Source organism: Orbicella faveolata, unplaced genomic scaffold (genome assembly GCF_042242905.1).
Source record: "Orbicella faveolata isolate gen_17 unplaced genomic scaffold, um_ofav_v1 contig_47, whole genome shotgun sequence".
Lineage (NCBI taxonomy): Eukaryota > Metazoa > Cnidaria > Anthozoa > Scleractinia > Merulinidae > Orbicella > Orbicella faveolata.
In genome coordinates, this window is record NW_028301577.1 from 707,627 (window position 1) to 777,783 (window position 70,157).

At 45.9% G+C, this 70,157-nt stretch overlaps 3 protein-coding genes and 1 pseudogene across 3 annotated transcripts; 2 read left to right on the forward strand and 2 right to left on the reverse strand.

The window, feature by feature from the left end:
• Window positions 1–44,530: 44,530 nt before the first annotated feature.
• On the reverse strand, window positions 44,531–45,986 carry LOC149096717 (uncharacterized). Its single transcript, XM_089280372.1, has one exon. The coding sequence runs from the start codon at window positions 45,810–45,812 to the stop codon at window positions 44,583–44,585; it is 1,230 nt and encodes a 409-aa protein (XP_089136498.1). The 5' UTR covers window positions 45,813–45,986; the 3' UTR covers window positions 44,531–44,582.
• An 8-nt stretch (window positions 45,987–45,994) lies between these two features.
• LOC149096718 (uncharacterized) lies at window positions 45,995–47,594 on the forward strand (annotated as a pseudogene).
• Window positions 47,595–47,916: 322 nt separating this feature from the next.
• Window positions 47,917–48,503, forward strand: LOC149096719 (uncharacterized). The gene has a single exon (XM_089280373.1). The coding sequence runs from the start codon at window positions 47,928–47,930 to the stop codon at window positions 48,501–48,503; it is 576 nt and encodes a 191-aa protein (XP_089136499.1). The 5' UTR covers window positions 47,917–47,927.
• Window positions 48,504–52,998: 4,495 nt separating this feature from the next.
• On the reverse strand, window positions 52,999–55,655 carry LOC149096720 (uncharacterized). Its single transcript, XM_089280352.1, has one exon. It carries the CDS (start codon window positions 55,401–55,403, stop codon window positions 53,070–53,072), a length of 2,334 nt encoding a protein of 777 aa, XP_089136478.1. The 5' UTR covers window positions 55,404–55,655; the 3' UTR covers window positions 52,999–53,069.
• Window positions 55,656–70,157: the final 14,502 nt, after the last annotated feature.

The following is a 70,157-nucleotide window of genomic DNA, read 5'->3' on the forward strand; positions in this document are numbered from 1 at the left end:
GTTTTGCTGTGTCGTTTTCACTGCAAACCAAAGCAATCAGGAGTTAGTTTAGAGACCCAGGGAGTGGAAAATATCCCCCAAATTCCGGGAAATTTAGCCGAAGTTGGTCAAAATCACCATGTGCGTAAGGCGGTCTCGGCTAATCTTTCAGTCTTAAAGTGAAGTGGGGCTATATTTCTGCCCAGAAGCTCGAAAGTGACCGTTCAAAAGGTCTTCCTGTGTCAATTTCACTGCAAACAAAGGCGAGCAGAAGTTAGTTTAGAGTCCCAGGGACTGGAAAATATCCTGTAAGTGCGGGAAAATGGGGACAAAGGTTGTCAAAATGAAGATACGCGTAAGGCCGTATCGGCTATTCGTTCAGTCTTAAAGTGAAGTGAGGCTCTACTTCAGCCCAGAAGGTCCAAAGTGAGCGTTCAGAAAAAATTGCTGTGTCCATTTCACTGCAAACCAAGGCAATAAGGAGATAGTTTAGAGTCCGCGAGACTTGAATATATCCCCTAAGTTCCGGGAAATCGAGCCAAAGTTTGTCAAACTGACGATGCGCGTAAGACGGACTCGGCTACTCTTTCAATCTTAAAGTAGAGTGGGGCTATATTTCGGCCCAGAAGCTCGAAGGTGAGCGTTCAAAATGTTTTCCTCTGTCCATTTCAATACAACCCAAGGCGATCAGGGGTTAGTTTAGAGTGCTCGGGACTGGAAAATACCCCCCAAGTTCCTAGAAATCGATCCGAAGTTGGTCAAAATCACGATGCGCGTAAGGCGGTCTCGCCTACTGTTTCAGTCTTAAAGTGAAGTGGGGCTATATTTGGGCCCAGAAGCTCGAAGGTGAGCGTTCAAAATGTTTTCCTCTGTCCATTTCAATACAAACCAAGGCGATCAGGGGTTAGTTTAGAGTGCTCGGGACTGGAAAATACCCCCCAAGTTCCTAGAAATCGATCCGAAGTTGGTCAAAATCACGATGCGCGTAAGGCGGTCTCGGCTACTCTTTCAGTCTTAAAGTGAAGTGGGGCTATATTTGGGCCCAGAAGCTCGAAGGTGAGCGTTCAAAATGTTTTCCTATGTCCATTTCAATGCAAACCAAGGCAATCAGGAGTTAGTTTAGAGTCCCTGGGACTAAAAAAATATCCCCCAAGTTGCGGGAAATCGAGCCGAAGTTGGTCAAAATCACGAATCGCGTAAGGCGCTCTCGCTTACTCTTTCAGTCTTTAAGAGAAGTGGGGCTATATTTGGGCCAAGAAGCTCGAAAGTGAACGTTTAAAAAGTTTTGCTGTGTCCATTTCAATGCGAACCAAGGCCATCAGGAGTTACTTTAGAGTCCGCGGGACTAAAAATATTCCCCAAGTTCCGGGAAACCGAGCCGAAGTTGGTCAAAATCCCCATGCGCGTAAGGCGGGCTCGGCTACTCTTTTAGTGTTAAAGTAAAGTGGGGCTATATCTCGTCCCAGAAGCTCGAAAATGAGCGTTCACAAAGCCTTGCTGTGTCCAGTTTACTGCAGACCAAGGACGTCGGGGGTCAGTTTAGAGTCCCCGGGAATGGAAAATATCCCCCAAGTTCCGGGAAATTTAGCCGAAGTAGGTCAAAATCACGACGCGCCTAAGGCGGTCTCGGCTACTCTTTCAGTTTTAAAGTGAAGTGGGGCTATATTCTCCCCAGAATTTCGAAAGTATGCCTTCAAAAAAATTGGCTGTGTCCGTTTCACTACAAACCAAGGCCGTCAGGAATTACTTTAGAGTCCTTGGGACTGGAATATATCCCCGAAGTTTCGGGAAATCTAGCCGAAGTTGGTCAAAACCACGATGCGCGTAAGACGGTCTCGGCTACTCTTTCAGTCTTAGAGTGAAGTGGGGCTATATTTCGGCTCAGAAGCTCGAAGGGGAGCGTTCAAAAAGTTTTGCTCTCTCCATTTCAATGCAAACCAAGGCAATCAGGAGTTACTTTAGAGTCCCCGGTACCGGAAAATATCCCCCATTTCCCGGGAAATCCAGCCAAAGTTGGTCACAATCACGATAAGCGTAAGGCGGTCTTGACTACTCTTTCATTCTTAAAGTGAACTGGGGCAATATTTCCGCCCAGAAGCTTGAAAGTAAGCGTTCAGAACGTTTTCCTGTGTTCATCTCACTCCAAAGCAAGGCTATCAGGAGTTACTTTAGAGTCCGTGGGACTGTAAAATATCCCCCAAGTTCCAGGAAATCGAGCCGAAGTTGGTCAAAATTACGATGCGCGTAAGCCAGTCTCGGCTACTCTTTCCATCTTAAAGTAAAGTGGAGCTATATTTCGGCCCAGAAGCTCGAAAGTGAGCGTTCAAAAAGTTTTGCTGTGTCCATTTTACTGCAGTCCAAGGACGTCGTGGGCCAGTTTAGAGTCTCCCGGAATGGAAAATATCCCCCAAGTTCCGGGAAATTTAGCCAAAGTTGGTCAAAATCACGACGCGCGTACGGCGGTCTCGGCTACTCTTTCAGTCTTAAAGTGAAGTGGGGCAATATTTCGGCCCAGAAGCTCGAAACTGAGTGTTTAAAAAGTTTTCCTGTCTCAATTTCCCTGCAAACCAAGGCCATCAGGAGTTACTTTAGAGACCCAGGGAGTGGAAAATATTCCCCAAATTCCGGGAAATTTAGCCGAAGTTTGTCAAAATCACCAGGGCGTAAGGCGGTCTTGGCTAATCTTTCAGTCTTAAAGTGAAGTGGGGCTATATTTCGCCCCAGAAGCTCGAAAGTGAGCGTTCAAAAAGTTTTCCTGTGTCAATTTCACTTCGAACCAAAGCCATCAAGAGTTAGTTTAGAGTGCCAGGGACTGGAAAATATCCCGTAAGTACGGAAAAATCGAGACAAAGTTTGGCAAAATAAATAATCGCGTAGGGCCGTCTCGGCTACTCTTTTAGTGTTAAAATAAAGTGGGGCTCTATTTCGGCCCACAAGCTCCAAAGTAAGGGTTCAAAAAAATTTGCTGTGGCCATTTCACTGGAAACCAAGGCAATCAGGAGTTAGTTTAGTGGTCCCGGGACTGCAATATATCCCCCAGGTTCCGGGAAATCGAGCCGAAGTTAGTCAAAATCACGATTTCCGTAAGACAGACTCGGCTACTCTTACTCTTAAAAAGAAGTGGGCCTATATTTCAGCCCAGAAGCTCGAAGGTGAGTCTTCACAACGTTTTGCTCTGTCAGTTTCAATGCAAAGCAAGGCGATCAGGAGTTAGCTTAGAGTCCCCGGGACTGGAAAATATCCCCCAAGTTCCGGGATATCGATCCGAAGTTGGTCAAAATCACGATGCGCGAAACGCGATCTCGGCTATTGTTTCAGTCTTAAAGTGAAGTGGGGCTATATTTCGGCCCAGAAGCTCGAAAGTGACCGTTTAAAAAGTTAGGCTTTGTGCATTTAACTGCAAACAAAGGCCATCAGGAGTCAGTTTAAAGTCCCGCGCACTGGAAAATATCCGCCAAGTTCCGGGAAATCGAGCTGAAGTTGGTCAAAATCACGATGCCTGTAAGGCGGTCTCCGCTACTCTTTCAGTCTTAAAGTGAAGTGGGGCTATATTTCGGCCCAGAAGCTGCAAAGTGATCGTTAAAAAAGTTATGCTCTGTGCATTTCACTACAAACCAAGGCCATCAGGAGTTAGTTTAGAGTCCCCCGGACTGCAAAATATCCCCCAAGTTCCGGGAAATCGAGCTGAACTTGGTCAAAATCACGATGCGCGTAAGGCGGTCTCGGCTACTATTTCAGGGTTAAAGTCAAGTGGGCTTCTATTTAAGCCCACAAGCTAGAAGGTGAGTGTTAAGAAAGTTCTGCTCTGTCCATTTCTCCGAAAACCAAGGCCATAAGGAGTTAATTTAGAGCTCGCGGGACTCGAATATATCCGCCAAGCTCCGGGAAATCGACCCGAAGTTGGTCAAAATCACGATTCGCGCAAGACGGTTTCGGCTACTCTTTCAGTCTTAAAGTAAAGTGGGCTATATTTCGGGCCAGAAGCTCGAAAGTGAGCGTTCAAAAAGTTTCGCTGTGTCCATTTCAATGCAAACCAAGACGATCAGGAGTTAGTTTCGAGTCTCCGGGACTGCAAAATATCCCTCTAATTCCGGGAAATCGAGCCGAAGTTGGTCAAAATCATAATGCGCGCAAGGCGGTCTCAGCTATTCTTTCAGTCTTAAAGTGAAGTTGGGCTATATTTTAGGCCAGAAGCTCGAAGATAAGCGTTCAAAAAGTTTTGCTGTGTCCATTTCACTGCAAACCAAGGCCATCAGGAATAAGTGTAGAATCCACAGAACTGGAAAATATTCCCTAATTTCCGGCAAATCGAGCCGAAGTTGGTCAAAATCACGATGCGCGTAAGGCCGACTCGGCTCATCTTTCACTCTTCGAGTGAAGTGGGGCTATATTTCGGCCTAGAAGCTCGAAACTTTGCTTTCAAAAAGTTTGGCTGTTTCAATTTCACTGCAAAACAAGGCCATCCGGACTTAGTTTAGAATCCCCGGGACTAGAAAATATCCCCCAAGTCCCGCGAAATCAAGCCGATGATGGTCAAAATCACGATGCGCGTAAGGCGGTCTCGGCGACTCTTTCAGTCTTAAAGTGAAGTGCGGCTATGTTTCGGCCCAGAAGTTCGAAAGTGAGGGTTTAAAAAGGTTTTGCTGTGTTAATTTCACTGCAAACCAAAGCCATCAGGAGTTAGTTTAGAGACCCAGGGAGTGGAAAATATCCCCCAAATTCCGGGAAATTTAGCCGAAGTTGGTCAAAATCACCATGTGCGTAAGGCGGTCTCGGCTACTCTTTCAGTCTTGAAGTGAAGTGGGGCTACATTGCTGCCCAAGAGCTTGAAAGTGAGCGTTTAAAAAGTTTTGCTCTGTCTATTTCACTGCAAACGAAGGCCATCAGGAGTTAATTTAGAGTTTCCGGGAGTAGAAAATATCCCCCAACTTCCTGGCAATCGAGCCGAGGCTGGTTAAAATCACCATGCCCGTAAGGCGGTCTCGGCTACTCTTTCAGTCTTAAAGTGAGGTGGGGCAATATTTCGGCCCAGAAGCTCTAAAGTGAGTGTTTAAAAAGGTTTTGCTGTGTTAATTTCACTGCAAACCAAAGCCATCAGGAGTTAGTTTAGAGACCCAGGGAGTGGAAAATATCCCCCAAATTCCGGGAAATTTAGCCGAAGTTGGTCAAAATCACCATGTGCGTAAGGCGGTCTCGGCTAATCTTTCAGTCTTAAAGTGAAGTGGGGCTATATTTCTGCCCAGAAGCTCGAAAGTGACCGTTCAAAAGGTCTTCCTGTGTCAATTTCACTGCAAACAAAGGCGAGCAGAAGTTAGTTTAGAGTCCCAGGGACTGGAAAATATCCTGTAAGTGCGGGAAAATGGGGACAAAGGTTGTCAAAATGAAGATACGCGTAAGGCCGTATCGGCTATTCGTTCAGTCTTAAAGTGAAGTGAGGCTTGAAAAAGTTTTGCCGTTTCCATTTTACTGCAAACCAAGGCAATCAGGAGTTAGTTTAAAGTTCCCGGGTCTGGAAAATATCCCCCAAGTTCCGGGAAATCGAGGCGTAGTTTGTCAAAATCACGATTCGCATAAGGCGGTCTCGGCTACTGTTTCAGTCTTAAAGTGAAGTGTGGCTATATTTTGGCCCAGAAGCTCGCACAAGAGCGTTAAAAAAGTTTTCCTGTGTCCATTTCACTGCAAAGCAAGGCCATCGGGAGTTAGTTTAGAGTCTCCGGGACTGGAAAATATCCCCCAAGTTTCCGAAAATCGAGCTTAAGTTAGTCAAAATTACGATGCGCGTAAGGCGGCCTCGGCTACTCTTTCAATCTTAAAATGAAGTGGGGCTAAACTTTTGGGCCCAGAAGCTGGAAAGTCAGCGTTCAAAAAGTTTTGCTGTTTCCATTTCACTCCAAACCAAGACAAGCAGGAGTTAGTTTAGAGTCCCCGGGACTAGAAAATATCCCCCAAGTTCCGGGAAATCAACCCGAAGTTTGTCAAAATCACCATGCGCGTAAGGCGGTCTCGGCTACCCTTTTAGTGTTAAAGTAAAGTGGGGCTATATTTTGGCCCAGAAGCTCGAAATTGAGCGTTCAAAAACTTTTGCTGCGTCCATTTTACTGCAAACCAAGGCCATCAGGAATTAGCTTAGAGTCCTCAGCACTGGAATATATCCCCTAAGTTCCGGCAAATCGAGCCGAAGTTGCTCAAAATCAGGATGCGCGTAAGTCTGTCTCGGCTACTCTTTCAGTCTTCAAGTGAAGTGGGGCTCTATTTCGGTCCAGAACCTCGAAACTGTGCGTTCAAAAACTTGTGCTGTGTAAATTTCACTGCAAACCATGGCCATCAGGAGTTAGTTTAGAGTCCCCGGGACTGGAAAATATTCCCCAAGTTTCGGTAAATCGAGCAGAAAATGATCAAAATCACGATGCGCATAACGCGGTCTCGGCTACCCTTTCAGTCTTGAAGTGAAATGTGGCTGTACTTCGGCCCACAAGCTCGAAAGTGAGCGTTCAGAAAGTTTTGCTGTGTCTATTTCACTGCAAACCAAGGCCATCAGGCGTTAGTTTAGAGTATGCGGAAGTAGAAAATATCCCCCCAGTTCCGGGAAATCGAGCCCAAGTTGGTCAAAATCACGATGCGCGCAGGGCGGTTTCGGCTACTCTTTCAGTCTTAAAGTGAAGTTGCGCTATATTTCGGCCCAGAGACTCGAAAGTGCGCATTCGAAAAGTTTTGCTGTGTTTATTTCACTGCAAAGCAAGGCCATCAGGAGTTAGTTTAGAGCTCTTGGGACTAGAAAATATTTCCCAAGTTCCGCCAGATCGAGCCGAAGTTGGTCAAAGTCACGATGCGCGTAAGGCGCTCTCGGTTAGTCTTTCAGTCTTAAAGTGAAGTTGGGCTATAGTTCGGCCAAGAAGCTCGAAAGTGCGCGTTCAAAAAGTTTTGCTCTGTCCCTTTCACTGGAAACCAAGGCCGTCAGGAGTTAGTTTAGAGTCCCCGGGACTGGAAAATATTCTCCAAGTTCCAGGAAATCGCGCCGAAGTTGATCAAAATCACCATGCGCGTAACGGGCTCTCGGCTATTCTTTCAGTCTTAAATTTAAGTAGGGCTATATTTCGGCCCTGAAGCTCGAAGGTGAGCGTTCAGAATGTTTTGCTGTGTTCATTAAATTGGAAACCAAGGTCATCGGGAGTTAGTTTAGCGTCCCCGGGACTTTAAATTATTCGGCAACTTCCGGGAAATCGAGCAAAAGTGGCCCAAAATCACGATGCGCGTAAGGCGGTCTCGGCTACTCTTTCAGTCTTAAAATTAAGGGGGGCTATATTTCCACCTAGAAGCTCGAGACCGGGCGTGCGCTAATTTTACCTGTGTCCATTTCACTGACATCTTAGGCGATCAGGTGTTAGTTTAGAGTCCTTGGGACTGGAAAATATTTCCCAAATTCTGGCAGATCGAGCCAAAGTTGCTCAAAATCACGATGCGCGTAAGGCGGTCTCGGCTACTCTTTCAGTCTTAAAATGAAGTGGAGCTATATTTCGGCCGAGAAGCTCGACCCCGAGCGTGCGCTCCTTTTGCCTGTGTACATATCACTGAAAACTAAGTTCATCATGAGTTAGCATAGAGTCCTCGGGACTGGAAAATATTCCCCGAATTCCGACAAATCGAGCCAAAGATGCTCAAAATCAAGATGCGAGTAAGGCGGTCTCGGCTACTCTTTCACTCTGAAAATGAAGTGGGGCCATATTTCGGTTCTACAAGCTTGACACCGAGCGTGCGCTCCTTTTGCCTGTGTCCTTTTCACTAAGAACTAAGTCCATCAGGAGATAGTTTAGAGTCCTCGAGACTGGAAACTATCCTCCAAGTTTCGGCAAATTGAGCCATAGTTTCTTAAAAAAAGTTTGGCTGTGTCCATTTCACTGAAAACCAAGGCCATCAGGAATTAGTTTAGAGTGCCCGGGACTGGGAATTATTTCCCAAGTTCCGGCAAATCGAGCCGAAGTAACCCAAAATCACGATGCGCGTAAGGCAATCTCAGCTACTCTTTCAGTCTTAAAGTGAAGTAGGGCTATGCTTCGGCCCAGAAGCTCGAAAGTGAGCGTTCAAAAAGTTATCCTGTGTCCATTTCACTGCAAACCAAAGCCATCAGGAGTTAGTTTAGAGTCCCCGGAACTGGAAAATATCCCCCAAGTTCCGCGAAATCGAGACGAAGTTGGTCAAAATCACGATGCGCGTAAGGCGGTCTCGGCTACTCTTTCAGTCTTAAAGTGAAATAGGCCTATATTTCGGTCCAGAAGCTCGAAAGTGAGCGTTCAAAAAGTTTTGCTCTCTGAATTTAACTGAAAACCAAGCCCATCAGCAGTTAGTTTAGAGTCCCCGGGACTGAAAAATATCCCTTAAGTTTCGGAAACTCGAGCCGAAGTTGGTCAAAATCACGATGCGCCTAAGGCGGTCTCGGCTACTCTTTCAGTTTTAAAGTGAAGTGGGGCTATATTTCTCCCCAGAATTTCGAAAGTATGCCTTCAAAAAAATTGGCTGTGTCCATTTCACTGCAAACCAAGGCCGTCAGGAATTACTTTAGAGTCCTTGGGACTGGAATATATCCCCGAAGTTTCGGGAAATCTAGCCGAGGTTGGTCAAAACCACGATGCGCGTAAGACGGTCTCGGCTACTCTTTCAGTCTTAAAGTGAAGTGGGGCTATATTTCGGCTCAGAAGCTCGAAGGGGAGCGTTCAAAAAGTTTTGCTCTCTCCATTTCAATGCAAACCAAGGCAATCAGGAGTTACTTTAGAGTCCCCGGTACCGGAAAATATTCCCCATTTCCCGGGAAATGCAGGCAAAGTTGATCACAATCACGATAAGCGTAAGGCGGTCTCGGCTACTCTTTCATTCTTAAAGTGAACTGGGGCAATATTTCCGGCCACAAGCTTGAAAGTGAGCGTTCAGAAAGTTTTCCTGTGTCCATTTCACTCCAAAGCAAGGCCATCAGGAGTTACTTGAGAGTCCGCGGGGCTGTAAAATATCCCCCAAGTTCCGGGAAGTTGGTCAAAGTCACGATGCGCGTACGGCGGTCTCGGCTACTCTTTCAGTCTTAAAGTGAAGTGGGGCTATATTTCGCCCCAGAAGCTCGAAAGTGAGCGTTCAAAAAGTTTTCCTGTGTCAATTTCGCTTCGAACCAAAGCCATCAAGAGTTACTTTAGAGTGCCAGGGAGTGGAAAATATCCCGTAAGTACCGAAAAATCGAGACAAAGTTTGGCAAAATAAATAAGCGCGTAAGACCGTCTCGGCTACTCTTTTACTGTGAAAATAAAGTGGGGCTCTATTTCGGCCCAGAAGCTCCAAATTAAGGGTTCAAAAAAATTTGCTGTGTCCATTTCACTGGAAACCAAGGCAATCAGGACTGGAATATATCCCCCAGGTTCCGGGAAATCGAGCCGAAGTTAGTCAAAATCACGATTTGCATAAGACAGACTCGGTTACTCTTACTCTTAAAAAGAAGTGGGCCTATATTTCGGCCCAGAAGCTCGAAGGTGAGTCTTCACAACGTTTTGCTCTGTCAGTTTCAATGCAAAGCAAGGCAATCAGGAGTTAGTTTAGAGTCCCCGGGACTGGAAAATATCCCCCAAGTTCCGGGATATCGATCCGAAGTTGGTCAAAATCACGATGCGCGAAACGCGATCTCGGCTATTGTTTCAGTCTTAAAGTGAAGTGGGGCTATATTTCGGCCCAGAAGCTCGAAAGTGACCGTTTAAAAAGTTACGCTTCGTGCATTTATCTGCAAACAAAGGCCATCAGGAGTTAGTTTAAAGTCCCGCGCACTGGAAAATATCCGCCAAGTTCCGGGAAATCGAGCTGAAGTTGGTCAAAATCACGATGCCTGTAAGGCGGTCTCCGCTACTCTTTCAGTCTTAAAGTGAAGTGGGGCTATATTTCGGCCCAGAAGCTGCAAAGTGATCGTTAAAAAAGTTATGCTCTGTGCATTTCACTGCAAACCAAGGCCATCAGGAGTTAGTTTAGAGCCTGTGGGACTGGAAAATATCCCCCAAATTCCGGGAAATCGAGCCGAAGTTTGTCAAAATCACGATGCGCGCAAGGCGGTCTCAGCTATTCTTTCAGTCTTAAAGGGAAGTTGGGCTATATTTTAGGCCAGAAGCTCGAAGATGAGCGTTGAAAAAGTTTTGCTCTTTCCATTTCACTACAAACCAAGGCCATCAGGAATCAGTTTAGAGTCCACAGAACTGGAAAATATGCCCTAATTTCCGGTATATCGAGCCGAAGTTGGTCAAAATCACGATGCGCGTAAGGCCGACTCGGCTCATCTTTCACTCTTCAAGTGAAGTGGGGCTATATTTCGGCCTAGAAGCTCGAAAGTGAGCGTTCAACAAGTTTGGCTGTTTCAATTTCACTGCAAAACAAGGCCATCCGGACTTAGTTTAGAATCCCCGGGACTAGAAAATATCCCCCAAGTCCCGCGAAATCAAGCCCAAGATGGTCAAAATCACGATGCGCGTAAGGCGGTCTCGGCTACTCTTTAAGTCTTAAAGTGAAGTGGGGCTATGTTTCGACCCAGAAGCTCGAAAGCAAGCGTTCAAAAAGTTTTCCTGTGTCCATTTCACTGCAAACCCAGGCCATCAGGAGTTAGTTTAGAGTCCCCGCGACTGGAATATATCCCCCAAATTCCGGGAAATCGAGCCAAATTTGGTCAAAATCACCATGCGCGTAAGCCGGTCTCGGCTACTCTATCAGTCTTAAAGTAAAGTTGGGCTATATTTTGTTCCAGAAACTCACAAGTGAGCGTTTAAAAAGTTCTGCTAAGTCCACTTCACTGCAAACCACGACAATGAGGAGTTAGTTTAGAAATCCCGGGACTGGAAAATATCCTCGAAGTTGCGGGAAATCGAGCCGAAGTTGGTGAAAATCACGATGCGCGGAAGGCGTTCTTTGCTACTCTTTCCGTCTTAAAGTGAAGTGGGGCTATATTTCGGCCTAGAAGCTCGACACCGAGCGAGCGCTCCTTTTATCTGTGTCCATTTTAGTAAAAATTAAGGCCATCAGAAGTTAGTTTAGAGTCCCCGGGACTGTAAAATATCAACCAAAATCCGGCAAATCAACCAAAGTTGCTGAAAAGCACGATGTGCGTAAGAGTTTATGGTACTCTTACCGTTTTAAATTAAAGTGGGGCTATATTTCGGCCTAGAAGCTCCACACCTAGCGTCCGCTTCGTTTACCTCTGTCCTTTTCACTTAATAATACGGCAATCAGGAGTTAGTTTAGAGTCCCCAGGACTGAAAAATATTCCCCCTAGTCCCCGCAAATCCAGCCAAAGATGCTCAAAAATCACCATTCGCGTAAGGCGGTCTCGGCTACTCTTTTAGTCTTAAAATGAAGTGGGGCTATATTTCGGCCTAGAAGCTCGACACCGAGCGAGCGCTCCTTTTATCTGTGTCCATTTTAGTAAAAATTAAGGCCATCAGAAGTTAGTTTAGAGTCCCCGGGACTGTAAAATATCAACCAAAATCCGGCAAATCAACCAAAGTTGCTGAAAAGCACGATGTGCGTAAGAGTTTATGGTACTCTTACCGTTTTAAATTAAAGTGGGGCTATATTTCGGCCTAGAAGCTCCACACCTAGCGTCCGCTTCGTTTACCTCTGTCCTTTTCACTTAATAATACGGCAATCAGGAGTTAGTTTAGAGTCCCCAGGACTGAAAAATATCCCCCCTAGTCCCCGCAAATCCAGCCAAAGATGCTCAAAAATCACCATTCGCGTAAGGCGGTCTCGGCTACTCTTTTAGTCTTAAAATGAAGTGGGGCTATATTTCGGCCTAGAAGCTCGACACCTAGCTTGCGCTTCTTTAACCTGTGTCCATTTCAGCAAAAAATAAAGACATCAGGGTTTAGTTTAGAGATTCCGGCACTGGAAAATATGCCCCAATTTCCGGAAAATCGAGCCGAAGTTGATCAAAATCACGATGCGCGTAAGGCGGTCTCGGCTACTCTTTCAGTCTTGAAGTGAAGTGGGGCTACATTGCTGCCCAAGAGCTTGAAAGTGAGCGTTTAAAAAGCTTTGCTCTGTCTATTTCACTGCAAACGAAGGCCATCAGGAGTTAATTTAGAGTTTCCGGGAGTAGAAAATATCCCCCAACTTCCTGGCAATCGAGCCGAGGCTGGTTAAAATCACCATGCCCGTAAGGCGGTCTCGGCTACTCTTTCAGTCTTAAAGTGAGGTGGGGCAATATTTCGGCCCAGAAGCTCTAAAGTGAGTGTTTAAAAAGGTTTTGCTGTGTTAATTTCACTGCAAACCAAAGCAATCAGGAGTTAGTTTAGAGACCCAGGGAGTGGAAAATATCCCCCAAATTCCGGGAAATTTAGCCGAAGTTGGTCAAAATCACCATGTGCGTAAGGCGGTCTCGGCTAATCTTTCAGTCTTAAAGTGAAGTGGGGCTATATTTCTGCCCAGAAGCTCGAAAGTGACCGTTCAAAAGGTCTTCCTGTGTCAATTTCACTGCAAACAAAGGCGAGCAGAAGTTAGTTTAGAGTCCCAGGGACTGGAAAATATCCTGTAAGTGCGGGAAAATGGGGACAAAGGTTGTCAAAATGAAGATACGCGTAAGGCCGTATCGGCTATTCGTTCAGTCTTAAAGTGAAGTGAGGCTTGAAAAAGTTTTGCCGTTTCCATTTTACTGCAAACCAAGGCAATCAGGAGTTAGTTTAAAGTTCCCGGGTCTGGAAAATATCCCCCAAGTTCCGGGAAATCGAGGCGTAGTTTGTCAAAATCACGATTCGCATAAGGCGGTCTCGGCTACTCTTTCAGTCTTAAAGTGAAGTGTTGCTATATTTCGGCAAAGAAGGTCGAAAGTGAGCGTTGAAACAGTTATGCTGTACCCAATTCACTGCAACGCAAGGCAATCAGGTGTTAGTTTAGAGTCCGCCGGATTTGAAAATATCCCCCAAGTTCCGGGAAATGGAGCCGAACTTGGTCCAAATCACGATGCGCTTAAGACGGTCTCGGCTACTCTTTAATTCTTAAAGTGAAGTGGGGCTATGTGTTGGCCCAGAAGCTTTAAAGTGAACCTTGAAAAAGTTTTGCCGTTTCCATTTTACTGCAAACCAAGGCAATCAGGAGTTAGTTTAAAGTTCCCGGGTCTGGAAAATATCCCCCAAGTTCCGGGAAATCGAGGCGTAGTTTGTCAAAATCACGATTCGCATAAGGCGGTCTCGGCTACTCTTTCAGTCTTAAAGTGAAGTGTTGCTATATTTTGGCCCAGAAGCTCGCACAAGAGCGTTAAAAAAGTTTTCCTGTGTCCATTTCACTGCAAAGCAAGGCCATCAGGAGTTAGTTTAGAGTCTCCGGGACTGGAAAATATCCCCCAAGTTTCCGAAAATCGAGCTTAAGTTAGTCTAAATTACGATGCGCGTAAGGCGGCCTCGGCTACTCTTTCAATCTTAAAATGAAGTGGGGCTAAACTTTTGGGCCCAGAAGCTGGAAAGTCAGCGTTCAAAAAGTTTTGCTGTTTCCATTTCACTCCAAACCAAGACAAGCAGGAGTTAGTTTAGAGTCCCCGGGACTGGAAAATATCCCCCAAGTTCCGGGAAATCAACCCGAAGTTTGTCAAAATCACCATGCGCGTAAGGCGGTCTCGGCTACCCTTTTAGTGTTAAAGTAAAGTGGGGCTATATTTTGGCCCAGAAGCTCGAAATTGAGCGTTCAGAAAGTTTTGCTGTGTCCATTTTACTGCAAACCAAGGCCATCAGGAGTTAGTTTAGAGTCCTCAGAACTGGAATATATCACCTATGTTCCGGCAAATCGAGCCGAAGTTGCTCAAAATCAGGATGCGCGTAAGTCTGTCTCGGCTACTCTTTCAGTCTTCAAGTGAAGTGGGGCTCTATTTCGGTCCAGAACCTCGAAAGTGTGCGTTCAAAACCTTGTGCTCTGTAAATTTCACTGCAAACCATGGCCATCAGGAGTTAGTTTAGAGTCCCAGGGACTGGAAAATATCCTGTAAGTGCGGGAAAATGGGGACAAAGGTTGTCAAAATGAAGATACGCGTAAGGCCGTATCGGCTATTCGTTCAGTCTTAAAGTGAAGTGAGGCTTGAAAAAGTTTTGCCGTTTCCATTTTACTGCAAACCAAGGCAATCAGGAGTTAGTTTAAAGTTCCCGGGTCTGGAAAATATCCCCCAAGTTCCGGGAAATCGAAGCGTAGTTTGTCAAAATCACGATGCGCGTAACGCGGTCTCGGCTACTGTTTCAGTCTTAAAGTGAAGTGTGGCTGTATTTCGCCCCACAAACCATCAGGCGTTAGTTTAGAGTACGCGGAAGTAGAAAATATCCCCCCAGTTCCGGGAAATCGAGCCCAAGTTGGTCAAAATCACGATACGCGAAAGGCGGTCCCGGCTACGCTTTCAGTCTTAAAGTGAAGTTGCCCTATATTTTGGCCCAGAGGCTCGAATGTGCGCATTCGAAAAGTTTTGCTGTGTCCATTTCACTGCAAAGCAAGGCCATCAGGACTTAGGTAAGAGCTCTTGGGACTAGAAAATATTTCCCAAGTTCCGCCAGGTCGAGCCGAAGTTGGTCAAAGTCACGATGCGCGTAAGGCGCTCTCGGTTAGTCTTTCAGTCTTAAAGTGAAGTTGGGCTATAGTTCGGCCAAGAAGCTCGAAAGTGCGCCTTCAAAAAGTTTTGCTCTGTCCCTTTCACTGGAAACCAAGGCCGTCAGGACTTAGTTCACAGTCCCCGGGACTGGAAAATATTCTCCAAGTTCCAGGAAATCGCGCCGAAGTTGATCAAAATCACCATGCGCGTAACGGGCTCTCGGCTATTCTTTCAGTCTTAAATTTAAGTAGGGCTATATTTCGGCCCTGAAGCTCGAAGGTGAGCGTTCAGAATGTTTTGCTGTGTTCATTAAATTGGAAACCAAGGTCATCGGGAGTTAGTTTAGCGTCCGCGGGACTTTAAATTATTCGCCAACTTCCGGGAAATCGAGCAAAAGTGACCCAAAATCACGATGCACGTAAGGCTGCCTCGGCTACTCTTTCAGTCTTAAAATTAAGGGGGGCTATATTTCCACCTAGAAGCTCGAGACCGGGCGTGCGCTAATTTTACCTGTGTCCATTTCACTGACATCTTAGGCGATCAGGTGTTAGTTTAGAGTCCTTGGGACTGGAAAATATTTCCCAAATTCTGGCAGATCGAGCCAAAGTTGCTCAAAATCACGATGCGTGTAAGGCGGTCTCGGCTACTCTTTCAGTCTTAAAATGAAGTGGGGCTATATTTCGGCCGAGAAGCTCGACGCCGAGCGTGCGCTCCTTTTGCCTGTGTACATATCACTGAAAACTAAGTTCATCATGAGTTAGCATAGAGTCCTCGGGACTGGAAAATATTCCCCGAATTCCGGCAAATCGAGCCAAAGATGCTCAAAATCAAGATGCGAGTAAGGCGGTCTCGGCTACTCTTTCACTCTTAAAATGAAGTGGGGCCATATTTCGGTTCTACAAGCTTGACACCGAGTGTGCGCTCCTTTTGCCTGTGTCCTTTTCACTAAGAACTAAGTCCATCAGGAGATAGTTTAGAGTCCTCGAGACTGAAAACTATCCTCCAAGTTTCGGCAAATTGAGCCATAGTTTCTTAAAATTATGATAAGCGTACGGCAGTTTCGTTTACTCTTTCAGTCTTAAAATGAAGTGGGGCTTTATTTCGACCTAGAAGCTCGACAGGGAGCGTGCGCTCCTGTTACCTGTGACCATTTTACTGAAAACTAAGGTTATCAGGATTTAGCTTAGAGTTCCCGGGACTGGAAAATATCCCCCAACTTTTGGCCGATCGAGCCATAGTGGCTAAAAATTTCGATGCGCTTGACGCGGTTTCGTTTACCCTTTCAGTCTTAAAATAAAGTGGGGCTACATTTCGGCCCACAACCTGGAAACCTAGCGTGCGTTCCTTTTACCTGTGTCCATTTCACTGAAAACCAAGGCAGTCAGGAGTTAGTTTAGAGCTTCCGGGACTGGAAAATATCCCCCAAACCCCGAGAAATCAAGCCGAAGTTGGACAAATTTACCATGCGCGTAAGGCGGTCTCGGCTACTCTTTCAGTCTTAAAGTGAGGTGGGGCTATATTTCGGCCCAGAAGCTCGAAAGTGAGCGTTCAAAAAGTTATCCTGTGTCCATTTCACTGCAAACCAAAGCCATCAGTAGTTAGTTTAGAGTTACTGGAACTAGAAAATATCCCCCAAGTTCCGCGAAATCGAGACGAAGTTGGTCAAAATCACGATGCGCGTAAGGCGGTCTCGGCTACTCTTTCAGTCTTAAAGTGAAGTGGGGCTATATTTCGGTCCAGAAGCTCGAAAGTGAGCGTTCAAATAGTTTTGTTCTCTCATTTTAACTGAAAACCAAGGCCATCGTGAGTTAGTTTAGAGTCCCCGCGACTGAAAAATATCCCCTAAGTTCCGGAAACGCGAACCGAAGTTGGTCAAAATCACGATGCGCCTAAGGCGGTCTCGACTACTCTTTCAGTTTTAAAGTGAAGTGGGGCTATATTTCTCCCCAGAATTTCGAAAGTATGCCTTCAAAACAATTGGCTGTGTCCATTTCACTACAAACCAAGGCCATCAGGAATTACTTTAGAGTCCTTGGGACTGGACTATATCCCCGAAGTTTCGGGAAATCTAGCCGAAGTTGGTCAAAACCACGATGCCCGTAAGACGGTCTCGGCTACTCTTTCAGTCTTAAAGTGAAGTGGGGCTATATTTCGGCTCAGAAGCTCGAAGGGGAGCGTTCAAAAAGTTTTGCTCTCTCCATTTCAATGCAAACCAAGGCAATCAGGAGTTACTTTAGCGTCCCCGGTACCGGAAAATATCCCCCATTTCCCGGGAAATCCAGCCAAAGTTGGTCACAATCACGATAAGCGTAAGGCGGTCTGGGCTACTCTTTCGTTCTTAAAGTGAACTGGGGCAATATTTCCGGCCACAAGCTTGAAAGTGAGCGTCCAGAAAGTTTTGCTGTGTCCATTTCACTCCAAAGCAAGGCCATCAGGAGTTACTTTAGAGTCCGCGGGATTGTTAAATATCCCCCAAGTTCCGGGAAATCGAGCCGAAGTTGGTCAAAATTACGCTGCACGTAAGCCGGTCTCGGCTACTCTTTCAATCTTAAATTAAAGTGGAGCTATATTTCGGCCCAGAAGCTCGAAACGGAGTGTTTAAAGAGTTTTGTTGTCTCAGTTTCACTGCAAACCAAGGCCATCAGGAGTTAGTTTAGAGACCTAGGGACTGGAACAAATCCCCCAAATTCCGGGAAATTTAGCCGAAGTTTGTCAAAATCACCAGGGCGTAAGGCGGTCTTGGCTAATCTTTCAGTCTTAAAGTGAAGTGGGGCTATATTTCGCCCCAGAAGCTCGAAAGTGAGCGTTCAAAAAGTTTTCCTGTGTCAATTTCACTTCGAACCAAAGCCATCAAGAGTTAGTTTAGAGTGCCAGGGACTGGAAAATATCCCGTAAGTACCGAAAAATCGAGACAAAGTTTGGCAAAATAAATAAGGGCGTAAGGCCGTCTCGGCTACTCTTTTAGTGTTAAAATAAAGTGGGGCTCTATTTCGGCCCACAAGCTCCAAAGTAAGGGTTCAAAAAAATTTGCTGTGTCCATTTCACTGGAAACCAAGGCCATCAGGACTTAGTTTAGTGGTCCCGGGACTGGAATATATCCCCCAGGAAATCGGGAAATCGAGCCGAAGTTAGTCAAAATCACGATTTGCATAAGACAGACTCGGCTACTCTTACTCTTAAAAAGAAGTGGGGCTATATTTCGGCCCAGAAGCTCGAAGGTGAGTCTTCACAACGTTTTGCTCTGTCAGTTTCAATGCAAAGCAAGGCAATCAGCAGTTAGCTTAGAGTCCCCGGGACTGGAAAATATCCCCCAAGCTTCCCAAGTTCCGGGATATCGATCCGAAGTTGGTCAAAATCACGATGCGCGAAACGCGATCTCGGCTATTGTTTCAGTCTTAAAGTGAAGTGGGGCTATATTTCGGCCCAGAAGCTCGAAAGTGACCGTTTAAAAAGTTACGCTTCGTGCATTTATCTGCAAACAAAGGCCATCAGGAGTTAGTTTAAAGTCCCGCGCACTGGAAAATATCCGCCAAGTTCCGGGAAATCGAGCTGAAGTTGGTCAAAATCACGATGCCTGTAAGGCGGTCTCCGCTACTCTTTCAGTCTTAAAGTGAAGTGGGGCTATATTTCGGCCCAGAAGCTGCAAAGTGATCGTTAAAAAAGTTGTGCTCTGTTCATTTCACTGCAAACCTAGGCCATCAGGAGTTAGTCTAGAGTCCCCCGGACTGCAAAATATCCCCCAAGTTCCGTGAAATCGAGCTGAACTTGGTCAAAATCACGATGCGCGTAAGGCGGTCTCGGCTACTACTTCAGGGTTAAAGTCAAGTGGGCTTCTATTTAAGCCCACAAGCTAGAAGGTGAGTGTTAAAAAAGTTCTGCTCTGTCCATTTCTCCGAAAACCAAGGCCATAAGGAGTTAATTTAGAGCTCGCGGGACTCGAATATATCCGCCAAGCTCCGGAAAATCGACACGAAGTTGGTCAAAATCACGATTCGCGCAAGACGGTTTCGGCTACTCTTTCAGTCTATATTTCGGGCCAGAAGCTCGAAAGTGAGCGTTCAAAAAGTTTCGCTGTGTCCATTTCAATGAAAACGAAGACGATCAGGAGTTAGTTTAGAGTCTCCGGGACTGGAATATATCCCCTAAATTCCGGTATATCGAGCCGAAGTTGGTCAAAATCACGATGCGCGTAAGGCCGACTCGGCTCATCTTTCACTCTTCAAGTGAAGTGGGGCTATATTTCGGCCTAGAAGCTCGAAACTTTGCTTTCAAAACGTTTAGCTGTTTCAATTTCACTGCAAAACAAGGCCATCCGGACTTAGTTTAGAATCCCCGGGACTAGAAAATATCCCCCAAGTCCCGCGAAATCAAGCCGAAGATGGTCAAAATCACGATGCGCGTAAGGCGGTCTCGGCTACTCTTTAAGTCTTAAAGTGAAGTGGGGCTATGTTTCGACCCAGAAGCTCGAAAGCAAGCGTTCAAAAAGTTTTCCTGTGTCCATTTCACTGCAAACCCAGGCCATCAGGAGTTAGTTTAGAGTCCCCGCGACTGGAATATATCCCCCAAATTCCGGGAAATCGAGCCAAATTTGGTCAAAATCACCATGCGCGTAAGCCGGTCTCGGCTACTCTATCAGTCTTAAAGTAAAGTTGGGCTATATTTTGTTCCAGAAACTCACAAGTGAGCGTTTAAAAAGTTCTGCTAAGTCCACTTCACTGCAAACCACGACAATGAGGAGTTAGTTTAGAAATCCCGGGACTGGAAAATATCCTCGAAGTTGCGGGAAATCGAGCCGAAGTTGGTGAAAATCACGATGCGCGGAAGGCGTTCTTTGCTACTCTTTCCGTCTTAAAGTGAAGTGGGGCTATATTTCGGCCTAGAAGCTCGACACCGAGCGAGCGCTCCTTTTATCTGTGTCCATTTTAGTAAAAATTAAGGCCATCAGAAGTTAGTTTAGAGTCCCCGGGACTGTAAAATATCAACCAAAATCCGGCAAATCAACCAAAGTTGCTGAAAAGCACGATGTGCGTAAGAGTTTATGGTACTCTTACCGTTTTAAATTAAAGTGGGGCTATAGTTCGGCCTGGAAGCTCCACACCTGGCGTCCGCTTCGTTTACCTCTGTCCTTTTCACTTAATAATACGGCAATCAGGAGTTAGTTTAGAGTCCCCGGGACTGAAAAATATCCCCCTAGTCCCCGCAAATCCAGCCAAAGATGCTCAAAAATCACCACTCGCGTAAGGCGGTCTCGGCTACTCTTTTAGTCTTAAAATGAAGTGGGGCTATATTTCGGCCTAGAAGCTCGACACCTAGCTTGCGCTTCTTTAACCTGTGTCCATTTCAGCAAAAAGTAAAGACATCAGGGTTTAGTTTAGAGATTTCAGCACTGGAAAATATCCCCCAATTTCCGGAAAATCGAGCCGAAGTTGATCAAAATCACGATGCGCGTAAGGCGGTCTCGGCTACTCTTTCAGTCTTGAAGTGAAGTGGGGCTAAACTTTTGGGCCCAGAAGCTGGAAAGTCAGCGTTCAAAAAGTTTTGCTGTTTCCATTTCACTCCAAACCAAGACAAGCAGGAGTTAGTTTAGAGTCCCCGGGACTGGAAAATATCCCCCAAGTTCCGGGAAATCAACCCGAAGTTTGTCAAAATCACCATGCGCGTAAGGCGGTCTCGGCTACCCTTTTAGTGTTAAAGTAAAGTGGGGCTATATTTTGGCCCAGAAGCTCGAAATTGAGCGTTCAAAAAGTTTTGCTGTGTCCATTTTACTGCAAACCAAGGCCATCAGGAATTAGCTTAGAGTCCTCAGCATTGGAATATATCCCCTAAGTTCCGGCAAATCGAGCCGAAGTTGCTCAAAATCAGGATGCGCGTAAGTCTGTCTCGGCTACTCTTTCAGTCTTCAAGTGAAGTGGGGCTCTATTTCGGTCCAGAACCTCGAAAGTGTGCGTTCAAAAACTTGTGCTGTGTAAATTTCACTGCAAACCATGGCCATCAGGAGTTAGTTTAGAGTCCCCGGGACTGGAAAATATTCCCCAAGTTCCGGGAAATCGAGCAGAAGTTAATCAAAATCACGAGGCGTGTAACGCGGTCTCGGCTACTGTTTCATTCTTAAAGTGAAGTGTGGCTGTATTTCGGCCCACAAGCTCGAAAGTGAGCGTTCAAAAAGTTTTGCTGTGTCCATTTCACTGCAAACCAAGGCCATCAGGCGTTAGTTTAGAGTACGCGAAAGTAGAAAATATCCCCCCAGTTCCGGGAAATCGAGCCCAAGTTGGTCAAAGTCACGATGCGCGCAAGGCGGTCCCGGCTACTCTTTCAGTCTTAAAGTGAAGTTGGGCTATAGTTCGGCCAAGAAGCTCGAAAGTGCGCCTACAAAAAGTTTTGCTCGGTCCCTTTCACTGGAAACCAAGGCCGTCAGGAGTTAGTTTAGAGTCCCCGGGACTGGAAAATATTCTCCAAGTTCCAGGAAATCGCGCCGAAGTTGATCAAAATCACCATGCGCGTAACGGGCTCTCGGCTATTCTTTCAGTCTTAAATTTAAGTAGGGCTATATTTCGGCCCTGAAGCTCGAAGGTGAGCGTTCAGAATGTTTTGCTTTGTTCATTAAATTGGAAACCAAGGTCATCGGGAGTTAGTTTAGCGTCCCCGGGACTTTAAATTATTCGCCAACTTCCGGGAAATCGAGCAAAAGTGGCCCAAACTCACGATGCACGAAAGGCGGTCTCGGCTACTCTTTCAGTCTTAAAATTAAGGGGGGCTATATTTCCACCTAGAAGCTCGAGACCGGGCGTCCGCTAATTTTACCTGTGTCCATTTCACTGACGTCTTAGGCGATCAGGTGTTAGTTTAGAGTCCTTAAGACTGGAAAATATTCCCCAAATTCTGGCAGATGGAGCCAAAGTTGCTCAAAATCACGATGCGCGTAAGGCGGTCTCGGCTACTCTTTCAGTCTTAAAATGAAGTGGAGCTATATTTCGGCCGAGAAGCTCGACGCCGAGCGTGCGCTCCTTTTGCCTGTGTACATATCACTGAAAACTAAGTTCATCATGAGTTAGCATAGAGTCCTCGGGACTGGAAAATATTCCCCGAATTCCGGCAAATCGAGCCAAAGATGCTCAAAATCAAGATGCGAGTAAGGCGGTCTCGGCTACTCTTTCACTCTGAAAATGAAGTGGGGCCATATTTCGGTTCTACAAGCTTGACACCGAGCGTGCGCTCCTTTCGCCTGTGTCCTTTTCACTAAGAACTAAGTCCATCAGGAGATAGTTTAGAGTCCTCGAGACTGAAAACTATCCTCCAAGTTTCGGCAAATTGAGCCATAGTTTCTTAAAATTACGATAAGCGTACGGCAGTTTCGTTTACTCTTTCAGTCTTAAAATGAAGTGGGGCTTTATTTCGACCTAGAAGCTCGACAGGGAGCGTGCGCTCCTGTTACCTGTGACCATTTTACTGAAAACTTAGGTTATCAGGAGTTAGCTTAGAGTTCCCGGGACTGGAAAATATCCCCCAACTTTTGGCCGATCGAGCCATAGTGGCTAAAAATTTCGATGCGCTTAAGGCGGTTTCGTCTACCCTTTCAGTCTTAAAATAAAGTGGGGCTACATTTCGGCCTACAACCTGGAAACCTAGCGTGCGTTCCTTTTACCTGTGTCCATTTCACTGAAAACCAAGGCAGTCAGGAGTTAGTTTAGAGCTTCCAGGACTGGAAAATATCCCCCAAACCCCGAGAAATCAAGCCGAAGTTGGACAAATTTACCATGCGCGTAAGGCGGTCTCGGCTACTCTTTCAGTCTTCAAGTGAAGTGGGGCTATATTTCGGTCCAGAAGCTCCAAAGTGAACGTTCAAAAAGTTTGGCTGTGTCCATTTCACTAAAAACCAAGGCCATCAGGAATTAGTTTAGAGTGCCCGGGAATTATTTCCCAAGTTCCGGCAAATCGAGCCGAAGTAATCCAAAATCACGATGCGCGTAAGGCAATCTCAGCTACTCTTTTAGTCCTAAAGTGAAGTAGGGTTATCCTTCGGCCCAGAAGCTCGAAAGTGAGCGTTCAAAAAGTTATCCTGTGTCCATTTCACTGCAAACCAAAGCCATCAGTAGTTAGTTTAGAGTCCCCGGAACTGGAAAATATCCCCCAAGTTCCGCGAAATCGACACGAAGTTGGTCAAAATCACGATGCGCGTAAGGCGGTCTCGGCTACTCTTTCAGTCTTAAAGTGAAGTAGGGCTATATTTCGGTCCAGAAGCTCGAAAGTGAGCGTTCAAAAAGTTTTGTTCTCTCAATTTAACTGAAAACCAAGGCCATCGTGAGTTAGTTTAGAGTCCCCGGGACTTAAAAATATCCCTTAACTTCCGGAAACTCGAGCCGAAGTTGGTCAAAATCACGATGCGCGTAAGGCGGTCTCGGCTACTCTTTCAGTTTTAAAGTGAAGTGGGGCTATATTTCTCCCCAGAATTTCGAAAGTATGCCTTCAAAACAATTGGCTGTGTCCATTTCACTGCAAACCAAGGCCATCAGGAATTACTTTAGTGTCCTTGGGACTGGAATATATCCCCGAAGTTTCGGGAAATCTAGCCGAAGTTGGTCAAAACCACGATGCGCGTAAGACGGTCTCGGCTACTCTTTCAGCCTTAAAGTGAAGTGGGGCTATATTTCGGCTCACAAGCTCGAAGGGGAGCGTTCAAAAAGTTTTGCTCTCTCCATTTCAATGCAAACCAAGGCAATCAGGAGTTACTTTAGAGTCCCCGGTACCGGAAAATATCCCCCATTTCCCGGGAAATCCAGCCAAAGTTGGTCACAATCACGATAAGCGTAAGGCGGTCTCGGCTACTCTTTCATTCTTAAAGTGAACTGGGGCAATATTTCCGGCCACAAGCTTGAAAGTGAGCGTTCAGAAAGTTTTGCTGTGTCCATTTCACTCCAAAGCAAGGCCATCAGGAGTGACTTTAGAGTCCGCGGGACTGTAAAATATCCCCCAAGTTCCGGGAAATCGAGCGGAAGTTGGTCAAAATTACGATGCGCGTAAGCCAGTCTCGGCTACTCTTTCAATCTTAAAGTAAAGTGGAGCTATATTTCGGCCCAGAAGCTCGAAAGTGAGCGTTCAAAAAGTTTTGCTGTGTCCAGTTTACTGCAGACCAAGGACGTTGGGGGCCAGTTTAGAGTCCCCGGGAATGAAAAATATCCCCCAAGTTCCGGGAAATTTAGCCAAAGTTGGTCAAAATCACGACGCGCGTACGGCGGTCTCGGCTACTCTTTCAGTCTTAAAGTGAAGTGGGGCAATATTTCGGCCCAGAAGCTCGAAACTGAGTGTTTAAAAAGTTTTGCTGTCTCAATTTCACAGCAAACCAAGGCCATCAGGAGTTAGTTTAGAGACCCAGGGAGTGGAAAATATTCCCCAAATTCCGGGAAATTTAGCCGAAGTTTGTCAAAATCACCAGGGCTTAAGGCGGTCTTGGCTAATCTTTCAGTCTTAAAGTGAAGTGGGGCTATATTTCGCCCCAGAAGCTCGAAAGTGAACGTTCAAAAAGTTTTCCTGTGTCGATTTCACTTCGAACCAAAGCCATCAGGAGTTAGTTTAGAGTCCCAGGGACTGGAAAATATCCCGTAAGTGCCGAAAAATCGAGACAAAGTTTGGCAAAATAAGGTGAAGCGAAGGTGAGCGTTCAAAATGTTTTCCTCTGTCCATTTCAATACAAACCAAGGCAATCAGGGGTTAGTTTAGAGTCCTCGGGACTGGAAAATACCCCCCAAGTTCCTAGAAATCCATCCGAAGTTGGTCAAAATCACGATGCGCGTAAGGCGGTCTCGGCTACTCTTTCAGTCTTAAAGTGAAGTGGGGCTATATTTCGGCAAAGAAGGTCGAAAGTGAGCGTTGAAAAAGTTATGCTGTGTCCAATTCACTGCAAAGCAAGGCAATCAGGTGTTACTTTAGAGTCCGCCGGATTTGAAAATATTCCCCAAGTTCCGGGAAATCGAACCTAAGCTGGTCAAAATCACGATGCGCGTAAGGCGGTCTCGGCTACTCTTAAAGTCTTAAAGTGAAGTGGGGCTATATTTGGGCCCAGAAGCTCGAAGGTGAGCGTTCAAAATGTTTTCCTATGTCCATTTCAATGCAAACCAAGGCCATCAGGAGTTAGTTTAGAGTCCCCGGGACTAAAAAAATATCCCCCTAGTTGCGGGAAATCGAGCCGAAGTTGGTCAAAATTTCGATGCGCGCAGGGCGCTCTCGCTTACTCTTTCACTCGTTAAGTGAAGTGGGGCTACATTTGGGCCAAGAAGCTCGAAAGTGACGGTTCAAAAAGTTTAGCTGTGTCCATTTCAATGCGAACCAAGGCCATCAGGAGTTACTTTAGAGTCCGCGGGACTAAAAAATTTTCCCCAAGTTCCGGGAAAGCGAGCCCAAGTTGGTCAAAATCACGATGCACGTAAGGCGGACTCGGCTACTCTTTTAGTCTTAAAGTAAAGTGGGGCTATATCTCGTCCCAGAAGCTCGAAAATGAGCGTTTAAAAAGCCTTGCGCTGTCCAGTTTACTGCAGACCAAGGACGTCGGGGGTCAGTTTAGAGTCCCCGGGAATGGAAAATATTCCCCAAGTTCCGGGAAATTTAGTCGAAGTTGCTCAAAATCACGACGCGCGTACGCGCTCTCGGCTACTCTTTCAGTCTTAAAGTGAAGTGGGGCAATATTTCGGCCCAGAAGCTCGAAACTGAGTGTTTAAAAACTTTTGCTGTGTCAATTTCACTGCAAACCAAGGCCATCAGGAGTTAGTATAGAGACCCAGGGAGTGGAAAATATCCCCCAAGTTCCGGGAAATTTAGCCTAAGTTTGTCAAAATCACCATGGGCGTAAGACGATCTTGGCTAATCTTTCAGTCTTAAAGTGAAGTGGGGCTATATTTCGCCCCAGAAGCTCGAAGGTGAGGGTTCAAAAACTTTTCCCTTGTCAAGTTCACTTCAAACCAAGGTGATCAGGAGTTAGTTTAGGGTACCCAGGACTGGAAAATATCCTCCAAGTTCCGGGATATCGATCCGAAGTTGGTCAAAATCACGATTCGCGAAACGCGGGTCGGCTATTGTTGCAGTCTTAAAGTGAAGTGGGGCTATATTTCAGCCTAGAAGCTCGAAAGTGACCGTTTAAAAAGTTACGCTACGTGCCTTTAACTGCAAAAAAAGGCCATCAGGAGTTATTTTAATGTCCCCCGGACTGGAAAATATCCCCCAAGTTCCGGGAAATCGAGCTGAACTTGGTCAAAATCACGATGTCTTTAAGGCGGTCTCGGCTATTCTTTCAGTCTTCAAGTGAACTGGGGCTATATTTTGGCGCAGAAGCTCGAAGATGAGCGTTCAAAAAGTTTTGCTGTGTCCATTTCATTGCAAACCAAGGCCATCAGGAATTAGTTTAGAGTCCACAGAACTGGAAAATATTCCCTAAGTTCCGGCCAATCGAGTCGAAGTTGGTCAAAATCACGATGCGCGTAAGGCGGACTCGGCTCATCTTTCACTCCTCAAGTGAAGTGGGGCTATATTTCGGCCCAGAAGCTCGAAACCCTGCTTTCAAAAACTTTTGCTGTTTCAATTTCACTGCAAAACAAGGTCATCAGGACTTAGTTTATAGTCCCCGGGACTAGAAAATATCCCCCAAGTTCCGGGAAATCAAGCCGAAGATTGTCAAAATCACGATGCGCGTAAAGCGGTCTCGGCAACTCTTTAAGTCTTAAAGTGAAGTGGGGTTATATTTCGGCCCAGAAGGTCCAAAGTGAGCGTTCAAAAAGTTTTGCTGTGTCCATTTCACTGCAAAGCAAGGCCATCAGGAGTTATTTTAGAGTCCCCGGGACTGGAAAATATCCCCCAAGTTCCGGAAAATAAAGCCAAAGTTGGTCAAAATCACGATGCGCGTAAGACGGTCTCGGCTACTCTTTCAGGCTTAAAGTGAAGTGGGACTATATTCGGCTCAGAAGCTTGAAGGTGAGCGTTTAAAATGTTTTGCTCTGTCCATTTCAATGCAAACCAGCGCGATCAGGAGTTAGTTTACAGTCCCCGGGACTGAAAAATATCCACAAGTTCCGGCAAATTGAGCCAAAGTTGCTCAAAATCACGCGTAAGGCCGTTTCGTCTATTTTTTCAGTCTTAAAATGAAGTGGGGCTATATTTCGACCTAGAAGCTCGGCACCGAGCGTCCGCTAATTTAATCTGTGTCGATTTCACTGAAAACTAAGGAAATCAGGAGTTAGTTTAGAGTCCCCGGGACTGAAAAATATTCCCTAAATTAAGGCAAATCGAGCCAAAGTTCCATAAAATCACGATGTGCGTAAGGCGCTCCCGGCTGCTCCTTCAGTCTTAAAATGAAGTGGGGCTATATTTCGACCTAGAAGCTCGACACCGAGCGTGTGCCCTTTTACCTGTGTCCATTTTACTTAAAACCAAGGTCATCAGGAGTCAGTTTAGAGTCCCAAGTACTGGACAATATCCCCCAAATTTGGGCAACTAGAGCCAAAGTTGGTGAAAATAATTATGCGCGTGAGGCGGTTTCGTCTACTCTTTCAGGCTTAAAATGTAGTGGGGCTATATTTCGGCCTATAAGCTCGACACCGAGCGTGCGCTCTATTTACCTGTGTCCATTTCACGGAAAACTAAGGCCATCAGGAGTTAGTTTGGAGTCCCCAGGACTGGAAAATATCCCCCAAGTTTCGGCAAATCGTATCAGGGATACTGAAAATCACGATGCGCGTGAGAATGTCTCGGCTACTCTTTCAGTCTTAAAATAAAGCTGGCCTATATTTCGGCCTATAAGCTCGACACCGAGCGTGCGCTCCTTTTACCTCTGTCCGTTTCAATGGAAACTAAGGCCATCAGGAGTTAGTTTAGAGTTCCTTGAAGTGGAAAATATCCCCCAACTTCCGGCAAATCGAGCCAAAGTTTCTCAAAATCACGATGCGCGTAAGGTGGTCTAGGCTACTTTTTCAGTCTTAAAATGAGGCAAGGCTACATTTCGGGCTAGAAACTTGACACCGAGCGTGCGCTCCTTTTACCTGTGTCCATTTCACTGAAAACTAAGGCAATCAGGAGTTAGTTTAAAGTTCCCGGGTCTGGAAAATATCCCCCAAGTTCCTAAAAATCGACGCACAGTTTGTAAAAATCACGATTCGCATAAGGCGGTCTCGGCTACTCTTTCAGTCTTAAAGTGAAGTGTGGCTATATTTTGGCCCAGAAGCTCGCACAAGAGCGTTAAAAAGGTTTTCTTGTGTCCATTTCACTGCAAAGCAAGGCCATCAGGAGTTAGTTTAGAGTCACCGGGACTGGAAAATATCCCCCAAGTTTCCGAAAATCGAGCTTAAGTTAGTCAAAATTACGATGCGCGTAAGGCGGCCTCGGCTACTCTTTCAATCTTAAAATGAAGTGGGGCTAAACTTTTGGGCCCAGAAGCTGGAAAGTCAGCGTTCAAAAAGTTTTGCTGTTTCCATTTCACTCCAAACCAAGACAAGCAGGAGTTAGTTTAGAGTCCCCGGGACTGGAAAATATCCCCCAAGTTCCGGGAAATCAACCCGAAGTTTGTCAAAATCACCATGCGCGTAAGGCGGTCTCGGCTACCCTTTTAGTGTTAAAGTAAAGTGTGGCTATATTTTGGCCCAGAAGCTCGAAATTGAGCGTTCAAAAAGTTTTGCTGTGTCCATTTTACTGCAAACCAAGGCCATCAGGAATTAGCTTAGAGTCCTCAGAACTGGAATATATCCCCTATGTTCCGGCAAATCGAGCCGAAGTTGCTCAAAATCAGGATGCGCGTAAGTCGGTCTCGGCTACTCTTTCAGTCTTCAAGTGAAGTGGGGCTCTATTTCGGTCCAGAACCTCGAAAGTGTGCGTTCATAAACTTGTGCTGTGTAAATTTCACTGCAAACCATGGCCATCAGGAGTTACTTTAGAGTCCTCGGGACTGGAAAATATTCCCCAAGTTCCGGGAAATCGAGCAGAAGTTTATCAAAATCACGATACGCATAACGCGGTCTCGGCTACTGTTTCAGTCTTAAAGTGAAGTGTGGCTGTATTTCGGCCCACAAGCTCGAAAGTGAGCGTTCAAAAAGTTTTGCTGTGTCTATTTCACTGCAAACCAAGGCCATCAGCCGTTAGTTTAGAGTACGCGGAAGTAGAAAATATCCCCCCAGTTCCGGGAAATCGAGCCCAAGTTGGTCAAAATCACGATGCGCGCAGGGCGGTCCCGGCTACTCTTTCAGTCTTAAAGTGAAGTTGCGTTATATTTCGGCCCAGAGGCTCGAAAGTGTGCATTCGAAAAGTTTTGCTGTGTCCATTTCACTGCAAAGCAAGGCCATCAGGAGTTAGTTTAGAGCCCTTGGGACTAGAAAATATTTCCCAAGTTCCGCCAGATCGAGCCGAAGTTGGTCAAAGTCACGATGCGCGTAAGGCGCTCTCGGTTAGTCTTTCAGTCTTAAAGTGAAGTTGGGCTATAGTTCGGCCAAGAAGCTCGAAAGTGCGCCTTCAAAAAGTTTTGCTCGGTCCCTTTCACTGGAAACCAAGGCCGTCAGGAGTTAGTTTAGAGTCCCCGGGACTGGAAAATATTCTCCAAGTTCCAGGAAATCGCGCCGAAGTTGATCAAAATCACCATGCGCGTAACGGGCTCTCGGCTATTCTTTCAGTCTTAAATTTAAGTAGGGCTATATTTCGGCCCTGAAGCTCGAAGGTGAGCGTTCAGAATGTTTTGCTGTGTTCATTAAATTGGAAACCAAGGTCATCGGGAGTTAGTTTAGCGTCCCCGGGACTTTAAATTATTCGCCAACTTCCGGGAAATCGAGCAAAAGTGGCCCAAAATCACGATGCACGAAAGGCGGTCTCGGCTACTCTTTCAGTCTTAAAATTAAGGGGGGCTATATTTCCACCTAGAAGCTCGAGACCGGGCGTGCGCTAATTTTACCTGTGTCCATTTCACTGACATCTTAGGCGATCAGGTGTTAGTTTAGAGTCCTTGGGACTGGAAAATATTTCCCAAATTCTGGCAGATGGAGCCAAAGTTGCTCAAAATCACGATGCGCGTAAGGCGGTCTCGGCTACTCTTTCAGTCTTAAAATGAAGTGGAGCTATATTTCGGCCGAGAAGCTCGACCCCGAGCGTGCGCTCCTTTTGCCTGTGTACATATCACTGAAAACTAAGTTCATCATGAGTTAGCATAGAGTCCTCGGGACTGGAAAATATTCCCCGAATTCCGGCAAATCGAGCCAAAGATGCTCAAAATCAAGATGCGAGTAAGGCGGTCTCGGCTACTCTTTCACTCTGAAAATGAAGTGGGGCCATATTTCGGTTCTACAAGCTTGACACCGAGCGTGCGCTCCTTTCGCCTGTGTCCTTTTCACTAAGAACTAAGTCCATCAGGAGATAGTTTAGAGTCCTCGAGACTGAAAACTATCCTCCAAGTTTCGGCAAATTGAGCCATAGTTTCTTAAAATTACGATAAGCGTACGGCAGTTTCGTTTACTCTTTCAGTCTTAAAATGAAGTGGGGCTTTATTTCGACCTAGAAGCTCGACAGGGAGCGTGCGCTCCTGTTACCTGTGACCATTTTACTGAAAACTTAAGTTATCAGGAGTTAGCTTAGAGTTCCCGGGACTGGAAAATATCCCCCAACTTTTGGCCGATCGAGCCATAGTGGCTAAAAATTTCGATGCGCTTAAGGCGGTTTCGTCTACCCTTTCAGTCTTAAAATAAAGTGGGGCTACATTTCGGCCTACAACCTGGAAACCTAGCGTGCGCTCCTTTTACCTGTGTCCATTTCACTGAAAACCAAGGCAATCAGGAGTTAGTTTAGAGCTTCCGGGACTGGAAAATATCCCCCAAACCCCGAGAAATCAAGCCGAAGTTGGACAAATTTACCATGCGCGTAAGGCGGTCTCGGCTACTCTTTCAGTCTTCAAGTGAAGTGGGGCTATATTTCGGCCCAGAAGCTCGAAAGTGAACGTTCAAAAAGTTTGGCTGTGTCCATTTCACTGAAAACCAAGGCCATCAGGAATTAGTTTGGAGTGCCCGGGACTGGGAATTATTTCCCAAGTTCCGGCAAATCGAGCCGAAGTAATCAAAAATCACGATGCGCGTAAGGCAATCTCAGCTACTCTTTCAGTCCTAAAGTGAAGTAGGGCTATGCTTCGGCCCACAAGCTCGAAAGTGAGCGTTCAAAAAGTTATCCTGTGTCCATTTCACTGCAAACCAAAGCCATCAGGAGTTAGTTTAGAGTCCCCGGAACTGGAAAATATCCCCGAAGTTCCGCGAAATCGAGACGAAGTTGGTCAAAATCACGATTCGCGTAAGGCGGTCTCGGCTACTCTTTCAGTCTTAAAGTGAAGTAGGGCTATATTTCGGTCCAGAAGCTCGAAAGTGAGCGTTCAAAAAGTTTTGTTCTCTCAACTTAACTGAAAACCAAGGCCATCGTGAGTTAGTTTAGAGTCCCCGGGACTTAAAAATATCCCTTAACTTCCGGAAACTCGAGCCGAAGTTGGTCAAAATCACGATGCGCCTAAGGCGGTCTCGGCTACTCTTTCAGTTTTAAAGTGAAGTGGGGCTATATTTCTCCCCAGAATTTCGAAAGTATGCCTTAAAAACAATTGGCTGTGTCAGTTTCACTGGAAACCAAGGCCATCAGGAATTACTTTAGAGTCCTTGGGACTGGAATATATCCCCGAAGTTTCGGGAAATCTAGCCGAAGTTGGTCAAAACCACGATGCGCGTAAGACGGTCTCGGCTACTCTTTCAGCCTTAAAGTGAAGTGGGGCTATATTTCGGCTCACAAGCTCGAAGGCGAGCGTTCAAAAAGTTTTGCTCTCTCCATTTCAATGCAAACCAAGGCAATCAGGAGTTACTTTAGAGTCCCCGGTACCGGAAAATATCCCCCATTTCCCGGGAAATCCAGCCAAAGTTGGTCACAATCACGATAAGCGTAAGGCGGTCTCGGCTACTCTTTCATTCTTAAAGTGAACTGGGGCAATATTTCCGGCCACAAGCTTGAAAGTGAGCGTTCAGAAAGTTTTGCTGTGTCCATTTCACTCCAAAGCAAGGCCATCAGGAGTGACTTTAGAGTCCGCGGGACTGTAAAATATCCCCCAAGTTCCGGGAAATCAAGCCGAAGTTGGTCAAAATTACGATGCGCGTAACCCGGTCTCGGCTACTCTTTCAATCTTAAAGTAAAGTGGAGCTATATTTCGGCCCAGAAGCTCGAAAGTGAGCGTTCAAAAAGTTTTGCTGTGTCCAGTTTACTGCAGACCAAGGACGTCGGAGGCCAGTTTAGAGTCCCCGGGAATGGAAAATATCCCCCAAGTTCCAGGAAATTTAGCCAAAGTTGGTCACAATCACGACGCGCGTACGGCGGTCTCGGCTACTCTTTCAGTCTTAAAGTGAAGTGGGGCAATATTTCGGCCCAGAAGCTCGAAACTGAGTGTTTAAAAAGTTTTGCTGTCTCAATTTCACTGCAAACCAAGGCCATCAGGAGTTAGTTTAGAGACCCAGGGAGTGGAAAATATCCCCCAAGTTCCAGGAAATTTAGCCAAAGTTGGTCACAATCACGACGCGCGTACGGCGGTCTCGGCTACTCTTTCAGTCTTAAAGTGAAGTGGGGCAATATTTCGGCCCAGAAGCTCGAAACTGAGTGTTTAAAAAGTTTTGCTGTCTCAATTTCACTGCAAACCAAGGCCATCAGGAGTTAGTTTAGAGACCCAGGGAGTGGAAAATATCCCCCAAATTCCGGGAAATTTAGCCGAAGTTTGTCAAAATCACCAGGGCGTAAGGCGGTCTTGGCTAATCTTTCAGTCTTAAAGTGAAGTGGGGCTATATTTCGCCCCAGAAGCTCGAAAGTGAGCGTTCAAAAAGTTTTCCTGTGTCAATTTCACTTCGAACCAAAGCCATCACGAGTTAGTTTAGAGTCCCAGGGACTGGGAAATATCCCGTAAGTGCCGAAAAATCGAGACAAAGTTTCGCAAAATAAATAAGCGCGTAAGGCCGTCTCGGCTACTCTTTTAATGTGAAAATAAAGTGGGGCTCTATTTCGGCCCAGAAGCTCCAAAGTAAGGGTTCAAAAAAATTTGCTGTGTCCAGTTCACTGGAAACCAAGGCCATCAGGACTGGAATATATCCCCCAGGTTCCGGGAAATCGAGCCGAAGTTAGTCAAAATCACGATTTGCATAAGACAGACTCGGCTACTCTTACTCTTAAAAAGAAGTGGGCCTATATTTCGGCCCAGAAGCTCGAAGGTGAGTCTTCACAACGTTTTGTTCTGTCAGTTTCAATGCAAAGCAAGGCGATCAGGAGTTAGTTTAGAGTCCCCGGGACTGGAAAATATCCCCCAAGTTCCGGGATATCGATCCGAAGTTGGTCAAAATCACGATGCGCGAAACGCGATCTCGGCTATTGTTTCAGTCTTAAAGTGAAGTGGGGCTATATTTCGGCCCAGAAGCTCGAAAGTGACCGTTTAAAAAGTTAGGCTTGGTGCATTTAACTGCAAACAAAGGCCATCAGGAGTTAGTCTAAAGTCCCCCGGACTGGAAAATATCCGCCAAGTTCCGGGAAATCGAGCTGAAGTTGGTCAAAATCACGATGCCTGTAAGGCGGTCTCCGCTACTCTTTCAGTCTTAAAGTGAAGTGGGGCTATATTTCCGCCCAGAAGCTCGAAAGTGCGTTTTAAAAAATTTTCCTGTGTCCATTTCAGTAAAAACCAAGGCTCTCAGGAGTTAGGTTAGAGTTCCTTGGACCGGAAAATATCCCCCAAGTTCCCGGAAATCGAGCCGAAGTTGGTCAAAATTACGATGCGCGTAAGGCGGTCTCGGCTACTCTTTCAGTCTTAAAGTGAAGTGGGACAATATTTCGGTCCAGATGCTCGAAAGTGAGCGTTAAAAAAGTTTTGCTTTGTCCATTTCACTGCAAATCAAGGCCATCAGGAGTTAGCTTAAAATCCCCGGGATGGGAAAATATCCTACAAGTTCCGGGAAATAGAGCCGAAATTTGTCAAAATCGCGATGCACGCAAGGCGGTCTCGGCTACTCTTTCAGTCTTAAAATGAACTGGGGCTATATTTCGGCCAAGAAGCTGGAAACTGAGCGTGCGATCGTTTTACCTCTTTCCATTTCTCTGCAAACCAAGGCCATCAGGAGTTAGTCTAGAGTCCCCCAGCCTGGAAAATATCCCCTAAGTTCGGGGAAAGTGTCTCAAAATCGCGAAGCGCGCAAGGCGGTCTCGGCTACTTTATGAGTCTAAAGTGAAGTGGGGCTATATTTTGGCCTAGAAGCTGGAAACCGCGCATGCGATCGTTTTACCTGTGTCTATTTTTCTTCTAACCAAGGCCATCAGGAGTTAGTTTAGAGTCCCTGCATTTGGAAAATATCCCCCAATTTCCGGGAAATCCAGCCAAAGTTGCTTACAATCACGATGCGCGCAAGGCGGTAAAGGCTACTCTTTCAGTCTTAAAATGTGGTAGGGCTATATTTCGGCCTAGAAGCTGGAAACCGAGCGTGCGATCGTTTTACCTGTGTCCAATTCTCTGCAAACCAAGGCCATCAGGAGTTAATTTAGAGTCCCCCGAACAGGAAAATATCCCCCAAGATCCGGGAAATCCAGCCAAAGTTGCTCAAAATCACGATGCGCCCAAGGCGGTCTCGGCTACTCTATCAGTCTTAAAATGAAGTGGGGCTATCTTGCGGCCTACAAGCTGGAAACTGAGCGTGCGATCGTTTTACCGGTGTAATTTTCTCCCCAAACCAAGGCCATCACGAGTTAGTTTAGAGACCCTTGGTCTGAAAAATATGCCCGAGGTTCCGAGAAATCCAGCGAAAGTTACTCAAAATCACGATGCGCGCAACGCGGTCTCAGCTTCTCTCTTAGTCTTGAAATGAGTAGCGGCCATATTTCGGCCCAGAAGCTCAAAACCGAGCGTGCGATCTTTTTACCTGTGTCCATTTCTCTGCAAACCAAGGCCATCAGGGAATAGTTTACAGTCCCCGGGCCTGGAAAATATCCCGCAAGTTCCGGGAAATCAAGCCGAAGTCGGTCTTCATTTCATTGCAAACTAAGGCCATCAGGAGTTCGTTTAGTGTCCCGGGACAGGAAAATAACACTCAAGTTCCGGCAAATCGAGCCAAAGTTGCTTAAAATCACGATGCGCGTAAAGCGGTCTCGGCTACTCTTTCAGTCTTAAAATGAAGTGGGACTGAATTTCGGCCTAGAAGCTCCACACCGAGGGTGCGCTCCTTTTCCCTGTGTCCATTTCACTAAAAACTAAGGCCATCATTAGGTAGTTTAGTTTCCCTGGGACTGGAAAATATCCCCCAACTTGCAGCAAATCGAGCCAAAGATGCTCAAAATCTCCATGCGCGTAAGGCGGTCTCGGCTACTCTTTCAGTGTTTAAATAAACCTGGGCTTTCTTTCGGCCTAGAAGCTCGACATCGAGCGTCAGCTCTTTTTACCTTTTTACCTTTTCTAGTCCAAGGGACTAGAAAATATCCCCCAAGTTCCGGCAAATCGAGCCAAAGTTGCTTACAATCACGGTGCGCCCAAGATGGTCTCGGCCACTCTTTTAGTCTTAAAATGAAGTGGGGGTATATTTCGGCTTTGAAGCTCCACACCGAGCGTGCGCTCCTTTTGCCTATGTCCATTTCACTGAAAAGTAAGGCCAGCAGGAGTTAGTTAAGAGTCCCTCAGACTGAAAAACATCCCCCACGTTCCGGTAAATCGAGGCAAAGTTTTTTAAAATCATGATGCGCGTAAGGCGGACTCAGCAACTCTTTCAGTCTTAAAATGAAGTGGGGCTACATTTCGCCCTAGAAGCTCGACACCGAGCGTGCGCTCCTTTTGCTTCTGTCCATTTTACTGAACACTAAGGCCTACAGTAGTTAGTTTAGGGCCCCGGACTGGAAAATATCGCCCTAGTTCCGGCAAATCGAGCTAAAACTGCTGAAAATCACGATGCGCGTAAGGTCGTCTCGGCTTCTCTTTCAGTCTTAAGTAAAGTGGGGCTATATTTCGGCCTAGAAGCTCGAAAGTGAGTTTTCAAAAAGTTTTGCTGTGTCCATTTTACTGCAAACCAAGGCCATTAGGAGTAAGTTTAGAGTCCCTAGGACTGGAAAATATCCCCCAAGTTCGGGGAAATCGATTCAAAGATGGTCAAAATCACGATTCGCTTAAGGCGGTCTCGGCTAGTCTTTCAGTCTTAAAGTTAAGTAGGACTATATTTTGGCCGAGAAGCTCGAAAGTGAGCATTCATAAAGTTTTGCTGTGTCCATTTCACTGCAACCTAAGGCGATCAGGAGTTAGTTTAGAGTCCCCGGGACTGGAAAATATCCCCCAAGTTCCGGGAGATCGAGCCGAAGTTGTCAAAATCACAATCCGCGCAAGGCAGTCTCGGCTACTTTATCACTCTTAAAGTAAAGTAGGGCTATATTTTGGCCAAGAAGCTCCAAACCGAGCGCTCAGAAAGCTGTGCTGTGTCCATTTCACTGCAAACCATGGCCATCAGGAGTTAGTTTAGAGTCCCCGGCGCTAGGCGGTCTCGGCTACTCTTTGAGTCTTTAAGCAAAGTGGGGCTATATTTCGGTCCAGAAGCTCGAAACCGAGCGTTTAATAAGTTTTCCTGTGTCCATTTCACGGCAAACCAAGGCCTTCAGGAGTTAGTTTAGAGTAATCGGGACTGTAAAATATTTCCCAGGTTCCGGGAAATCGAGCCGAAGTTACTCAAAATCACGATGCGCGCAAGGTGGTTTCGGCTACTCTATGAGTCCTAAAGTGAAGTGGGGGCTATATTTCGAACCAGAAGCTCCAAAGTGAGCGTTGAAAAAGTTTTGCTGTGTCCATTTCGCTGCAAACCAAGGCCATCATGAGTTAGAGTAGAGTCCCCGGGACTGGAAAATATCCCCCAAGTTCCGGGAAATCGAGCCGAAGTTGGTCAAAATCACGATGCGCGGAAGGCGGTCTCGGCTACTCTATTAGACTTAAAGTGAAGTGGGGCTATATTTCGGCGCAGAAGCTGGAAACTGAGCGTTCAAAAACTTTTAGTGTGTCCATTTCACTGCAAACCAAGGCAATCAGGAGTTAGTTTAATGTCCCCGGGACTGGAAAATATCCCCCAAGTTCCGGGAAATCGAGCCGGAGTCGGTCAAAATCACGATGCGCGCAAGGCGGTCTCGGCTAGTCTTTTGGTCTTATAATGAATTGGGGCTATATTTCGACCCAAAAGCTCGAAAGTGAGGGTTCAAAAAGTTTTGCTGTGTCCATTTCACTGCAAACCAAGGCCGTCACAAGTTAGTTTAGAGTCCCCGGGACAGGAAATAATCCCCCAAGTTCCGGGAAATCGAGCCGAAGTTGGTCAAAATCACGATGCGCGTAAGGCGGTCTTGGCTACCCTTTCAGTCTTAAGGTGAAGTGGGGCTATATTTCGGCCCAGAAGCTCGAAAGTGAGCGTTCAAAAAGTTTTGCTGTGTCCATTTCACTGCAAGCCAAGGCCATCAGGAGTAATTTTAGAGTTCCCGGGACTGGAAAATATCCCTCAAGTTCCGGGAAATCGAGCCGAATTTGGTCAAAATCACGATGCGCGCAAGGCGATTTTGGCTACTCCTTAAGTCTTGAAATGAATGTGAGCTATATTTCGGCCTAGAAACTCGAAACTGAGCGTGCGATCGTTTTACCTGTGTCCATTTCAGTGCAAACCAAGGCCATCAGGAGTTAGTTTAAAGTCCTCGGGACTGGAAAATATCCCCCTTGTTCCGGGAAATCGAGCTGAAGTTGGTCAAAATCACGATGCGCGTAAGGCGGTCGCGGCTACTCTATCAGTCTTAAAGTGAAGTGAGGCTATATTTCGGCCCAGAACCTCGAAAGTTAGCGTTCAAAAAGTTTTGCTGTGTCCATTTCACTGCAAACCAAGGCCATCAGGAGTTAGTTTAGAGTACCCGGGACAGGAAAATATCCCCCAAGTTCTGGGAAATCGAGCCAAAGTTGGTCAAAATCACGATGCGCACAAAGGAGTCTCGGCTACTCTTTTAAAATTAAAGTGAAATGAGGCGATATTTCGGCCTAGAAGCTCGAAACCGAGCGTGCGATCGTTTTACCTGTGTCCATTTCACTGCAAATCAAGGCCATCAGGAGTTAATTTAGAGTCCCCGGGACTGGAAAATATCCCCCAAGTTCCAGGAAATCGAGCCAAAGTTGGTCAAAATCACAATGCGCGGATGGTGGTCTCGACTACTCTATAAGTCTTAAAGTGAAGTGGGGTTAGATTTAGGCCCAGAAGCTCGAAACCGAGCGTGCGATCGTTTTACCTGTGTCCATTTTACTAAAAACCAAGGCCATCAGGAGTTATTTTAGAGTCCCCGAGACTGGAAAATATCCCCTAAGTTCCAAGAAATATAGCCGAAGTTGGTCAAAATAACCATGCGCGAAAGGTGGTCTTGGCTACTCTTTCAGTCTTAAAGTGAAGTGGGGCTATATTTCGGCCTAGAAGCTCGAAACCGAGCGTGCGATCGTTTTACCTGTGTCCATTTCACTGCAAACCAAGGCCATCAGAAGTTAGTTTAGAGTTCGCGGGACTGGAAAATATCCCCCAATTTTCGGGAAATCGAGCCAAAGTTGGTCAAAATCACGATGCCCGTAAGGCGGTCTCGGCTACTCTATTAGTCTTAAAGTGAAGTGGGGCTATATTTCGGCACAGAAGCTCGAAAGTAAGCGTTCAAATAGTTTTGCTGTGTGCATTTCACTGCAAGCCATGGGCATCAGGAGTTAGTTTAGAGTCCCCGACACTGGAAAATATCCCCCAAGTTCCGGGAAATCGAGCCGAAGTTGGTTTTATGGTTGCATCTTTTTATGAGCCCTTTGATAATGAGGAAATGTCATCCTCTCAAAAGCAAGCTTTAATTACACTCATTGAAAAGAAAGGAAAAGATAGAATCTATTTAGTAAATTGGAGACCAATATCCTTAATTAATGTAGATGCCAAAATTGCTTCCAAAGTAATTCCAGCAAGAATTATCAAAGTCCTTCCAGAGATAATACATACTAACCAAATAGGTTATGTTAAGGGCAGGTTCATTGGTGAAGCGGCAAGGTCAATTATAGAAGTTATGGAGTATACAAAACAACAAAATATACCAGGCATATTATTGTTTATTGATTTTGAAAAGGCGTTCGATAGTATTAACTGGAATTTTATGCTAAAATGCTTAGATGCTTTCGGTTTTGAGCCTATCCTCATGAGATGGGTAGAAACATTTTATAGAGACATAACTAGTTGTGTATTAAATAATGGCATTTGTACACCATATTTTGAAGTACAGAGAGGAGTAAGACAAGGACACCCGTTATCACCATATTCATTTATCATTGCAGCCGAAATTTTAGCAGTCGCTCTTCGAAGCAGAGAAGACATTCAAGGCCTAATGATAGGGCAGGAAGAATTTAAGCTGGTACAATATGCTGATGACCTTTACTCTGTTTGTACCTGATATTGAATGTGTAAAACTCATCCTTCAATTGCTTGATCGATTTACAATTTGTTCAGGCTTAAAGGTTAATCATACTAAAACTGAGGCAATGTGGATCGGTTCATGCAGACAAAATACAGCGAAACCTCTGGGGCTAAAGTGGAGCAAAAGTGTCAAAGCCCTGGGAATAGTATTTACCTATAATGATACTGACCAATTACAGAGAAAATTTTATGATAAATTAAAAGACATTCGAACACAAATACGGTTATGGAATTGCCGAGGTCTCTCACTATTTGGCAAAGTTACCGTCATTAAATCACTTCTGCTTCCCAAAATGCTATATGTGTTCTCAGTTATAACAACTCCAGAAGAATTTATAAAACAATTAAACATTATTATTTATAGTTTTTTTTATGGAAAGGGACAGATAAAATAGCTAGACTGGCAGCTGTAAATGACTTGAAACACGGAGGCTTGAACTTAATAGAATTTGAAACGTATGTTAAGCCGTCAAGATTAGCTTGGCTTGGTAGAATTTTTTCAGAAGGCTCGCCCCCATGGAAAGCTTATATTACTTATTTGCTTGAGGATTTTGGCGGGGTTTTTCTACTTAGTTGTAATTACGATGTCAAAGACTGTAAAATTAATTCCACTTTTTATAGAGAACTTCTCCAATGGTGGGCTGACTTAAGAATTGCCTTTTCAACAAAGCCATCTACATCTTACAATATAATTTGGAACAACAAAGATATTAAGATAGATAATAGAACAATATATTATTCGAATTATGTTAAAGCAGGTATCCTCCTTATTAACCACTTGCAATTCAACAAGAATAATATAGAATCTTATAATACTGCTATAAGTAAAGGTTTGAAGCATACAAATTTTTTAGTCTGGTCAGGAATTCGTTCTGCTCTTCCTGCCCACCTGAAGGATTTGGATGTGACCGAAAGTGAAATAGAGAGATGTTTGGAATTTCAATGTGGGGAGAAAAAATTTAATCCTACTATATGTAAAAATAAACACTTTTATGAATTGCTTGTTTCGGGTAAGGCACGAGTCTCAAGGGGCTTTGCTAAACTGAAAGAAGACTTTGGTTTAGCAGATTCAGCTGTTATTAAAGCGTTCATAAAAGTGAAAACTGTCTCATCCGAAATGTTTATCAGAAGCTTCCAATTCAAGATTTTAAATAATATCACTTTCACTGGCTAATTCTCGTCTAGCCAAAATAGGTTATGTTCAAGACGATTCTTGCACATTTTGTAGAGTTAGCTCAGAAACTGTTAATCATTTATTTTATGAATGTTTTCATACTAACCAGTTTTGGAAAGATTTCAAAAATTTTTGGTTTGCACTTTCTGGTAAACAGGTTAAATTTTCCTTGCAGGATGTTTTGATAGGCAAATTAGATGAAGTAAGTGACTTACTAAATTACTTTTTAATTGTTGCAAAATGGCATATCTGGACGAGTCGTAAACGAAGTCTCAGCCCAAATATTTATGTTTTTAAAGAAATGATTAATATGAAATATAAGACTGAAAAGTACATAGCCTTAAAAAACAACACGCAAAGGAAATTTCAGGCCAAATGGAAATTATTTATTGATAGTAAAGTGTGATTTCTTACACTATATAGTTCAAATAATTATATTCTTATCAACGTTTTGTAATTATGTTACTGACACTTAATAATAGCGCTGTACTTTGTATTTAATAACAGAAATTAAAATGTGGAAAAAACGCTGCGCGCAAGGCGGTCTAGGCTACTCTAGCAGTCTTAAACTAAAGTGGGGCTATATTTGGGCCTAAAAGCTCGAAACCGAGCGAGCGATCGCTTTACCTGTGTCCATTTCACTGCAACCCAAGGCCATCAGGAGTTAGTTTAGAGTCCCCGGGACTGGAAAATATCCGCCAAGTTCCGAGAAATCGAGCCAAAGTTGGTCAAAATCACGATGCGCGTAAGGCGTTTTCGGCTTCTCTATCAGTCTTAAAGTGAAGTGGGGCTATATTTCGACCCACAACCTCGAAACCGAGAGTGCGATCGATTTACCTGTGTCCATTTCACTGCAAACCAAGGCCATCAAGAGTTAGTTTAGAGTCCCGGGACTGGAAAATATCCCCCCAGTTCCGGGAAATCGATCCAAAGTTGGTCAAAATCACGGTGCCTGTAAGACGGACATACATATATAATGAGGGTTCTGGCGCAGCGCTCACGCACACAGTGTAAGCGCAGCGAAACTCCTCATCTGAAGATTCGGAGTTTCGTTGCGCTTACACTGTGTGCGTTCGCTTGCGACCAGAACCCTCATTATATATGTGTGTGTGAGAACGGCAGTGCTGCGCCAGAAATGTGTGTGAGAACGGCAGTGCTGCGCCAGAAATGTGTGTGAGAACGGCAGTGCTGCGCCAGAAATGTGTGAGAGAACGGCAGTGCTGCGCCAGAAATGTGTTGCGTGTGTTGTGGGGTCCGGGGGCTTGCACGGGTGCGGGTCCAGCGAAGCTGCAACGTCTGTGATCAATATGCGCGGATGCGCCCTTCAAAAGTGCGCCAGAAATTTTTTCCTATTGGAGAAGCGCACGCTCAGTGCATACTGCGCCGACATGGCTGCATGTGGACTTTCCGAGGCCATTCAAAGCCTCCCTCCAGAGCTTCGTGAGATCATTCTCAAGGAGTACATAGCGATAAAAATAAAGGAAAAAAGGAAATGGGGTGGGACAAGGTACACGAGAATATTTTTAAACTGCCTTTCTGCAAATTCAAGCAGAAGATTGTGCCGATGGTTATTTGCTTTGAATATGCGGACTGCTTTTTCGAGGGTTGTTGTTTTCCCTGTTTTGAAAGGGATGGAAATCTTCATAAAACATCGCTAAGCCGGCCGATGGAGTTAATAGAAGCCAGCCTAGAGCACAAGAATTTTTAAAAGAATGCTCCTGGGATGGTTTTAATTGGCACGAGTGGTTCCTTTATGGCAGGGAGCTTTAGCGAAAAAGGCGGCGACGATATAACCTCTGTTTGAATAATTGCATTAAAAATTCACGGCTTCATTTACATACCAAAAAAACATGCTTGTCAGTGTTCACTTGATTGCGTTTCTCGTGAATGAATATTTCACGCCTGAGTGGCAGAGACAAGTGCGTGATATTACACGCGAAGTTGTTGAATGCTTTCATGACGCGGTTCCGGTTGAGGCGACACAGCTTCCCGTTGTGAATTCCTGAAGGCTTCAGTTTAAGCGCGTTGCATTCCTCTTGGCTTCAGTTGAAGCGATCAGGAATTTTCAAAGCCACCAGGAATGTTGAAGTCAAAAGGAATTTTACAGGCGGATTTCAATTTTTTGTCCACAGTTTGTTAGAATAGGGTATTTCTTCTCGGCCTGGCCAATAAAAAGGGCACTCTTCGCCTTTTTTGAGGAAAAATTGGGCACGAAACGCGGTAGAACAAAGAGACTTCACTAGAGCGATAAAAAAAAACAGCTGATCGGGGGGTTTTCCCTATTTCGCGCATGACTGCGTCAGTGAGTAACCTTCTCGAAAGTTGAAGGCAATTTATGTGGCATGACAAATACCGCAATAACCTGTTTTTGACAAGACAAAGAGAGAGTTTTGTGTTTTTTCGCTCGAAATTTAGTTCGAAGCGGGAGGTTTCGTGATTTTTTTTATCATTTCGGCTTCAAGTCTGCCGCGGATGTCTTTCTCAAGTTTTTGGACATCAACATCAGGAAGCTTTCTCGTTGATGGTTGGCGAAGCATCCTTGCTCAGACCTGATCTTTCAGAAAGTTGTATTGCTGAAACTCCGAAAGGATAGTGTCGAACTCGTGGCAAGACACGTCGTTGTTGTTCAAAGCGTTCGAGAGAAGTCTGTTGACGGTGTCGCGCTTGGCAACGGCGAGCGTGGTGATCTCTTGATGCTTCTTGATCTTCGAGTCGAGCTTTTTGCCGGCGAGAATAAACGCAGACGAAACGAGAGCGAAGCACCTACCAGCGCCGCCAAGAGGAACGGCAGCCGGCAAGCCAACCACAGACAGAGTGGAGCCAAAACTCGCGCTAGAAAACGCTGCCGAGGGAACGCTAGAGCCGGCGGCGCCCCAATTAACGAACTTTCTCGCGCGTTTGTATTTTTTCGCGACGAGGCGATAGTGGTGGACCTCGCCGGCCAATGTATTGGAAATCTCGTTGACCTTCTGCAAGCGGAAATTTTGAGAAGGCTCTGCCGCCACCACCGGATATAGTGAAAGAATGAAAGAAGCGCTTGGTTTGGGAGACAGCGGGGGTTTTCCTTACCAACTGACGCCGCTAGGTTCAAAACTTTCCTTGCCCATCTCTGCCGTACCTTTCGACGGGAAAGTGCAAAGTTTGAAAAAATATTCGACGCCCCAATCCAAATATACGCCTGAACAATATTTCACGACAAAATTCCGAGAATTATTTAAAGACACCGAACTCAGGCACACGTCGCCAGTCGAATCAAAACGCTGGCTGGGAGGGCCAGACATAAAATATTGGCCGCAGCAGCTCAACTTCGCCGTTTTCTGCGCGACACAGGGATGCGGAGTTTCTCGCGAAATCTTTGTTAGCGGGATGGATCTCCCCCAGCAGATAAGAGCTTTCTACAAATTCCACGTGTACTTCACGGTCAGGCGAATTTTGTACCAGCCTGGAGGAATTCAGAGCATGAGCGCTTTGCCCGGAGACCCGCCGTTCAACCAGTACAACAATCATTACGACGTCGCTTTGTACAAAAGGATATGCGGCGAGTTCGGCATTGCCCCCTCGAGCGATTTCCGCTTCACGCACGGGGAAAACCACGGTCTGGGAAGCGTTTACGTGTACGCGTCAGGCGCGGGCCCGACGAAAACCGACTATAAATACCCGGGATGGAACAAATTCAGCGATGAAGGCGGCAAAGCAATAAATGGGGACTTGATCTATTACATCGCGCCCAACACCGCGAACGGTTTGACGCAGGCGGGCTTGTCGAGAATCAACCAGTCAATCGAGGCTTTCGTTTACTGCGTCCTGGGCGCGCAAGTCAACGTCCGCAGCAGCATTCTCGGCAATGGCGGTCGGGCGAGAGAAGCCCAGAGCGAGTTCCTGGTGCTGATGGAAAACGCGATCACACAGCCCGACTTGGCCGCGAGCGTGCAAAAGTACCAGCTCGCGGTGGACCAAGCGAAGGTAAGGCTCAATCTCGCTGTTGCCCCCATGGCGTGGCTCATGCCCGCGCAGATGACAATAAACACCGCAAGCGTGATCGGTTACAACACCAAGCTGAAACAGGCGGTCTCCGGGATGAAACTGGGGGTCAACAACGAGGTAAATCCAGACACAAAAAAAGCTGGGCTCAAAATCATGGCAGGTGGCCCGTCAAAAATTAACCCTCCCAACAGCCATCCGTCCAACCCGATACACAAAGCTGCAACAACCGAATCGGGGCGTGTGGTTCCATCCCACAAGAAACCAGCTTTGTCCGAAACTCAACAAGCGCAGCCACCCGAAGCTGCAGACAAAACGCCGCAACATGAAATTAACAAAACGGTGTTAATTGTCGTTTTTGTTGGATTTTCGGCGTTGCTTTTGATGGCTTAGAGCTAAGCTAACGCTGCTTCTTAAAATATTTATCGAACAGAAAGGCCACTGCGGCAAGAATGAGCAGCCATGTGTGCTCGGCCAGAAACCCGACGACTTGACCGGCGGCTTTGAACAGGAAGCTCACGATCGAGCCAATCAACCCGGGCAGCAGAGAGCCGAGTTTCGCGACAATATCTTTGAGGCCGTTCCCCAAAGCTTTGCCGGTAGCTTTCAAACCTCTGGTGAGGACCCCGATGACAGCGCCGATTGTGGTCCCAGCGGCGAGAAGATTGGCGGTCAAGGTCACGCCGTATTTTTTGAAGATCTCCTTGACCCTTTCCAAGAGAGGCCGCCCCCTTTCCCTTTCCGCGATCTGAGTTTGCAAACGCGCGATCTCCTCGTTTCTTTCTGCAACTCTGCCTTCTGCGGCTTCTTTTTCGGAAGGCGAGGCATTCACATGTTGGATGATCGCCTGGTCTTCCTCGTTTTGGCGCTGCAGCTCGCTTTCCTGGTCTTTCAGGTCGTCCAGCGGTTTTGTTTGGTTGAGCCTTTCTTCCATGGCGTTTGTTTCAATTTCTTTTGCCGCGATGCTGGCCCTGAGACTATCGACCTTTTTTTGTTCTTTTTCCACGTTTCTTGCTTTTTTTGTGAGCGAGTCCAAAGCTTTTTTCTTGTTTTCAAGATTGGTTTGATAGTTCTTTTTCAGTTGTTGGAGCCTTCGCAGCTCTGCTTCACTCGAAAGATTCGAACCATATTTATCCTGAAGGGCATCAATCTGAGCATCAGTTTGCGCGATTTTTTGTCTAAGGGCTTCCACTTCTTTCTTTTCTTCTTCTCTTTGCGAAGAGAGTGTTTCCGCCTGTTGAAGTTGGATCTCTGCCTCTGTCAGTCTTTGGTGCTGTTCTCTGATGTTGTCGCGGTCTTCAGCAATGATGTCTTCAGCTCTTGGCCCCAGAGCTGCTTTTTTCGCGTCTGTGAAACTTTTTTGTAACCCTTCGCCGCCAAGCTTGAAAATTTTAGACTCACCCCCCCGGGGGCCAAATGAAACGATCTCAGATTGATTTCCTTTTTTGCTGAAACCAATTGGGCCCAATTTTTTGAAGTCTACCTTCGGAAACCGTCTTCTGATTATTTCTTTTGCCCTTTCAAGCATGGAAGGTTTGTCATCGGTATGTATGAAATCACGGAGCAAAGGGGTTTCTTCCTGATAAGAAGTGTCAGGCAGGCCGGACTGCTCGTGAGGAAAAGTACTCATTTCCGTTTATTCGCCCCCGGGGTAGGGGTCGCCAGGTTGGTAGGGAGTGGACGCCGCACCTGGCTCAAAAGGACCGGTTGTGTTAAGCTCTTGTTCGCCTTCATCAGAGTCGTGGTCAATCTGATTGTCAAGGTCCGGGTCTTCGTAACCAAATTCTTTACCGCCTTGCGCCATAACGATATAGGTTAAGCCGGTTATTTTTTAAATTAGAAAATTAATGCCGGCGTATATACAATGTCAGTTACAGAGAACCTTCGCGCAACGCACAGCGAAAAGACCGTACATGCCATGAAGGCCGAGCGCGCAGTCAATCGAATCACCTTTACCCCCTCTGAAGCCAGCCCCGGAAGTACTCTGTATGTTTCAGTGCCCAAGCTGAACGAGAACGAGGTTCTGGTGCCGAGCTCGCTTGCGCTTGTCTTTGATATCGACCTTGCTGGAGGGGACGTCAACAACTTCCTCGTCCAGAACGTTACGCGGGCGCTCGTTGACAGGCTGGTCGTGAAGTTTGCAGGCACTCCCCTGCAAGACACGGTTGGGTATGACATCTACAAAACGTTCGAAGACCTTTTTCTTTCGCAGGAAGAGCGAGACAACAGGATTCTCGAAGGGATTCAGAGCGAGGATCTGTGCAAGATCCGCTCAGACGCGGGAGACAAGAAAACCTCGGGCGTCGCCGCTGAAAACAAGCTGAACGAGGTATACGGGAAAAAGTACCGGATCAGGCTTGACCATCAGATCTTAACCGACCACGGCGTTTTCTACCCCCAGGCCCTTTACAACGACCTCACGTTCAACGTAAGACTCGCCCAAGCTATACACGTGGTCAAAGGCTCCGACACAACCAAGCTGAAACACAAGCTGAAAAACATCCAGCTCGAGTACAAAATGATACGCAGCAAGACTCTGGCAGCCGAGGCGAGTAGCGTTTACTCCAGCGGCAAAGAGTTCAGTTACGACAACGTGCTGCATGACAAAGAGGTGACCTTAAAAAAAGACACTGACACGAGGATCAACATCAAAGTCAACACCCCGAAAAGGTCGCTAAAAGCCCTCCTCCTCCTGTTTGTAGAGCCGTATACCGCAGGCGCCAGAGATTCAGAAAAATTCATCTTCCCCGATCTGACGAAAGTCAGCGTCACGGTCAACGGCGCGCCCAACAAGCTTTACAGCGACGGCATCGAAGGCAAGGACATGTGGGAAGAGGCCCGCAACCTGTTTGTGAAAGAAAAAATAAAACGGAGCACATGGATATTACGAAGTTTTACACCGGTGATAAGTTAGGGCTTGTGATTGATATGCGCAGCATGATGTCCCAAAACATGCACGGCAGCGGCACGCGGATTGTGAACACTACGGATGGGATCCAGCTGGAAATTGAGCGGAAAGCCGAAGGCTCAGGCGACGTGAAATGCCACATATTCGTAATCTCCGACTCCCAGTTCAATCTTATGGACAGACAGCTGGAATCTGTACAGGATTAATATGGACCCCAGCATGATACCCTTCAACGCTCTCATCGTCGGGCCAACTAATTCGGGCAAATCGAGGTTCGTGGTGGACCAGCTCTACGGCCCTTTCCGCGGCAAGTTCGACTACATCGTGCTCATCTGCCCGACGTTCACGCACAACAAGACCTACCACCGGCTTGGCGAAAACGATCCGAGAATGGATGTGATAGTCTGCGAGCAGCACGACGTGGAAAGGTGGTTGAAGCTCGTGAGATGGCTTTCCGAGGGCACCAACACGCTCATAATCCTCGACGACTGCGCGGCCTCAAAAGATGTGAAAGGGCGCACAGGCGAGCTTGTGAATCTCGCCTTTTCCGCGCGGCATATGAGCATCAGCGTGTGGGCACTGGCCCAGAAGTTGACCGGAATAACCGCTTCCTTCCGTGAGAACGTGGCGGCGATCGTACTCTTTTACACCCCCTCGGCCAGGACAACGAAAGCCATCTTCGACGATTACGCCGGCGAGCTCTCCCCCGATGAGTACAGAGGATTGATTTCAAAGCTGAAAGAACGAAAGTTCTCTTATCTTATGTTCGCGCTTCACCACCCGTACGGGGTAAAGTTATTTTAATAAAAAAATGCGGGCTGTGTATAGCCTTGCACAATGTCTGCAGAAGACGCGTTAGCAGATGTTATGAACCTTATGGAAACGGAGCCCGCGCCGTCAAGTGGTCTCGCAGGCGGCCTTGTTCCAACCGCCCCCGACATTCCTGCTCTTCGCGAGCAGCTGGCCGTGCTCGTGTCCACAGGCAAAGCCAAAGAGGCTATCGGGGTGCAGCTTACCCACGAGCAGGTGAAGCGTCTGAACGACAAAGAGATCGAGAAATTCACCAAACGTTACGAGACATACGTGGGCTCGAAGACGACGGAAAGCCTGATCGACAGCTTCATTTTTCTTGCAACCAAAGTGGTCGGAATGACAGTCAAAATCAAAGACATCGAGGCTTACCAGAAAGAGCTCAGAAACGACTACATCTTGAACAAAGAGCTCTCCAATCTGGCCGGCAACCTGGCTTTGAAGTGCGGGCGGTTTCTTGCTGCGGCCAATGCGGTGTTCGTCACCACGAAACATATTGATTTTAGTCCACAGTTGCCGGAGCCGAGCCACCCTTCTCGCGACGAACACGGCTACCCGCTTGAGGGTGTTGATGAAGTACCCGGCTCAGAAACTGCAGAATAAATGGGGACCATTCATCAACAATTACTGAGGCCTTGCTGCCCATTTTTAACAATTGAACTTTTTTATTTTCTCAGAATACGGTTCGCTTCAATGTCAACCGAACAATCCGAGAGCGCGCCTTCCGCCGGCACTAAGACCAAGGCAGTGCCTTCCGCCGTCACTGCGCCTCAGGTAGAGGCCAAAACAGCGCCTGCCGCCGATACCACACGTCAAGCGACGACTCAGGCTGCAACCACGCAGCGCGTAAAAAACCCCAAGCGTGTGGCCGCCGGAAAAATGGTTGCCGAAAGAAGTCGTCTGGCCCGAGAAGAACAGAAGAAAGCGGCCGAGGCTTATTACGCAGAAAAGCGAGAGAAAGCAGCCACAGAGGCCCCAAAGCCAGACGCGTCTACAGAAAAGCACGAGAAAGCCGCAGAGGCCCCAAAGCCAGCCGCGTCTACAGAAGGTGAAAGCCCCAAGAGCGGCGGCCCTTTTGGCCTCAGCGCCAACCAATGGATTGGTATTGGCAGCATAGGCGTTTCCCTGGGCGGGCTCTATTACAAGCGTGAAGACTCATGGCTATGGCCAACACCGCATTAGACAAAATTAGAACGCCGAAGCCCTCGCCTGAGCCTTCAACTGAGACCGCGAGTGTCGCGCCAAAACCTGCTCGCGATACACGGCCAAGAAGATTTTAAAAAATGCTTTAAATGTTTGCGCGTGATGAATATCTCACGATGAAGATGCCCAGCATTATGCAGGTTCTCATCTATACATCAGCAATGGGAGGGCTTGCGATTTTTTGGACAGATTTTACCATCAAGACTTTGGAGATGTTGCAACGTCTTGCCAACGAAATGTTTGAAGTGCGCAGGTAAGACAGATTAATTTTTGTTTTAAACTTTCGCTCTTGACTTATATCAACGCACCATGTCCGACAACAAGCTTGTCAAGACCGTCATTGACGCCGCAACTCTCACGGGATTAGCCGCGGGCATCGGCTGGCCTGCGAAAAAGGTTGTGAAAGAGAATTTCACTTCCGATCCAAGCAGCAGCTTTATGAATTACGTGAAGTTCACCGTCGTCATGGCTGGCAGCATTGCGCTAAAAGGGTACCTTGAGGACCAGAAAATCCTCCCCGCAATCATTTGAAAAATGTTCTCATAATATAATCCAAATGGCGCCTTGTTATTTCCGCATCAAAGCCTTCACAACGGTTGCACTGTGGTTTTTCCTATACAAGACAGTGGATTGCACCGCCGATGCCATAGAATTTGTTTGGGGGAAGAAGTGCATCCTCCATGAAGACTCCGATTCTGAGGATGAAGGCTCCCTTTTTGAGGATCTTGATACTGAGGAATTCCCATTACAGGATATATGCCCTGCACCTCCTCCCAACGAACCCCCTCCGCCTCCAAACGAGAACAATTAAAAATAGATTTTACAACATATACAATGGCGAGCATCGCGATCCTGATTGGAGGGGCTGTGTTGAACGCCACGGCTTTTATCGGCGGCAATTATCTGGCGAGGGCGCTCGGCGGGGGCGGCAAAGCCGCGCTTGAAGAAAAAAAGCGCCACGACAAGGCTCTCGAAGATTATCAAGCCGCTTACGCCAAATATACGCGCGACCGAACACAGCTTCTCGACTGGATCGCGACCAACGCGCAAACAAAAGAGCAAGCCAAGCAGAACATGACCAACACGGACTACGCCTTCAAACTCTACAACCAGGCGCATTCTGACGAACAGATGGTGCCCCCCCAAGGAGCCGAAGTTCTCAGATTTCTATCAGCCGAGCGAGCAGCAGAAAAACGCCGAACTAGCGTTCGTGAGCGCCGGGGCGCTCGCTCTTGGTTACGCGGCCTTCCGGTTCCTTTAAACTTTTTTACGCCTTACTTATATGGACGCCAAACTCGCGAAGATTTACTACAGCCCCGGGGGCTACTGAAAAGGTCTAGCCGCGATCAAAAAATTGGCCGAGGTCGCCAAGGTACCTGAAGAAGCCGCAAAAAAATGGCTGATCAGGCAAGCGCTCTGGCAGATATACCTCCCCGCGCCGAAGCGGATTCCTCGGCCTAAATTCGACGTTCCCACGCCCAACAGGGTCCATCAGGCTGACCTTCTTTTTCTGCCGCACGACAAGCTCCCTCGCGGCCGCAAAATTTTCAAATACGCGCTCACCGTTGTCGACGTGGCCAGCCGCTTCAAAGAGGCCGAACCCCTGACTTCGAAAAATTCTGATGAGGTCGCCCTGGCCTTTCAGAAGATTTACAAGCGCTCGCCTCTCGAATGGCCCGAAATGCTGCAGGTTGACCCCGGGCGCGAATTCATGCGCGCCGTCACCAAAGAGATGGACAAGCACCAAACCTTTATCCGGCACGGGCGCGTTAACAATCACCGCGACCAGGCCATTGTCGAACGTTTCAACCGCACTCTGGCTGAGCGATTGTTCGGGCACCAGTACGCCGAAGAGATGCTTCTTCCTCAGGGCAAGCGGTCCACTGCCTGGGTGAAAAGACTTCCTGAAGTTGTTTCGGCTCTGAACAACGAGGTCACAAGCCTTATCGGCAAGAAACCCGCCGTCGCCATCAAAGAAAAAGCTGTTTACGCAAGGCCGTCGACGCCTTACACGAGGCCTGTTGGAAAAAGCGAAAAAATCCTCCCCTCTCTTGTCCAAGTTCGTTATCTCTACCAGCCCGGCGAGCTTGAAGGGGGCGTGAAGAGGGCCACGGATCCAATCTGGTCTTTGAAAGTTTTCGGCATTGAAAGGTCTTTTTCCAAACCCGATCAGCGCGTTCTATACTATCTGCGCGACGGGCCCAAGCGCGGCTTCGTGCGCGAAGAGCTGCTGGTTGTTCCTCCGAACACACAATTACCCCCAGAGCAACTTTGAAACTTCGGCCTCCAACCCTCTAAGTTCGTCATCTGTTAATGTTGACAATATATCCATGCAGGTGTACCCGTAAGCTTTTGTATGGATACCGTCGTCATCTATCCATCGCTTTGAATCAAATGGCGAAAGCGAAATTTTGTTAATATGCACACCGTAGATCTCGTGACCCTCGCTTCGAAGAATATTCATTCCATGCCATTGCTGCTTCCCACCGAAAAGCGTTTCCTTGTACTGTTCATGTGTTATTTGTTTCTTTACAACGTTCTTTTTCACACTCTTCGCTTTTTTGATATTTTTTTCGTCCGCCTTCAAGATGGAGTCTCAGACCAACGTACTCTGCGATTGGGGTTCCTGCACATTCGTCTTTCATTTTTCCCAAGACCTTTTTATTCTTGTTTGAGTGGAGGGGATGCTCCTCCGGGTAGTCGCTCGTGTCGTAAAGGTGCATGTTGTTTTTCATGTCTTCGTAGACGTCTTCTGTTTCGATCTCGACAAGAAGGCTGTCGGTGTCCGTGTACAACAGCTCGCACTTCGGGCCGTACTTCTTTTTTAGCTCGTTGTAAAAGAAGTCGTACATCAGGATCTTGCTGTTGTCAAGGATCGTCATCCCCGTGTAGACCGGCTTGTTTAGAAGCAGCTTGCTTTTTCGCATGTCAATCCCCGCCATGTCGTTTGAGAATAAAACATGCCTTGAGTACAAAGAGCTGGCTATCAATTTCCTTATTTTGCCCGTCTCGTTGCTGCGCACTATTCTTATGTCAACGCGATTGCGCAGGTTTTCCATGGTTTTGCCGAAAACGGAGTTGTTCATTAGCTTGTAAAAGTTCTTTTCAAAGTCGCTCTTCGCTTTCTTCCTAAACTGTGTGTTCATCCGGATGTACGGCTCCATCCAGCGTTCTTGTTCGAACTCCAGCACCCTGTGCACACGCTTCAGTTTCATTCCCTGCTTCAGATAAAACTGCAAGTTCCTGTAATGCACAACGTAGTTCTTTTTGTCTTGAAGCGTCAGCAGCAGCTTCTTGCTGTCCGGGGGTTTCAGGTCTAGGTCTTTCATCAGCCCCTTTTGGTAGTCCGACATCCACTCCTTTTTTACGGCCTTTTTCTCCGGCGCCAGGGGATAGCTGTTGTGCTCCTCGTAATGTTCTGGCGGGTATTCGAGATCCACCTCGAGAATACACCCCTTCTTTGCTTTTTCTTTCATCCCAAGAATCTCCTCCTCTGTGGGCAACTCGCTTTTCCACTTGAAGCCTCTTATCGGGAGAGGCAAACTCATCGCCCATTCGTAAAGATTGTTTGCGTCGAGATAGAGGAGGTATTTTTTTGGCTTGCTGGGGTCGTAGCCCGGTACTTGCGGGTTGTTTCCCTTGGGGAACCTTTTGCTCACCATAGAGATTCCATCCCGCATCCCCTTTCTACGAAGAGGTGCTTTTCGTAGTCTGTGAAGAGCTCAAGCTCGACCCCAGTCTTTTTCAAGAGCGCGTCCCAGGAGAGTCCTGGCGACGTGAAATAGTGCGCCGGATCCAGCCCGTACTGATCAAGGCACAGTTTTCTGAAGTTCTCAAACACATCCGCCAGCAGCGCGACGTCAGTTTTCACGTAAAGATCGTGGTATTCGCCCAGCGTTTTGCATCCAAAAGCCTCCCAGACCGCCTTCGCGTGCGCGTACTCTTCGTCTGTTATGTGCTCGTCGTTCAGCTTGCTGTAAAACTTCTCTTTGTCCGGAAGCCTTGTCTCTCTGACTCTTTCCCTTGAGTCCATATACTCGTAAGGATAGATCCTTTTTTGTAAAGCAGGTCGCTGCCTTTCGAAATCGTTGATGTTATTTTTAACGACTCCCTCGGTGTCGCTCTTACAAGTGAATCGAGGTTCCCTTGCAAAAAGTTCAAGCTGTCGATGAAACGAAGATTACCTACAGAGAATGTTATATATTTCTCCATGTTGTTGGCGACGCATTTCACCTCTTTCTCCAGCTTAGACATCGCTTGCATCAAGTGGTGCGCGTCGTAGCCCCTCAGGTTGTGGAATACGACTGGTATTGGGTCAGTCTTGGGGTTAATTCGCAATTTCTTGTTACATTCGGCGTGCGCGGCTCCGCGGAACCTGCCCGTTATGTGGCAATGGTCCTTTACCGCGTCTCTGAAGTTTTTCTGAAGTAAAGGGTTTCCACAGTACTTGCAGTTTTCCTGTGATCCGGCTTCCAACTTGTCTTTTTCATCTTCCAGCCTTTTCAGCCTTTGAAATCCCCACTTCTCCTTCTCTTTCTGTGCCATGTAGAAACATTTTTTGTGTCCTTGCCCCCAGTAAACCCATTTTTCTCTTACGCCTTCTTCATCCGGTTCTTCTTCAAAGTTCCAGACAGGCAAAGAATCCATGAATTCGTCTTTTATTAGAGCTTTGTTGCAAACGTGGCAATCGACCGCTTTCTTGAAGTCTTCCCAGTCCTTCCACGTCATTTCAATCGGCTTTGGTGTGGCCAAACTCTCTCTTATTTTCTCTTCCTCCTGCATAATGGCACCTAAAAACTCCCCAACCGCATTTTCACCCCTGTAAGTGTTGGAACCTACCACTTCACCATCGCTTCTCACAACAAGGTAAGAATATCCGCATGCCTCGTGCCTTTCGGTCTTCTCTGTGTAGCTCGTTTGCGTTCTCTCACGCTCACATCCATGAATCTTTCTTACAAGAGCCTCAAAATCCGCGTAAATAATGAAGGGCATCTTCATCTGTTTTTTGAAGTTTTCGAAAGAAAGGGTGTTTTCCCCCTCTTTCGGCATCACAATCCTTGTCGGCCTGCCGTTCACACCGTTGCAATATTTTTTGTGTTCCACGAGCAAGTCTGCTCTTGAGAAACCGGTCAAGCACAGCATGCAATAGTGCTTTGCATTGCTGTTCTTTGTCTGATCGAACAGCAAAGCGCTTTCTCTTTTTACGTAACAGTAGTGCTGAATTTCCCCTTTCTCGATTAACATCAGGCTTATCCGCGGCACGTTCGCTTGTTTTTTGCTTATGTGGTGCACTATCACGCACTCCTTTTCCCATCCGAAGACGTTTATTGCGAGTTTCGGGTTTTGCGCCTCGAGCTTTTCTATCTGTTTTACCGGTGTGGGGAAATCGATGCCAACGTAGTTTATGCCGTCGTTGACCGGATATTTGCTCGGTCTTTGCGGGTCTTTTCCGTTTTTCGGTGGAAATAAAGCCGCTCTTAGAGACCATTTCAGACATTCGTTGTCACTGTTCTTGATGTTGATTATCGCTTTCTTTTTCGCCAGTTTGGCGGGAAGAGGCAGATATGTCCCTCCGCGAAGTGGCTGATAGCGCGCAACATTCACGTACGCGACCTGTATCCTTTCAACCGCCCATCCTGATCCCATCTCTGACCAGTGCTCTATTTCTCCTTTTGCGTTTTCAATGAATTCGTCGAATTTTTGTCTTATCAGGTCTTCTTCGTTCTTTTTGAAAACGTGCGTTTCGTCTTCTTTGAAATAATGCTCCATAAATTGCGTTTGGTCGTTTCTTTCTATTGAGAACTTCACTTGTAACCCGAAACTTACTTTAACGCTATTTAACCTTAGCGTTTCTTGTTCGACCAAATCGGTGATCTTTTCTTTGTTCTCTCTTGCGAACCTCAAAAGATCTTTATTATTTGGGTTCCTTTCGGATATATCCATTCTCCACACACGGAGCCATTCTTGGAAATTGTTTTGGGATATTTGGAACCCGTCATATAATGCGTGAACCTCGTGTGCCAACGGCTCGGGAAGGTTTATTCTTTCCTCCCTCGGTATTGGGCCGTAGAACATTTGCAGAACATCGGACGAGTATCTTGTGGCAGCCATGTCGGCGCAGTATGCACTGAGCGTGCGCTTCTCCAATAGGAAAAATTTTCTGGCGCACTTTTGAAGGGCGCATCCGCGCATATTGATTACAGACGTTGCAGCTTCGCTGGACCCGCACCCGTGCAAGCCCCCGGACCCCACAACACACGCAACACATTTCTGGCGCAGCACTGCCGTTCTCACACACATTTCTGGCGCAGCACTGCCGTTCTCACACACATTTCTGGCGCAGCACTGCCGTTCTCACACACACACATATATAATGAGGGTTCTGGTCGCAAGCGAACGCACACAGTGTAAGCGCAACGAAACTCCGAATCTTCAGATGAGGAGTTTCGTTGCGCTTACACTGTGTGCGTGAGCGCTGCGCCAGAACCCTCATTATATATGTGTGTGACGGTTTCGGCTAGTCTATCAGTCTTAAAGTGAAGTCGGGCTATATATCGGCCCAGAAGCTCGAAAGTGAGCGTTCAAAAAGTTTTGCTGTGTCCATTTCACTGTAAACCAAGGCCATCAGGAGTTAGTTTAGAGTCCCCAGGAATGGAAAATATCCCCCAAGTTCCGGGAAATCGAGCCGAAGTTGGTCAAAATCACGATGCGCGTAAAACGGTCTCGGCTACTCTTGCAGTCTTAAAGTGAAGTTGGGCTATATTTCGGCCCAGAAGCTCGAAAGTGAGCGTTCAAAAAGTTTTGCTGTGTCCATTTCACTGCAAACCAAGGCGATCAGGAGTTAGTTTAGAGTCCCCAGGACTGGAAAATATCCCCTAAGCTCTGGGAAATCAAGCCGAAGTTGGTCAAAATAACGAGGCTATTAAGGAAGACTTGGCTATTCTGTTAGTCTTAAAGTGAGGTGGTGCTATATTTCGGCCCAGAAGCTCGAAAGTGAGCGTTAAAAAAATTTTGCTCTCTCCATTTGACTGCAAACCAAGTCCATCAGGAGTTAGGTTAGAGTTCTCAGGAGTGGAAAATTTCCCCCAAGTTCCGGGAAATCGAGCCGAAATTAGTCAAAATCACGATGAGCGTAAGGCGGTCTCGGCTACTTTTTTAGTCTTAAAATAAAGTGGGGCTATATTTCGGCTTAGAAGCTCCAAACCGAGGTTTCAAATATTTTTTCTCCGGACATTTCAATGACAACCAAGACCATCACACGTTAGTTTAGAGTCCTTAGTACTGGAAAATATATGCCAAGTTCCTGGAAATATACCTAAAGTTGGTTAAAAATACCCTGGGCGTAAGGCGGTCCCAGCTACCTTTTCAGTCTTAAAATTAAGTAGGGCTATTTTTTGGCCTAGAAGCTCGAAAGTCAGCCTTCAAATATTTTGTTTCTGCACATTTCACTAATAACCAAGACCATCACAAGCTAGTTTAGAGACCCTGGGACTGGAAAAAATCCCCCAAGTTCATGGAAATCGACCCAAAGTTTGTTAAAATTACACTGCGCGTAATGCGATCTCCGCTACTTTTCCAGTTTTCAAATGAAGTGGGGCTATATTTAGGCCTAGAAGCTCGAAACCGAACGTTCAAATATTTTTCCTCTGCTTATTTTACTGAAAACTAAGGCCACCACAAGTTACTTTAGAGTCCTCGGAACTGGAAAATATTCCCCAAGTTCCTGGAAATCGACCAAAAGTTGGTCAAAATTTCGCTGCGCTTGAGGCGGTCTCGGCTACATTTTTAGTCTTAAAATGAAGTTGTACTATATTGCGGCCGAGAAGCTCAAAACCCCGCGTTGAAATATTTTTCCTCTGCCTATTTCAATAAAAACCAAGACCCTAAAGAGTTAGCTTAGAGTCCCCGGGACTGGAAAATATCCGCCAAGTTCCTGGAAATCGTCCCAAAGTTGGTTAAAATTAGGCTGCGCGTAAGATGGTTGTATCTACTTTTTCAGTCTTAAAATGAAGTGGGGGTATATTTCGGCCTAGAAGCTCGAAACTCAGCCTTCAAATATTTTTCCCCTGCCCATTTTACTGAAAACCAAGGGCAGCAGGAGTTAGTTTAGAGTCCTTGGGACTGGAAAATATCCCTCAAGTTCCGGTAAATCGAGCAAAAGTTGGTCAAAATCACGATGGGCGTAAGGCGGTCTCGGCTACTCTATCAGGCTTAAAATGAAGTTGGGCTTTATTTCGGCCTAGAAGCTTGAAACCTAGCGTTCAAATATTTCCTCTTTCCATTTCACTAAAAACAAAAGTCATTACGCGTTAGTATAGAGTGCCCGGAACTGGAAAATATCCCGTAAGTTCTGAGAAAGCGAGCCAAAGGTGGTCAAAATCACGATGCCGGTCAGGCGGTCTCGGATACTTTTCCACTCTTAAAATAGAGTGGGGCTATATTTCCGCCTAGACGCTCAAAACCGATTGTGCCATCGTTTTACCTCTGTTTATTTCACCGAAAACCAAGGCAATCACCAGTTAGTTTAGAGTCCTCAGGGCCGGAAAATATCCATCAAGTTGCTGTAAATCGACCCAAAGTTGGTCAAAATCAGGCTGCGCATAAGGCGGTCTGGGCTACTTTTTAAGTCTGAAAATTAAGTGGGGCCTTATTTTGGGGCTAGAAGATCGAAACCGACCGTGCCATTTTTTTTGCGCTATGTTTGGGTAAATGCACCAAACTTGAAAATATGTGCCACACTTGTAAATATGCGTCCCACTTGGAAAAATGTGCCACACTTGGAAACTGCGCCACACTTGCAAAAATTTGCCACACTTGGAAAATATGCCAAACCTAAAAAAATGCGGCACAGTTGGTAAAATGCGGCAACCTTGGAAAAATGCGCTACACTTGCAAAAATAAGCCACACTTAAAAAAATAAGCAACACTTGCAAAAATGTGCCACACTTGAAAAAATGCGGCACATTTGGTAAAATGCACAACACTTGGAAAAATGCGACACACTTGGATAAATGGGCCAAACTTAAAAAAACGCGCCATACTCGCAGAAATGTGCCACACTTGGAAAAATGGGCAACACTTAAAAAATTGTGCCACACTTGACACAATGCGGCACAGTTGCTAAAATGAAAAAACCTTGGAAAAATGCGCCACACTTGGAAAAATGCATCACAATTGGTAAACTACGCCACACTTAGAAAAATGCGCCACACTTGCAAAAATGTGCCAAACTTGAAAAATTGGGTATTACTTGGAAAATGTGGTACACTTAAAAAATGCGTTACAGTTGTTAAAATGCGCAAACTTGGAAAAATGCGCCACACTTCTAAAACTGCTCCACGTTTAGCAAAATGCGCCACGTTTGGCAAAATGCACCAAACTTGGAAAAATGCGGTACACTTGGATAAATGCGCCAAACTTAAAAAAATGCGCCACACTCGTAGAAATGTGCCACACTTGGAAAAATGGGCAACACTTGAAAAAATATGCCACACTTGACAAAGTGCGGCACAGTTGGTAAAATGAAGCAACCCTGGAAAAATGCGCCACACTCAGAAAAAAGTGCCCAACTTCAAAAAATGCATCACAATTGGGAAACTACGCCACCATTAGAAAAATGCGCCACACTTGCAAAAATAGGCCACACTTGGAAAACTGGGTAACAGTTGAAAAAATGCGCTAAACTTGAAAAAAAGCGGCACAGTTGTTAAAATGCGCCACACTTCGAAAAATTCGCCACGTTTGATAAAAAACACTACACTTGGAAAAATGCGCAACACTGGAAGAAATGCGCCACACTTGGAAAACTGGGTAACATTTGGAAAAATGTGCTAAACTTGAAAAAAAGCGGCACAGTTGTTAAAATGCGCCACGCTTCGAAAAATTCGCCACGTTTGGTAAAAAACACTACACTTGGAAAAATGCGACACACTGGAAGAAATGCGCCACACTTGGAAAACTGTGCAACACTAAAAAAATCTGCCAAATTTAACAAAATTCACCACACTTGGGAAAATACGCCACACTTGGAAAACTGCGCCACACTTAGAAAAATGCTCCACCCTTGAAAACAATGCGGCACAGTTAATAAAATGTTCATTTCACCGAAAACCAAGGCCATCACGAGTTAGTTTAAAGTGCGCAGGACTGGAGAATATCTCCCAAGTTGCTGGAAATCGACCCCAAATTGGTCGATATCACGCTGCGCATAAAACGCTCTGGGCTACCTTTTGAGTCTTAAAATTAGCTGGGGCGATATTTTGGCCTAGAAAATCCAAACCAAGCGTTCGATTTTTTTTTGCTCTGTCAGTTTCACCAAAACCCAAGGGCATCAGGACTTAGTTTAGAGTCCCTGGGACTAAAAATATCCCCCCAGTTGCTGGAAATCGACCCGAAATTGGTCGATATCACATTGCGCGTAAGGCGGTCTCGGCTTCCTTTTTCAGTCTTGAAATGAAGTGGGGCTATATTTCGGCCTAGAAGCTCGAAACCGAGCGTGCGATCTTTTAACTTCTCTCCGTTTCACCAAAAACCAAGCCCATCAAGAATTAGTTTAGAGTGCCCGGGACTATCAAACATCCCCCACGTTAATGGTAATCGACCCAAAGTTGGTCAAAATCACGCTGTGCGTAAGGCGGTCTCGGCTCATTTTTAAGTCTTGAAATCAAGTGCTTCTATATTTCGGCCTAGGAGCTCGAAACCGAGCGTGCGATCGTTTTACCTCTTTCCATTTCACAGAAAACCAAGGTCATCAGCAGTTAATTTAGAGTCCTGGAACTGGAAAATATACGCCAAGAGTCTGGAAATCGACCCAAAGTTGATCAAAATCACGCTCGGCTCATTTTCAGTCTTAAAATAAAGTGGAGTATATTTCGGCGTACAAGCTCGAAACCGAGCGTGCGATCGTTTTACCTCTGTCGATTTCTCCAAAAACCAAGGCCATCAGGAGTTAGTTTAGAGTCCCTGGAAATTAAAAATATGCCCCCAGTTCCTGGCAATCGACCCAAAGTTGGTCAAACTCGCGATGCGCGTAAGGCAGTCTCGGCTACTTTTTCAGTCTTAAAATAGAGTGGGGCTATATTTTGGCCTAGAAGCTCGAAACCGAAAGTGCGATCCTTCTACGTCTGTCGATTTCACCGAAAACCAAACCAATCACGAGTTAGGTAAGGGTCCCCGGAACTAGAAAATATGCCCCAAGTTGCTGGACGTCGACCCAAAGTTGGTCAAAATCAGCCTGCGCGTAAGGCGGTCTCCGCTACTTTTTCGGTCTTATGACAAAGTGGGGCTATATTACGGCCAACAAGCTCGAAAAAACCGTGCGATCGTTTTACCACTGTTGATTTCACCGAAAAACAAGGCCGTCAGAAAATATATTATATTCCCTAGGACTGGATAATATCCCCCAAGTTCCGGAAAATTGAGCCAAAGTTTGCCAAAATCACGATGCGCGTAAGGCGGTCTCGGCTACTCTATCAGTCTTAAAATGAAATCGGGCAAAATTTCGGCCTAGAAGCTCGAAACCGAATGTCTAAATATTGTTTCTCTGTCCATTTCACTGAAAACCAAGGCCATCAGGAGTTAGTTAAGAGTCCCCCCTCAACTGGGAAATATCCCCCAAGTCCATTGAAATCGACCCAAAGTTGATCAATATTGCGCTGCGCGTAAGGCGATGTCGGCTAATTTTTTAGTCTCACAATAAAGTGGGCCTATAATTTAACCTATAAGATCCAGAATGAAGCTCGTTGTGGCCTTAATTTTCAGTGCAATGGGCAGAGAAACAATATTTGAAGTCTAAATTACGAGCTTCTAGGCCGAAATATATCCCCACTTCATTTTAAGACTTAAAAAGTAGCCGAGACCGCCTTACGCGTATCGTGATTTTGACCAACTTTGGCTCGATTTCCCGTAACTTGGGGGATATTTTCCAGTCCCAGGGGCTCTAAACTAAGTCCTGATGGCTTTCGTTTCCAGAGAAATGGACGCACGTAATGGACGCAGGTAAAACGATCGCACGCTCGGTTTCGAGCTTCCAGGCCGAAATATAGCCCCACTTCATTTTAGGACTGAAAGAGTAGCCGACACCGCCTTCCCCGCATTGTGATTTTAAAAAAAGTTTGGCTCGATTTCCCGGGTTTTGGGGGATATTTACTAGTTCCAGGGACTCTAAACTAACTCCTGATGGCGTTGGTATGCAGAGAAATGGACACAGGTAAAACGATTCCAGGCTCGGTTTGGAGCTTTTAGGCCAAATTATAGCCTCACTTCATTTTAAGACTGAAAATGATCCGAGATTGCCTTACGCGCATTGTGATTTTGACCAATTTTTGGCGCATTTTTCCAAGGTTGCTTCATAATACCAACTGTGCCGCATTTTTTTAAAATATGGCACATCTTTTCAAGTGTGGCACGTTTTTGCAAGTGTGGCGCATTTTTCTAAGTGTGGGGCATTTCACCAAGTGTGTCGCATTTTTCCAAGTTTGGCCCAATTCTCCAAAAGTATGGCATTTTTCCAAGTGTGGTGCATTTTGCGAAACCTTAAGCATTTTTCCAAGTATGGCGAAGTTTTCCAACTCTGCCGCATTTTTTGCAAGGTTGGCGCATTTTTCCAAATTTGGCGCATTTTTTTTAAGTGTGGTGCCTTTTTTGCAATTGTGGTGCATTTTTCTAAGTGTGGCGAAGTTTTCCTATTGTGGCGCATTTTTCCAACTGTGGCACATTTTTCTAAGTAAGGCGCATTTTTCCAAGGTTGCCGCATTTTACTTACTGTGCCGCAGTTTTTCAAGTGTTGCCCAGTTTTCTAAGTGTCGCACATATTTGCTAGTGTAGTGCATTTTTCTAAGTGAGGCGCAGTTTTCCAAGTGTGGCGAATTTTCCAAGTTTGGCGCATTGTTCTTTTAAGTGTGGCGCATTTTTCCAAGGTTGCCGCATTTTACTCACTGTGCCGCTTTATTTCGGGTGTTGCCTAGTTTTTCAAGTGTCGCACATATTTGCTAGTGTAGTGCATTTTTCTAAGTGTGGCGCAGTTTTCTAAGTGCGGCGCATTTTCCAAGTTTAGGGCATTGTTTTTTTAAGTGTGGCGCATTTTTACAAGAGTGGCGCATTTTTCCGAGTGTGGGGCATTTAACCAAGTGTGGCGCATTTTTCGAAGGTTGCCGCAATTTACCAAGTGTGCCGCATTTCTTTAATTGCTGCCTAGTTTTCCAAGTGTGGCGCACTTTTCGAAGTTTAGCGCATTTTGCAAGTGTGGTGCATTTTGCCAAACGTGGCGCATTTTTCGAAGTGTGGCGCATTTTGCAGAGTGTGGCCCATTTTTCCAAGGTTGCGCATTTTAACAACTGTGCCGCATTTTTGAAGTGTAGCTCATTTTTCCAAGTGTTACCCAATTTTCCAAGTGTGGCATATTTTTGCAAGTGTGGCGCATTTTTCCAAGTGTGGCGCATTTTTCCACGTATGGCGCAGCCGAGACCGCCTTGCGCGCATCGTGATTTTGACCAACTTTCGCTCGATTTGCCGGAACTTGGGGGATATTTTCCAGTGTCGCGCATTTTTCCAAGGTTGCTCCATTTCATCAACTGTGCCGCATTTTTTCAAGTGTGGCACATTTTTCCAAGCGTTGCCCATTTTTCCAAGTGTGGCACATTTTTGCAAGTGTGGCGCATTTTTCTATGTGTGGCACATTTTTCCAGGATTGCTCCATTTTATCAACTGTGCCGCATTTTTTCAAAGTGTGGCTCATTTTTCCAAGTGTTGCCCATTTTTCTAAGTGTGGCACATTTTTGCAAGTGTGGCGCATTTTTTTAAATGTCGCGCATTTTTTCAAGCGTGGCGCATTTTTCCAAGTATGACGCAATTTTCTACGTTTACCGCATTTTTTTTGGTGGCGCATTTTACCAACTGTTTCGTATTTCTTACAAGTGTGGCGCATTTTTCCAAAGTTGCCGCATTTCACCAACTGTGTCCCTGTTTTTCAAGTGTTTGCAAGTTTTATAAGTGTGGCACATTTTTTGCAAGTGTGGCGCATATTTCTAAGTGTGGCGCAGTTTTCCAAGTGGGGCGCATATTTCCAAGTGTGGCGCATTTTTCCAAGTTTGGTGCACTTTTCCAAACCTAGCGAAAAAACAATGGTACGGTCGGTTTCGAGCGTCTAGCCCCAAAATATAGCCCCACTTCATTTTCAGACTTAAAAAGTAGCCCAGACCGCCTTAGACGCACCGTGATTTTGACCAACTTTGGGCCGATTTCCAGCAACTTGGGGGATATTTTCCCGTCCTGGGGACTCTAAACTAACTCGTGATGGCCTTGGGTTTTGGTCAAATGGACAAACGTAAAACGATGGCACGATCGCTCTCGAGCGTCTAGGCGGAAATATAGCCCCACTTTATTTTAAGACTGAAAAAATAGACGGGATCGCCTTACGCCTAGCGTAATTTTTACCAACTTTTGGGCCGATTTCCACAAACTTTGCGGATATTTTCCAGTCCCAGGGACTCTAAACTAACTCGCGATGGCCTTAGTTTTCAGTGAAATGGGCCGAGGAAAACTAGGTAAACGCTCGGTTTCGAGCTTCTAGGCCAAAATATAGCCCCAGTTCATTTTAAGACTGAAAAAGCAGCCAAGACCTCCTTACGCACAGCGTAATTTTCACCAACTTTGGGTCGATTTCCAGGAGCTTGGGGGATATTTTCCAGTCGCATAGACTCAAACTATCTCGTGATGGTCTTGGTTTTTAGTGAATTGGGTAAAGGAAAAAAATTACTCGCTCGGTTTCGAGCTTCTATGCCGAAATATAGTTCCACTTCGTTTTGAGACTTAAAAAGTAGCCGAGACCCCCTTACACACAGCGTAATTTTGTCCCACTTTGAGTCGATATTTAGAAACTTGGGAGATATTTTCCAGTAGCTGGGACTCTAAACTAACTCGTGATGGCCTTGGTGATCAGTGAAATGGGCAGAGGAAAAATATTTGAACGCTCGGTCTCGACCATCTAGGTCGAAATATAGCCTCACTTCATTTTAAGATTAAAAAAGTAGCCGAGATCTCCTTACGCCCATCGTGATCTTGACCAACTTTGGCTCGATTTCCCGGAACTTGGGGGATATTTTCCAGTTTCGGGGACTCTAAACTAACTCCGGATGGCCTTGGTTTGCATAGAAATGGACACAAGTAAAATGATCCCACGCTTTGTTTCGAGCTTTTAGGCCAAAATATAGCTCCCCTTCATTTTAAGACTGAAAGAGTAGGCAAGACGGCCTAACGCGCATCGATTTCCCGCATCTTGGGGGATATTTTCCAGTCCTGGGGACTCTAAACTAACTCCTGATGTCCTTGGTTTGCAGAGAAATGGACACAGGAAAATATTTGAACGCTCGATTTCGAGCTTCTAGGCCGAAATATAGCCCAACTTCATTTTAAGATTGAAAGAGTAGCCAAGACCGCCTAACGCGCATCGTGATTTTGAGCAACTTTGCCTCGATTTCCCGCATCTTGGGGAATATTTTCCAGTCCTGGGGCTCTAAACTAACTCCTGATGTCCTTGGTTTCCAGAGATATGGACATAGGAAAAATATTTGAGCGCTCGATTTCGAGCTTCTAGGTAGAAATATAGCCCCACTTCATTTTAAGACTGAAAGAGTAGCCGAAACCGCCTTGCGCGCATCGTGATCTTGATTAACTTTGGATCGATTTCCCGGTACTTGGGGGATATTTTCCAGTCGTGGGGACTCAAAAATAACTGCTAATGGCCTTGGTTTGCAGAGAAATGGACAAAGGTCAAACGATCGCACGCCTGGTTTCGAGCTTTTAGGCCGAAATATATCCCCATTTTATTTTAAGACTCAAAGAGTAGCCCAGACCGCCTTACGCGCAGCGTGATCTTGACCAACTTTAGCTCGATTTCCCTGAACTTGGGGGATATTTTTCAGTCCCTGGGACTCTAAACTAACTCTTGATGGCCTTGGTTTGCAGAGAAATGGACACAGGTAAAACAATCACACGCTCGGTTTCGAGCTTTTAGGCCGACATATATCCCCACTTCATTTTAAAACTGAAAGAGTAGCCGAGACCGCCTTAACCGCATCGTGATCTTGACCAACTTTGGCTCGATTTTCCGGAACTTGGGGGATATATTTCAGTCCCGGGGACTCAAAGCTAATTCCTGATGGGCTTGGTTTCCAGAGAATTAAACAAAGGTAAAACGATCGCACGCTCGTTTTCGAGCTTTGAAGCCAACAGATAGCCCTACTACATTTTAAAACTGAAAGAGTAGCCGAGACCGCCTTACCCGCATCGTGATCTTGATCAACTTTGGCTCGATTTCCCGGAACTTTGGGCAAATTTTCCAGTCCGGGGTACTTTAAACTAACTCCTGATCGCCTTGGTTTGCAGAGAAAAGGACAAAGGTAAAACATTCGCACGCTCGGTTTCGGGATTCTACGCCAAACTATGGACCCACTTTATTTTAAGACTAAAAGAGTAGCCGAGACCGCCTTACGCGCATCGTGACCTTGACCAACTTTGGCTCGATTTGCCGCAACTTTGGAGATATTTTCCACTCCCGGGGACTGTAAACTAACTCCCCATGACCTTGGTTTGTAGAGAAATGGAGACAGGTAAAATGATCGCACACTTGGTTTCGAGCTTCTAGGGCAAAATATAGCCCAACTTTATTATAAGACTAAAAGGGTAGCCGAGACCGCCTTACGCGCATCTTGATCTTTACCAACTTTGGCTCGATTTTTAGGAAGTGGGAGAATATTTTCCAGTCCCGGGGACCTTAAACTAACTCTTGGTGGACTTGGTTTGCAGGAAAATCGACACACGTAAAACGATCGCACGCTAGGTCTCGACCTTTACGCCGAAATTATTTTCCAGTCCCGGGCACTCTAAACTAACTGCTCATGGCCTTGGTTTTCTTAGAAATGGACACAAAATTACGCTGTGCGTAAGGCTGTCTTAGCTACTTTTTCAGCCTTAAAATGAAGTGGCGCTATATTTCGACCCAGAAGCTCAAAATATTTTCTTCTGCCCATTTCACTGAAAACCAAGGCCACCACGAGTTAGTTTGGAGTCCCCGGGACTGTAAAATATCCGCCAAGCTCCTGGAATTCGACCCAAAGTTGGTCAAAATTACGTTGCGCGTAAGGCGGTCCTGCCTACTTTTTCAGTCTTAATATGAAGTGCGCCTATATTTCGGCCTAGAAGCTGAAAACTCAGCCTTGAAATACTTTTCCTCTGCTCATTTCACTGAAAACCAAGGCCATCACCAGTTAGTTTAAAGTCCCTGGAGGTAGAAAATATCCGCCAAGTTCCTTGAAATCGACCCAGAGTTGTTTAAAATTACGCTGCGCGTAAGAAAGTCCTGGCTACTTTTTCGGCCTTAAAATGAAGTGGGGCTATATTTCGGCCTAGAAACTCGAAACTCAGCCTTTAGATATTTGTCCTAACCCCATTTCACTGAAAACCAAGGCCATCACGAGTTAGTTTAGAGTTCTCGGGAGTAGAAAATATCCGCTAAGTTCCTGGAAATCGAACCAGAGTCGGTCAAAATTTCGCTGCGCGTAAAGCAGTCCTGGCTACTTTTTAAGTCTTAAAATGAAGTGGGGCTATATCTCGTGCTAGAAGCTCGAAAATCAGCCTTCGAATATTTTGCACTGACCATTTCACTAAAAACCAAGGGCATCACGAGTTAGTTTAGAGTCCCTAGGACTGGAAAATATCCCCTAACTTCCGGCAAATCGAGCAAAAGATGCTCAAAATCACGAGGCGCGTAAGGCGGTCTCGGCTACTCTATCAGTACTAAAATGAAGTGGGGCTATATTTCGGCTTAGAAGCTCGAAACCCAGCGTTTAAATATTTTTCCTTTGTCCATGTTACTGAAAACCAAGGCCATCACGAGTTAGTTTAGAGTCACTGGCACCCGAAAATATTTCCGAAGTTCGGGAAAATCAAGCCAAAGGTGGTCAAAATCACGATGCGCGTAAGGCGGTCTCGGCTACTCTATCAGTCTTTAAATGAAGCGGGGCTATATTTCAGCCTACAAGCTCGAAACTGAGCGTCCAAATAGTTTTTTCTCTGTCCATTTCACTGAAAACCAAGGCCATCACGAGTTAGTTTGGAGTCCCTGGGAGTTCCGGAAAATCAAGCCAAAGTTGGTCAAGATCACGATGCGGGTAAGGCGGTCCGGGCTACTCTATCAGTGTTAAAATGGAGTGGGGCTATATTTCGGCCTAGAATCTCGAAACCGAGCCTTCAAATATTTTTCCTCTGTCCATTTCACTGAAAACCAAGACCATCAGGAAATAGTTTAGAGTTGCTGGGACTGGAAGATATCCTCTATATTTTGGCAAATTAAGCCAAAACTGATCAAAATCACAATACGCGTAAGGCGGTCTCAACTACTCTATCATTCTTAAAATAAAGTGGGGCTATATTTTGGCGTAGAAGCTTGAAACCGAGCGTTTAAATATTTTTCCTCTCTCCATTGCACTGAAAACGAAGGTCATTACGAGGTAGTTTAGAGTCATTGGGAGTGGAAAATATCCCCCATGTTCCGGCAAATCGAGCCAACGTTGGTCAAAATCACGATGTGTGTCAGGTGGTCTCGGCTACTCTATCAGTCTTAAAATGAAGTTGGGGTATAATTCGGCCTAGAAGCTCGAAACGGAGCGTTCAAATATTTTTCCTCTATCCATTTCACTGAAAACCAAGGCCATCACGAGTTAGTTTAGAGTCCCTGGGTTTGGAAAATACCCGTAAGTTCCGGGAAATTGAGCCAAAGTTGGTCAAAATCACGATGCCCGTAAGGTAGTCTTGGCTACTCTGTTAGTCTTAAAATCAAGTGGGGCTATATTTCGGCCTAAAAGCTCGAAATCGAGCGTACGATCAAAATTAACCCAAAGTTGGTCAAAATCACGCTGCGCGTAAAGCGGTCTGGGCCAATTTTTAAGTCTGAAAATAAAGTAGGGCTATATTTTGGGGCTTGACGCTCGAAACCGACCGTGCCATTGTTTTTGCGCCATGTTTGGCAAAATGTACCAAACTTGGAAAAATGCGCCACACTTGAAAAAAATGCGCCACACTTGAAAAAAATGTGCCACAGTTGGAAACATGCGCCACACGCGGAAAAGTTCGCCACACTTAGAAATATGCGCCACACTTGTAAAAAATATGCGGCACACTTGAAAAAAATGCGTTAGACTTGTAAAAATGCGCAACACTTGCAAAAAAGGCGGCAGAGTGGGTAAAATGCGCCACACTTGGAAAAATGCTTCACGTTTGGCAAAATGCATCACACTTGGAAAAATACCCCACACTTGGAAAATTGCGATAAAGTTGGAAAAATGCACCACACTTGGAAAAATGCGCAACGCTTAAAAAAATGCGCAACGCTTAAAAAAATGCGCAACACTTGAAAAAATGTGTAACACTTGGAAAAATGCCGTACGGTTGGTAAAATGAGGCAACCTTGAAAAGATGCGCAACATTTAGCAAAATGCGCCACAGATGGAAAAATGTGCCACACTTGAAAAATGCGCCGCATTTGCAAAAATATGCCACACTTAAAAAACTGGGCAACACTTGAAAAAATGCGCAGAGTTGGTGAAATGTAGCAGCCTCGGAAATTACGCCACACTTAGAAAAAGGTGCCAAACATGGATAAAACGCGCCACACCTGGAAAAATGTGCCACACTTGTAAAAAATGTTGGTAAAATGCGCGACACTTGGAAAAATGCTCAACGTTTGGCAAAATGTAAAACACTTTTAAAAAATGCGCAACACTTAAAAAAATGTGCCACACTTGACACAATGCGGCACAGTTGGTAAAATGAAAAAAACCTTCGAAAAATGCGCCACACTTAGAAAAATGTGCCCCACTTGGAAAAATGCATCACAACTGGAAAAGTAGGCCACACTTAGAAAAATGCGCCACACTTGCAAAAATGTGCCAAACTTGGAAAATTGGGTAACACCTGGAAAAATGTGCTACACTTAAAAAAATTCGGCACAGTTGATAAAATGCGCAAACTTGAAAAAATGTGCCACACTTAGAAAAATGCTTCACAGTTGAAAAAATGCGGCACAGTTCATTTCACCGGAAACCAAGCCCATCATGAGTTAGTTTAGAATGCCCGGGACTGGAAAATATCCCCCACGTTGCTGGAAATCGACCTAAAGTTGGTCGATATGACGCTGGGCTTAAAATGTTCTGGGCTAACTTTTGAGTCTTAAAATAAAGTGAGGCGATATTTTGGCCTAGAAAATCGAAACCAAGCGTTTAATTTTTTTCCTCTATCCCTTTCACCAAAAAACAAAGGGCATCACCACTTAATTTAGAGTCCCTGGGACTAAAAAATATCCCCCAATTTGCTGGAAATCGACCCGAAGTTGGACGATATCACATTGCGCGTAAGGCGATCTGGGCTACTTTTTCAGTCTTAAAATAAAGTGGGGCTATATTTCGGCCTAAAAGCTTGAACCCGAGCGTTTAGTTGTTTTTCCTCTGTCTATTTCACCAAAAACCAAGGCCATCACGAGTTAGTTTAGACTCCCTGGGACTGCAAAATATCCCGCAAGATGCTGGAAATCGACCCAAAGTTGGTCAAAATCACCCTCTCCGTAACGCGGTCTCGACTCCTTTTTCAGTATTAAAAAGAAGTGAAGCTACATCTCGGCCTAGAAGATCAAAACCGAGCGTGTGGTCGTTTTACCTCTGTCCGTTTCGCCGAAAACCAAGGCCATCAGTAGTTAGTTTAGAGTCCCTGGGACTGGAAAATGTATCCCAAGTTAATGGAAATCGACCATAAATTGGTCAAAATCACCCTCCGTGTAACGCGGCCTCGGCTACTCTTTTAGTCTTAAAATAAAGTGGGGCTATATTTTGGAGTAGAAGCCCGAAACCTAACGTTTGATCGGTTTACCTGTGTCCATTTCACTGAAAATTAAGGCCATCAGGAGTTAATTTAGAGTCTTTGGGACTGGAAAATATTTCCTAATTTCCGGGAAATCGACCCAAAGTTGGTCAAAATCACGATGCGCGTAAGGCGGTCTCAGCTACT

Coding starts and splice junctions, on each gene's coding strand:
- LOC149096720 (XM_089280352.1), bottom strand. CDS start 55,403: ATGTGTGTGAGAACGGCAGTGCTGCGCCAGAAATGTGTTGCGTGTGTT.
- LOC149096717 (XM_089280372.1), bottom strand. CDS start 45,812: ATGAGTACTTTTCCTCACGAGCAGTCCGGCCTGCCTGACACTTCTTAT.
- LOC149096719 (XM_089280373.1), top strand. CDS start 47,928: ATGTCTGCAGAAGACGCGTTAGCAGATGTTATGAACCTTATGGAAACG.